The sequence below is a fragment of the Quercus suber genome, unplaced genomic scaffold, assembly GCF_002906115.3.
Source record: "Quercus suber isolate HL8 unplaced genomic scaffold, Cork oak 2.0 scaffold_253, whole genome shotgun sequence".
Classification (NCBI taxonomy): Eukaryota; Viridiplantae; Streptophyta; class Magnoliopsida; order Fagales; family Fagaceae; genus Quercus; species Quercus suber.
This window is the reverse complement of record NW_027069709.1, coordinates 224,414-296,502: the sequence shown is the minus strand read 5'-3', so window position 1 is coordinate 296,502 and position 72,089 is coordinate 224,414. Positions and strand designations below refer to the sequence as shown.

Genomic DNA, 72,089 nt, shown 5'->3' with positions numbered 1-72,089 from the left:
CGATGCTTGTGTGCTAAGATCTATGTTGGTAGCTATGCCATGTGCTACTTTAGCCCTTTTTCCCCTTGATATCTCTCTTTCTTACTTTTTGGCCCTTCCGGTGGGGCGTAGATCTAGATCTTGTGGTCTAGGCCTACATCCACACATCTAGGCCTATATTAAAGGGTTTGGATCATTTCCTTTTTCATGTCTGTGTTTGCTTACTTGCTTGCTTCTATACTTAATGTCCTTGTTAGTCTCTCTAGATTTAAGCTTTGCCATGCTTTATGCCCTCCATTGGCCTGTGCTTGTGTGGTTGCATCTATTCCTCCTAGGGTTTGTTTGGATGTAACCACTTGTGAGATACACATCTGTGGTGTTGATGTGTTTGGTATAAACCTTTCTCTACTCCATGCGATGTTGATATGCTTTCCTTGCTTGCTTCGCACCACCCGTTTGGCTTTCTTTGCTTCTGTGATTACTTGTTGCACACTTGCCTACATGTTCATGTATAAATCTGTGTGTCATCCATACTTCAATCCAATGGAGCTATGGACATTCCATCCAAATCTACATTTGTCCTCCTAGGACACCCCTTTTTTTTTTTGATAGCACGTTTATTTGCTATTCCATATGCTTCTTTACCCTTTTTGTGTGCTTCACATATTTGTTTGCCCCTGTTTGGCATCTTTGCTAGCTTGTTCTTTGCATGCTTTCCCTATCTCCTTTGTTTGCTTCTTTGCTTGTTTGCTGGCTTGTTTCTTTGGTCTTTACATGTACACACATGGGGCGAGGATGCTTGGAACAAGGGTGCAGCCAGAGGAGGACGCCACTGGACATGGTTCTGTGGTCTCGTTGCTGCAGCGTTGTTGATGATGGTACTCTGACTTTGCTGGAACGTTGAAAGGGCTTGCGTTGCTTGCTGAAGGACCTGAGTTTTGGGATAATCCGTTGTGTGCACCCGAAGTTGATTTCGTCGATACCAGATAGTCCACATCACCATCGCCATGAGGTCCACGTTTTTCCTTCTTTCTTGAAACAGCTTGATCAGTTTTGTGATGCTTGGTGTACCAAGTTGGCTTCGGTCTTCAAATCCTGGAGTACTGTCCCATATTTCATCTAGTGAGGAGCAATTCCATAGTGCATGGGTAGCTGTTTCGGCCTCCACTCCACAATGTTCACACCTGTCCTCATTAAGAATTTTCCTTCGCATTAGATTATGCTTGGCTGGAATGGCTTCTTTGCAAACCCGCCACATGAAGTTCCTCACTTTATTAGGAACGTTGAGCCCCCAAATGAGATTCCACGCCTCATTTTGCTGCTGCGGATTACCTGCAGAAACAAGCATAGAATTTAATTTATTAAGGAACTTTGAGCCCGAGTTAACTGTGTAGTTACCTGAGGGGGTGAAGGGCGAAATTATTTTGTCCTCCATCGGAGTACGGCTCAATGGGATACTAAGGACCATAGCAGCTTCTTCAGGTGAAAACAAGCCATGGACTAAATCTGTTTCCCATTTCCTTGTACTTGGATTGATGAGGTTCGAGACTCTACCATCTTCAAAACCTGGAATAATATTTGAAAGAATCCGTGGATGCTCCTGAGATGGTAGCCAAGCATCATTCCAAATACTGATATCCTCCCCACATCCCACCCTCCATCTTGCACCCTTTAATAGGACGTCTCTTCCTTTCAAAATGCTATGCCAAGCGTGTGAACCCGAGCTAGAATCTTGGGCATCCCATATACTACCGTTTGGAAAGAACTTTGTTTTAAAGACTCTATAAAATAAAGAATCCTTATTTTGAAGTAATCTCCATGCTTGCTTAGCCAAAAGAGCATCATTGAAGTTGGCGAGGTCCTTGAAACCCATTCCACCTTCTTTTTTTGGAAGGCAAAGTGTGTCCCATTTCACCCAGTGGACTTTCCTACGGTCTCCTCTTTGTCCCCACCAAAACCTTTTAATTAGACTCTCAATTTCTGAACAAAGCCCTAGTGGGAGTTTAAAGCAGCTCATGGTGTAGGTTGGAATAGCTTGAACAACTGCTTTAATCAATATCTCTCTCCCAGCTTGTGAAAGGAGTTTCTCTTTCCACCCTTGCAATTTTTTCCAAACCCGTTCCTTTATGTAATTAGAGCTTGCTTTTTTGTTTCTGCCTACCAGCGAAGGTAACCCAAGGTATTCTTCATACTGAATAATTTCTGGAACTTCCAAGGCCACCTTAATTTGATTTCTAGATTCAGCCTTTGTGGATTTACTGAAGAGTCTTACTACGATTAATCTGTTGACCTGAGCACTTCCGATAGACATCCAGTATGTCCAGAACTCTTTGGCATTCCTCGATGGTGGCCCTGCAAAACAACAAACTATCATCTGCAAACAAAAGGTGGGTTAGACGTGGACTATTCCTACAAAGAGAGTAGCCCTTAATATGTCCTTGGTTGGCTGCTTTGTTGAGTAGCCCATTGAGACCTTCAGTACAAAGTAAGAAAAGAAACGGGGAAAGGGGGTCGCCTTGTCTGATGCCTCTTGTTGGTGTGATCATGCCTTTGGGTTCCCCATTCACCAATAATGAATAGGTCACTGTCTTGACACATAACATCATGAGTTTGATCCAGTGATCTGTGAACCCTAGTTTTTCCACAACTGATTGTAGATATGCCCATTTGACTCTGTCATATGCTTTGCTCATATCCAGCTTGATGGCCATGTATCCTTCCTTTCCTGTGTGTCTTTGCATACTGTGTAAAGACTCAAAAGCTACCAAAATATTGTCAGAAATAAGGCGACTTTTAGTGAAAGCACTCTGATTTTCAGTAATAATATTAGGCAAAATTTTCTTAAGTCTATTTGCTAGAACTTTAGAGAAAATTTTATACAAAGTATTGCACAAACTAATAGGACGGAATTCAGAAGCAAATTCAGGATTTTTCATTTTAGGGATGAGTGTAATGAAAGTGTGATTCAGGTGTTAAGGTAGAGTGATAGAATTAAGATAATGCAACACAGTATTTGATATATCATCCCTAACTAAATTCCAATGGTGTTGATAAAAGAGAGGAGGCATACCGTCTGGCCTAGGGGCCTTAAGTGGGGCCATTTGATTAATGACTTGCTTTACCTCTGAAAGAGTGAACTCAGAAGATAATTTCGCATTCATCTCCTCAGTAATCACTGTTTGGATAGAATCAGTAGCCGAGGTGCAAAATTGCTGATTTTTAGAACTGAGGAGTGACTGATAATAATGCACTAGACATTCAGCTATCCCTTCATTATCCTCAATCACACGGCCATTGGAATCCTTCAGCCTCCGGATTAAATTTTTCCTCTTTCTTTGTGAAGCTTGGCTGTGAAAGTACTTTGAGTTTCTGTCTCCAAACTTTGCCCACATGACTTTGGATCTCTGAAACCAGAGTCTATTTTCTTTGTCCACCAACTCGGCTATATCCTTCTTCAAATCTCTGACCTGTTGGTTATTTCCCGATCTCATGGCTACTTTTTTAGCCTCTTTTAATTCCTTTCTCTTTTGTCTTAACACCAACTTGACATTACCAAAACAATCCCGGTTCCAAACTCTCAATTCTTTGCCACATTTCTCTATTTTGCGGATGACATGATCGTGAACCTCTCCATCTTCCCTTGATAACCACACCGCTTCTACAATATCCGAGCACCCACGATCCGAGAGCCACATTTCTTCAAACCTGAATGGTTGAGAAAATGAAGGAATAACCAAATCATCTAGAGTAATCCACAGTGGCGAGTGATCTGAGGAATCTGAATGTAAGTGTTGGACTTTGGTCCCTGAAAATTTCATGAACCACTCATGGGGCCAACCCTCGGTCTAGTCTCTCCCACAGTGAATGGCCATCAGAAAAATGTTTTCTCCATGTGAAACGATCACCCACGTACCCAAGGTCTAGAAAACCACACTCATCAATGACATCCCTAAAGAGTTGTATCTGATTTTGGCTTCGATTATTACCTCCCAATTTTTCAAAGTGTCTTGTGATTTCATTGAAGTCGCCAGCGCACAACCAAGGGAGGTTGTGTTTAGTATTGAGTAACCGAAGTTTGTTCCATGCTTCATTCTCCTATGATTTACTGGCTCTCCATAAAAACCTGTAAACCTCCATGCTTCATCACTTCCTTTATCGATTATAGAATCAATGTGGTACTTAGAAAAGGAATCCACGTGGACATCAATGGAATTCTTCTAGTATAGGGCTAAACCCCCACCACCTCGAAAATTTCTTTCCACGTAGAACAAATTATCGAACTTGATATTTCTTTGAATTTCTTTTAGCCTAGCTTCATCCACCCATGTTTCGGCTAAAAACACAACGGAAGGATCTTTTGCCTGAATCACTACTTCAAGCTCCTTTCCTGTACGCAGGTTCCCAAGCCCACGACAGTTCCATACTAAGAAACTCATTGTGCTTGGCGGGGTTGCTGAGCAGCCTCCACCATTGAATTTTGTTGACAATCTTCCATTGAAACCTGTAATTTCTTGGAGGGTAACTCAGGAAGAATTTTCATTTCCTTTTCTCTGTTTCTTTTTGTGACAGAAGATCCTTGCTTTGTTTCAGCTTCCATATTATTGTCACGGGCCAACCTTTTCCAAGTGCGGGCTGTTTTGTTTACTGGAGGGGATATAATATATGCCACGTGGGTTGCATGCTCTTGAATTATTTGATTGGGGGCTATCTGGGAGGGAGTTAACGGGGCTGCATTTGTGGCTGAGTCATGAGAGGCAACATTGGAGTTGGGTGCCACGTTATTTGGTGAGTCATGTGAGGGAGCATTTAGGATGGGATCCACATTCTTTGCTGAGTCATGCAATGTAGTAGTTAATTTGGAAGGCACGTTACTTGCTCGGCTGTCATTTGTATCAAGTGCAACGCGTACTTCCTGATCCTGTGCATCAAAATCAACGGTATTAAAATGGCAAGTAGGTAACATTGAATTTTGAAAGATTACCTCATTTTATTATGGTGCTTTTATTGTGGGATTTTGACATGATTTTCGCCTCTGTTTCAACTGTTTCCATATCTGAAACATTCATCCGATCAGCCCTCTCCGCTTCGCTGGCATCAGACCTTGCCGTTTTCCTTTCCGTTTTCCTATGTGCCGTCTCAGTTTCTGCTTTGGACTGATTTGTGGTTCCCCCCAATCCATCACCTATACCAGCGACCATCGTGAATAGGATTTTCCCCGAGTTGAAAGGCATCACTCTCAACCATGCCCTATACTCGTGAGGTTCAGTATTTCTTGTGTCCTTTCTTACGAGCCAGATGTCGCAATCCTTCCCGTCATGATATGAGACCGCACCAATAGCAGAAGTTGGGTAATTTTTCGTACTTAAAAGAGATCCAAATCTCTTCATCATCATCCAGTGCGACTCGACGACCTCGGCAGAGAGGTTTTGAGACATCAATCTCCACATAAACACGTAAGAAATCGCCTCCCACCAACTCATTAGGATTCTCGCATGGAATCACCTGACCAAGAGTTTCTCCTATTTTGATTGCCATCTCTGGATCCAACATACGTATTGGTAGACCGTATATTTGCACCCAGAATTTCAGTTTCGTGAACCTTAGATATCTCGTTGGTATTGACCCATCGAACCACTGGAGAAGGACTGCATGTTTGTCGAACATCCAGGGTTCATTGGCTAAAACATGTTTTGCATCTGCTTCAAGTTCGAAAACAAATAGAAGAACGTGATCTCCCGCTTCGCGCACTTTAAATTCCTTTTTTGCTCTCCATAGAGGTTTGAAAGTGCGGCCAATTGCTTCCACGTTAAGAGCTCTTTTGGTAAGGAACTTGGCCGCCAGTATGTACTCCTTGTGTCTTGAATTTTTGGATCCTGAAAGACTAAGTTTGGCGTCTTCTTCTTCCGTCAAAGATAATTTTTTCTAGTCATATAATATTTCTTCCATGAGGTAAACGATTTTGAGAGAATAGAGGGCGAAAGAATTAGACCACTCGTACAGAGGACGGAGGTCAGAGAGACCTTACTGCTATGGACGTTTAACAGAGGGGAGGGTTTATCATTCCTAGGAAGATAATGGAAATTCTACGCTCTAGTATCTCAGAGAGAAGCTAGGGCGAGAAAACATAATTAAGTGTACAATGTTTTGAGTTGGACTTGATAGTGGAACTAAATAAATAAGAAGTGGACTGGATTAATTATATAGATTTATTATAGGGTGATAGTGGAAATAAATAAATAAGTAGTGGGCTGCATTTATAGGGCTGAAATTTGTAAAAACCATTTTAAAATTGTAGGAAAATTATATTTTAAAAAAGAAAAAAAAAATGACGTGGCAGTTGATGTGGCGTAATGTGGGAGTAGCAGCATTAAACGCTATGCTTCAGCTTTTAGTAATATATAGATTTGTAAAAACCATTTTAAAATTGTAGGAAAATTATATTTTAAAAAAGAAAAAAAAAAAAAAAAGAATGACGTGGCAGCTGATGTGGCATAATGTGAGAGTAGCAGCATTAAACGCTATGCTTCAGCTTTTAGTAATATATAGATTATATATTGTAGATACCATATATTGTCTGCCATTATTTTGCGTGTTGGACTCTTAAAAATATAAAAATATTAACTTTTCACTGTGGGATCGTGAAAATATCTAGATTGACATGGCACAACCCATTCAGGTATCAGAGCCCTCAAAGTACATTTTTAGATCAAAATGACCAAAATGCCCTTGGTCAACCTTAGGTTGACCCAAAAGTCAAAATTGGTCAAAACAAAACCCAAAATGAAATTACAGTTACTACTTATCTTTAAAGTTCATCCTTTGTATTTGTTTGAAAAACCCAAAAAAATAGAAGAGCCTTTAAGCGCGCGCAATGCGCATGCTTAAAGGCTAGTACTATATATAATTGTAGAAGCAAATTCCACAATTTATTAAATTTTTGTCACATGGAAATCAAACATATCACTTCCTCAAGAAAGTTGCTAAGCACATTTAAAGCTAAACAGATGAGGAAAGATTTTATGAAATGAAAATAACTGTCAAAGCATTATTTATTAATTGCAAAATTAGACCAATGAAGCATAGCTAAAATCATCCAAAAATCAAAGGAAGAATGTTATCAAAGAGAATTAACGAGAGAATTTCAAGCTAAGAAGTAGGAAACTCATGCATAGAATAAAAGTAATCTTAAAAGCAAATTACTTTGAGCATCATTCTACACGTATAACATTAAATTAAAGCATCACATTCATAACATTATTTTGACAACTGATAAGGGTATTTTCGTAATTAGGATCTTTGAACAACAAAACTCATTAGGGAAAGATACCAATAATAAAGCCAACGACTTCAAAAGAGCTGTCGGCCCTGAAGAATCCGTTGGCCTGCTTAAACGACCATCCATGACCACACACCTTACGCTAGTAAAAATGCTAACAGTTATGTGGATGGGCTCAGATGAAGCTGATGGGTGCATCTCCCTACCAGGTCGACAGATGACCCTTACTGAATGAAGTAGCATACTGACAGATCCTACATGGCCTTACATGGTCTACACACATGTTCGTATATGGAAACATCTTGTGCACCACACATAAAGACCCTACCACACGATTCTCACTTTCCCAAAATAGAGAGTATCCTCAATATCTTGATGGCATTAACTCCACATTCTCCCTGTAAGGAAAATCCCTGTATTCTCGGGATCTAGCTCTCCTCCCCACTACTATAAGCCACAGTTCTCCTCCTTTCCCAAGTACACAGAAAATCCCTAGCTCTCTCATTATAAAGTTCTTAGAAATTTCTCATTCACTAACTTTTGAAGAGTTTTTGGTCGGTACCCCACCGGTGCCTTCTGTTTGATTCTTGTTTTCTTACTCTACAGTTATCAATCGGTGTGATCAGGAGCCTTTAACTCACTAATGATTTTCGTGCATCATTAGTTGGCACCTTCCATAGGAAACGAGTGATTAGCCATATTACCACTTCTGAGACAAAGAGTTGCATGGTCCAGACGTGATCGATGATTACCATTAACTAGGAGATAGGGAATCCCTCCAACGCCTTGGAAAGGCAAGTTCAAACCTTGGTAGCAACAGTCGAACGTCTTACCCAACACAACTAGGAGTTGGAGTAATAGATGAACCAAAGGAACAAGCGACATCCCAAAGACTAGCGTGACAAACAGGACAATGACGAGCAGAATGGTAGTCATCTCATGATGGGGGACTGTTAGGAGAAGGAAGATCAGGAAGAAAGCAATGTCCCAAATAGGCAGGATGGATCAGAGGACACTAACTCCCATCGAAACTAGAAATCAGCACGATGTGCATAGCTTAGGACATGCAAACGGTAAAGGAGAAGATGGATGTGATGATGAACGACATGAGGGGATGCATGTCCACCAACCTGGACAAGTTAGTTCTGTGGGACAGACTCACCTTTCACATCACAAGTGACTTCCTTCCCCCTCCTTACCAAGTTCTGAATGCCATAGGTAGAAACATACGATGGTTCACAGTACCTGTTCGCTCATATAGAGTCATTCAAAACCCTCATGCCCCTACAGGGGGTTCTGGATGAGATTATGTGCAGGGCGTTCTCTACTACACTCAAGGGGCCAGTGAGGGTATGGTTCAGCAAACTAGCCTCCAATACTATCTCCACCTTTAAAGAATTGAGCAGATACTTTGTCACCCACTTTATTGGAGAGCAGAGGTACAAGAGGTCCTCAGCAAGTCTATTGAACATTAAGCAATGGGAAGATGAGAGCCAAAGGTTGTACATGACTTGCTTTAACAAGGAGGCCTTTCTGATTGATAAAGCCAACGACAAAGTCCTGGTCACCACATTCACCAATGGGTTACAATCTGGAGGGTTCCTTTTCTCTATCTATAAGAACGACCTAAAGATGATGGCTGATATGTTGTACAAGGCCACGAATTACATGAATGCTGAAGAAGCCATGATTTCCCAAGGGTGTAGGCCTAAGAAGAAAGAAAGACAAGACGATCTCTCTCTAGATAAAGGAAGAAAGTTTACTCGAACAAGTGATAGAAAGGACGAGAGGATATCAAGACCTCCGCCTGGGAGGACTATAAACTTCACACCCCTAAATACGCCATTAGACCAAGTCCTTATGTAGATAAGTGACACACGATGCTGACTTGGCCGGACAAGTTGAAGGGCGATTCGAACAAGAAGCCCAGAAACAAATACTGTCACTTCTACCAAGACCATGGGCACGACACTTCTGAGTGTTATGGTCTTAAGTAGCAGATTGAAACTCTCATCAAGCAAGGAAAGTTACAATGGTTCATTGGGGGTCGAAGAAAGACCAAAGGCCCCACTTGGAGAGGTAAGGGTGATCGTAAGAGGGAATACAATGACTGGCTCCTCTAAGAAGGCAAGGAAGACGTACTTACGAATGGTGCAAAGTGTCCAGATTTATGGATGACTGCCTAAAATGACTAGGGTCGACAACCCAGCCATCAGTTTCACAGAAGAGGACGCTCGACGACTCCACCACCCTCATGATGATGCCCTGATCATTAACATATCAATTGCAAACTTCAACACTCGACAGGTGCTAGTGGATTATTGAAGTTCAGCAGATATCCTTTACTGCCTTACATTCCATCAGATAAGGATCAACAAGGAACGTCTCCTACCCTTGGATATGCCTTTAGTTGGATTTGGCGGTACCAAGGTTTTCCCCGTTAGAACTATCACCCTACTAGTAACCATTGGAATGTACCCTCATCAGCTCACTAAGGAGGTTAGCTTCCTAGTCATTGATTGGTCTTCTACCTACAATTCCATCATCGGGCGACCTACTCTCAAAGCATGGAGAGTGGCCACATCTACATACCACCTACTGGTGAAGTTCCCAATAGAGTATGGGATAGGAAAAGCACATGAGGACTAGATGGTCGCTTGTGAATGCTACATAGCCATGTTAGAAATGTACAACCATTTGCAGGTATTAAGCATTAAGGAGTGACGAGTTGTAGTAGAACCAACGAAAAACCTAGAGGAGATCTCCCTAGACGACAACATCCTAGGCTAGATCACTTATGTCAGCATGTAAGTCAATTCTTCAGTCCACAAAAAGCTCGCCCTCTTCCTGAGGAACAATCAGGACATCTTCGCTTAGAACCATGAAAACATGCTAGGGATTAATTCAAGTGCCATGGTCCAAAAACTCAATGTGAGCCCATCCTTGCTTCTAATTCGACAGAAGAAGAGAGTCTTTGCCCAAGAAAGAGACAAAGCCATAGCTGGGGAAGTCTGCAAGCTACTAGAAGCAAATTTCATTAGGGAGGTATATCATCCTGAATTGTTGGCTAATGTAGTAATGGTCAAAAAAGCAAATGGCAAGTGAAGGATGTGCGTAGACTTCACTAACATGAACAAAGTGTGTCCCAAGGACAGTTATCCACTTCCTGGGCTAGAGGAGGTAGGGTCATCCTACAGTCGCCAAAGGGAGATATAATGGAGTGTATGATTCATCTCCAATTTCCAACAACTAATAATGAGGTCGAGTATGAAGCAGTCCTCTTAGGCCTCAACTTGGCTAAAGCAGCAAGGGCCACATCAGTAGTTATACACTGTGATTCGCAAGTTTTTGTCAGACATATCAATGGAGAGTACGAGGCCAAGGGGAAACAGATGAAGGAGTATCTAAGCATGGTTAAAGGAAGGGTATGCTAGAAGCTCTTGGCCAAATTTGTGCAAATCCCAAAGGAAGAAAATGAGCAAACTAACTGTCTAGCCAAGGTTGCATCCACGGAGCATATGGTCATCACTAGTCAGGTACTATCCTTCGTCCAATATGCCCTTACCATTGATAAAATAGATGTATAAGTGATTCCCATGGAAGCCGACTAGACGACACCAATCGTATCCTACCTCAAGAACGTGATGCTCCCTAAAGACCACAATGCTTCCCATAGGCTGAAGGTGCAGTCGTCATGCTTTGTACTAATTGGGGATATCATTTACAAAAGGGTCTTCTCTTGTCCGTACCTAAGATGCTTAATCCCTGACGAAGCAGACTACGTCAGGAGGGAAGTTTATGAAGGAGTATGTAGGAACCACTTGGGAGCATGCTTGCTGGTCCACAAGCTGATACAAGTAGGATACTATTGGCCCACTATGTAAAAGGACACTCAGTCCTACGTAAAGGCATGTGACAAATGCTAATGCTTTAGCAACATCATATGACAACTGTCAGAGGAGCTTACCCCAATGAACATTCCCAAGCCATTCACCCAATGGGGGCTTGACATAGTAGGACCTTTCCCCATAGTAATGTGACAACTAAAATTCCTCGTCATAGGAATCAATTATTTCACTAAATAGGTCGAGGTAGAACCCTTGGCCACTATTACTGAGAAAAATTTCTGAGGTTTCGTCTAGAAGAACATTATTTGCCACATTAGCATTCCTAGAGTCTTTGTCTTCGGCAATGGAAAAAAATTTGACAACGACACATACAGGTACTTTTGTCAACAGTTAGGAATCAAAAATCACTATTCATTACCCGCCTACCCACAAGCCAATGGTCAAGTTGAGGTTACAAACCAATCCTTGCTCAAGATGATCAAGACTCATCTTGAGGGGCTAAAGGGATATAGCCAGACGAACTGCCAAGTGTGTTATAGGCATATTGAATGACAGCTCACACGCCTACAGGCGAAACACCCTTTTGCCTTGTGTTTGGGAATGAAGCCATCATCTCAGTAGAAGTTGCGTTAACCAGCTATAGGGTGGCCCACCATGACCAAAGGAGGAATGAAGAAGGAATGCGCCTACAGTTAGACCTTCTGGATGAAGTTAGGGTGATGGTAGAGCAACAGATCATACGTTATCAGGACCTAATGGCAAAGCATTACAACACCAAGGTCAAATCTTGGCACTTTTAGGTCGGGGACCTAGTCCTCAGGAATGTGATGATAGCTACCAAAAACCCTAAATAGGGCAAGTTGGCCCCAACTGGGAAGGACCTTACAGGATCATTGACTGCCATACAAAGGGTAACTACCACCTGGAGACCCTTGACGAACAAAGGCTCCACCACCCATGGAACACCAAGCACCTACAAAGATACTACCAGTAGTAGATGATTGCAAACTATGTTATTGCTTTTCTTTCCCTTATGTTGTTAAAGTAGGATATTAAGTTTTTGGTTGTTAAAATAGGATATTAAGTTTTTTGATTATTGAAATAAGACTCTTGAGGATTACTAGACATATTATCTACGTTCTTCTACATCATTCGTATTTTTTAAGAGATCTACCCTTTATGAGATTGTCCACAAAATTATAAAGTTTTACCTACGGGATGGATGGATGACCTAGGATACCGACGGGTACTTGATCACAAAAAAAAAAAAAAAAAATCATAAAGTCCTACCTACGGTGTGGATGGATGACCAAGGATACTGACGAGTACCTAGTCACAAAATCACTAAGTCCTACCTACGAGATGGAGGCATGACAGGTACCCAGTCACAAAATTATAAAGTCCTACCTATGAGGTGGACAGATGACCTAGGATACCAAAGGGTACTTGGTCACAAAAAAATCACCAAGTCCTGCCTACAGGATGGATGGATGACCGAGGATACCGATGGGTACCTGGTCACAAAATTACTAAGTTCTACCCACAGGCCTAAATTATTTTATCCTAAGGAATGCACGATGTTGCTACAAGGCTGATGGATGTAATAAATATATAATACCAACGAAAAAGAAAATTCAAAGGTATAGCGAAGTCTTTACGATGGATTGGGGGGGGGGGGGGGGAGGGGGGGGGGGGGCATATCCACAATTACAATAGACATAGTGAAAGCAACAAGCAACAAGTAAAAGTAACGGATAAAAGAAGTGATAAATATAAACCCAACGGGGATAAATGTTTATATATAAAAGCATAAAAAAGGGGCCCACCATTGTCTCAAAATTGGTTTTACAAAAAAGTAACAATAAAAAAAGAAAAAACTAGGACGGAGGAACGTCGGAAGAAGGCTAGTCTTTAGTAGTAGATGGACCCTCAAGGGCAGACGAGAGGTCTAAAATGCTGCCACAACATTGCCTTGTCTCGTTCCATCTACTCACGGAGGGCAGCCAGCTCCATCATCAAGTTGGTGTTCACCTTAGCAAGCTCCTCACGATGACGGGTCTCTTGCTTCAGCAAGGCAACTTTTGCCGTTGGTTCAACATTGAGAATACGAGCAGCCTCCTTTATTGATCTCGCTTCTTCACCTTGTATTCCTGATGTTTACGTTACTGATGGATCATCCCCTCCTTTGCTTCACACCTATCCTTAAGGGCTTTCATCCTGACCATTGCCTGCAAAAAGATGATGGTTATAATTGGAAGAAACAAAATTTACAAAAAGAAGTAAACCCGATGGATGCTTACCCTTGCCAGGTCAAAGAGGCCAAAAGCCCCCAGATCCTTAGTGGTGTGCTGACCACACTCGTCCAGGTCTGTGTCCTTAATGATCGAGTTGACCATCTTGATGGCATAATCCTTATGGCTTACTAGTCTCTGGACGGGGTCAGAGATGATGGGACCATGGGCCGACATGAGGCCCTTACCAACCCTATGACAGGGAGGTGAAGGAGACTTCTACAGCCTATCCTTTTGGTTTGCCCCAGCGGGTTGGCCCGTCACCTTCTTGGTGAGACGATCATCCTTCCCCGTGCCCTTCCTCTTAGGGTTTGTTGCCTGCCAACGTCCATCTTTGAAAAACATAACAATACTAAGGAAAATAGACGGGCTAGAGTGGAATGACTAGGGGTGTGTAGCCAACTCGCCAACTTGTTAAAACTAGCCCAACCCAACCTATCGGGTTGGGTCAGTTTTTAGGGTTTGATGGGTTGGGTTGGGTTGGATTACAAAATTTTTTTGATAGCTGGTCTAGTTAGGTTCACGCCATAAAATTCCAAACCTGACCCACCCATATATTTAATATTTATTTGAAATATATTATATAATTAATAATTTTTTTTAAATAACCATCTTTTCATATCCTGTATAAAAGCCAATTAGTTCGCATAAATCTTAGAACATTTTCTCTTAATGTACCACCTCCCACTGCCTTTTCCCACTTCACTCCCTTTTGAACCCTAACCCTCTCTCCCTCTGCTGAGCCACTGCTGTCCATTAGCTATCATCACCGCCTCGGTGGTGATTCTATCTTTCTTATGGTAGATCTCTTTTCCGGTGCTAGGTAAAGTTTCTTAATGTTTTCTATCTCTCGCTCTATTCCTCTTTCTCTCGCTTCTCTCCTCATTCACTCACTCTATCTGTTTATCTCTCTTACCGTGGTGGATCAATATTTATTTTTTGCTTTGTTGATTTCTTAGTTTTCTTTTTACTGATTTTTAAATGATTTTGTGTTGTCTCAACCATAAGTCTCTTCCTTACTCTAGTGGTTCTTTCTTCCGGTGTTAGGTGCAGGTACTTGGGTTTCTTTCTCTTGCTCTATTTCTCTTTTTCTGGCTTCTCCCTCTCCCCTCTCTCTCACTCTATCTACTTATCTCTCTTGCTGTGGTGGATCAATGTTTAGCTTTTGCTTTGCTGATTTCGTAGTTTTCTTTTGGTTGCTTTTTAAAAGTTTTTGCTTCGTCTCAACTTAGAGTCTATTTCTTACTCTACAATATTTTCTCTTGCCTCTTTGTTGTGTCCTTTTCTCTCTGTCTTGCTTTGCAAGTTTGTCTTTGTTTGGCCATCTCCCTATTGTTGTTTAGTCATTAGTGTTGTTTGCCTTTAAGGAGTTACATTGTTACTGATCTTTGGGTTTTTTTTTTTTAAATATATATATTTATATTTATATATTTTTCTGCACAATTTAATAATAATAGTAATAAAAACACTTAATCTCCTATATAAATACGTGCACTCCTCTATTAGTAATATAATTTTTCAATTCTTTATCAAGGTGATTTCTGTCAAACTTAAAATTAACAAAGCATGGAACATTTAATTTTAATTTTTACCAAAACAAAATATGGTTGCGTTTGTGTATGACACATACTTCATGTTGAAATAAAGAAGGAAGGAGGATGAAAACAAGAGATAAAATTCAAAATATTGAAAATAAGAACCTAGCATATTTTTCATTAGTAATCTATTTATCACAACCTTTTAAACAATGAATCTTTATAGCTATGGGCTTCATGTATAATCTAAAGGTATTTTCCTATAACCGAAGGTAAGATATATTGTAAGTTAAACCATGTCTAACCAGATACACATTATAATGCCTCCTAATGAAATCCTATAGCTAACTACATGTCCGAATCCCCTATGCCTACAATCTTACCTATTATTATTTTTTTCAGTCTTATAATTGATACATCCCCCTCCCTGATTTCACACAATTTACCTTAAAATCCCATCTTATAAATGTTCCATTAGACCCAAAACTTATAATCATCAAGTGAGTTGTGACCTCTTTGCTAATCCCTGGCAAATTGAGCCTGTCAATGACTACCTGGGATGCACGGACGCAGCTCCAGAGGCCGCACACCGCGTCCGACGCGGCGATGTGCGAGGGATGCCGCTGACCGCGCGTCGGTGCCGCGTCGGGCCGCGTCCTGCCGCGTGGTTTTTTTTTTTCCCCGACGCGCGCTGACGCGGCTAAGACTCGGCCAGATTCGCACTGAATCGGGCCGATTCGCGCCTTATCGGCCGAATATTGGTGTTTTTTCGGCCGGAAAAAGGAAACCGGCGGTAAAAAAAAAAAAAACTTAAACCGAAAATACCAGTGGGCTAGACTGGATATTGATAGGCCGCTGTCGCCGGTGGACTGAAATCGTATCTTTGCTTCTTGGTGCTCTTCTTTGCTTCGTCTTCTTGAGTGAGTAGTGAGTACTGACTACTGATTTGTTCTGCAGTTTTTTTTTTTGAAGAGTTTTGGTACTTCTGATTCTCTTTTTTATAAGAACACTTAAAAGGCTCTTTGGTTTTTTGTGCCTCTCTGAACCAACACGTGAGAGTCACATTTTCCCTTTTTTTTTCTTTTTTTTTTTTCTTTTTTTAATGGGAAGCTACCCGTGAGACTGTGAGAGCCACCTCTTTTTTTTTTTTTTTTTTTTTTTCTTTTTTTGTTTTTTTTTTTGTACTTATTATTATCTATCTATTTATTTATTTATTATTATTATTATTATTATGAGTTTTCTATTATTATTATATAAAAAAAGTATACTTAGTAATATATTAAAAATATAAATAAAAATATTAAAAATAATTTTTTAATCGCCGAGTCCCACTGCACCTGCACCTATCTTTTTCAAAAATTATCGGGTCCCGCATCCGCACCCACACTCGCACTCGAGTCTCGAGACGCACCCGTGCTTCATAGATGACTATCTTCAAAGCTCTTCTTAGCATTCCAATCCCTTCATTGCCACCACTCAGCTCTTGAACCCACAACACACTTTTAGTCCTTCCACCTAGTGTTACATCTCAAACTTCACCACCCTCCCTTTCATAGACCTCAGTGTCCTTGCCACGGCTGATATCAACCCCGGCCTATTCTCACAGCTAAATGTGACCTTGACCAGCCCTTTGTCATCGTCATCGTCACCGTCACCGTTTTCCAAACTCAACTTGTCAGCCCCTCCAGGGAACACACAATCCTTACTGCTGCCACCACAAACTCCTTCCAAATCTGAAAGTCTTCCTCAACTCCCTCACTTGCTGGACCATCTCTGCAAGCACGGTCGCCTTGTCCATCTATTGTTTGTAAAATTACTCAACAATAAGAAAAAAAGGATTACATAAAAAATTACAACTCTTGTAATAACATGAGATTGGTGCTAATAAATATTGTGTTAATGACTCAATGACGAACCTATATGAAAATAATATTACTCTAATCACAATCTACCACCACAGTAATTGTGAAAAAATTGTGTCCTAAAAATTACTTACACTAATCACAATTTACCACTTTAATTTTCACAATTTTTGATGCTAATAACGAAGATTGAAGAAACAGAGTTGGAGTTACTATTTGTATGAATCTTTGTACTTACTTTGACTAAGTTTGGGAGGATATCACGTAGAGTGGTGGTATATTGACCATTGATTCGCATCCTACGTCTCCTCTCTGCCTCACTGTGTTTCTTTGCAGCAACTTGTATGGCCTCAGCTTTTGATTTTGGTTTAGAGAATGAATATTTATGGTTGATGGTATTGGTTGATGTAACTCCTTGAGGGAACCTATTTTGTATTGTACATGTTCCTGACTTATAGTAATGCTGATCGAAATTGTTGCATGCCTTGTTCTAACTCCACGTATATAATCAAGAAATGAAGCAAACTAATATAAGATCACAAAAAAAAAAAAAAAAAAAAATGGAGCACACATAAACCCATAAAGGAAATGTTACTTGTCGCAGTAAAACCATGAAGAGAGATCTAAAGAAATTTTCCTTTACAAATGAGCTTTGAGGAAGGAGATTTGCCTTTTTTAGAAGTGTTTTCTTGAGATAGTACTATTAGAGGAGTGCATAATATTCTGCATAAAAACATTTAGTCCCCTATATAATAGTATTAAATGTTTTAAAAACTTTTAATCCCCTATATAAATACACGCACAAAAAAAAAAAAAAAATATATATATATATATATAATTCGTGTACTCCTCTCTTTTCAGAGTTACGATCGATCTTTGGAAACTGCATTATAATGGCGGCTGCACCCATCATCAATCTAAGGCTAGGTAAGAATTTATGTTAATCGATTGTGCTTATTTATTTTATTTCATGTAATTGGATTTTGCTTTTGTTTTCTTCGTTCCCTATACCCTATACCGTATACCCTAACCCCAATTCCTCTTTGTTGTAGTGATTTATGTAGTAATTGGTTATGGTCTTTCGCATCCAGTGATTACATTGTTGGATAAATGGTAAGTGCCATTGGGTTTTTGGATATTATATATATATATATATATTTATTAAAATTTTGTTGGTTCTATAATGCGAATACATGTTGCATCTTGATAATTCATGTTTCCTGGACGACGAGACAACCCATCTGAGTATGTACTTACTACATTTGAACCCAGTACTAATTTATCTACTCACGGTCCTTTCTGATAATATTCTGCATCAATTTAGCTAGTTGTTCAGTTATACTTAATTTGAAATAAGTATAACTGACCAACTACTGCTGTACATGTAATTGTAATACAGGTTCAGTAAAGTTAGCAAACACTGTGTAGATGGCTGTATTTTTCGAATTTTTATTGATTTTTTCTTCATAAAAAAACTGACCAATCTGTGGGTCTAACCTGACCCAACATGTGGTGCCCTGCCCCATTTTACATTTAGGACCTTAAGTTAAACTAAGTTATCCTATTGTAAGAATAAGTGGAAGTTTTAATTGGCCTGAGTAAGTAAATGTGTGTGGTGTGTGGTGTTAATTGAAAAGCTAAGTGCTTAAATGTAAAGTTTGATTGACTACATATCTGATTGGGAATTTTTTTTTTCCGGTAGCTTATTTGTATNTCTTTAAGGAGTTATATTGATACTAATCTTGTTTGTTGTTTGTTTGTTTTTTTTTTTTTTTTTTTTAAATATATTTATATTTATATTTATATTTTTTCTGCACAATTTAATAATAATAGTAATAAAAAAAAAAATTGTCCAACCCATGGGTTCAACCCGACCTATGTGGGTTGGGTTGGACTTATATGATGGGTTGAGTCAAAAATCTCCTTAACCCAACCCATGCACACCCCTAGGAATGACAAATAGATAAACGAATAGACCAAAAAAAAAAAAAAAAACTTACATTGAGAAAGAAGGTGTCTAACCGTCAGGTTTCGGTCGTCGTCGGCTTAGGACCACCACAGAAGGCGTGAAGAGTATCAAGGGTGACCAGATCCTTTCACTTTCTTTGCTCAAGCGAGATCACCCAAACTCTCCTAAGGAAACTCTCCTATTCGTCGTTTATTTCTGAACAGGCTTGAGCTGAAAACAAAAAGTAGTAGTTAGTTATATAATCAAAATTGATGGGTTGAGATGAAAACAGACGCCGACGACTCACCAAACTCCCTTAAAATGTCCCAAGTATTATTGAACCCATTAGGCATACTATACCACTCCTTGGGTTACATACCTACTCCGTCCCCTAAACGAAAAAATACCTATTCTTTCAATTCCTATTGGATTCAAGCATGTCTGACCCCAACTTAAATGATGGTTTCCTCACCAGGAAGTGATAAATACCCTTCGACAAGGATATCTACTGAGGCTTGTAGTAGTAAAAGAGTTCATCGAGGGTAAGGCAATGGTTGCCACCACTCAACTGGCCCCATATCATCTCAGCCCCAATGAATATCCTCCACGCATTTGGGGTAAGTTGGTTGATGGATATGCCTAAATAATTGGCAAGTTGACAATGTAGCTCCATCAGTGGCAGCCTCAATCCTACGGTGAACATGGTGTTGTGCATGTCGATGTTAGCTGTCCTACCCAAGTAACACCTCTCAAACTTTCTCGGCAACCATAAGGGGGATGTTTTTAGGAATTTGGTAGTGGTCGCAAAGAGTATTGAAAACCTTCAAGGACATGGTCGGGTAGAAATCATTCACCATCCATATCAAATGAAGGATGAAGGGTCTGTGACGACCATCGTTTGCCTGGCTTACGACCCTGTCACCTTCCTTATAATCTCCCTCCTTATCATCATTGCCTTCTTCTTCACCATCATCCTCTTCCTCATCCTCCTCTTCTCCTTCCCCCTCATCCCCTTCGTATTCCTCATCTTCCTTTGCAGGAGAATGGGCAGACAATTCCCTTTCTACGGACCATGTCAAGTCCTCCACAGGCTCGCGACCCGACGAATAGACTTTGTTGTAGCCTGCGCCATCACGGACTAACGATGATTGTTCACTTGTCGCTTCTCTATCACTTGACATCTATTCACCTACAAGAAACAGATGAATTCTAAGAACCTAGTCATACGATAGGTCTCTAAAAAGTGATGGCCAACTAAAAAGCAATATATAGAAGCAAGGAAAAGAAGACTTACGTAGATGGAAGTTAACGGTTGCTCGACTGGTCAAAACGACAGATGGACACGAAAGTAGCAATAGAACCACTTGAGATCACACCTCTTAAGAAATGGAAATGAAGTAAAAAAGGAAAAATGAGAGAAAGGAACTATTTATAGGGTGAAGGAGTGAAGTATACAAAGCAATGTTTCTAATTTGAAACGATGTCAATCAACAAGTGCCACGTGTCATTTCACATTTATTGTAAAGACTACCTACCCTATTAATAAACACGCTCTTCGATAAAGCAATTAATGCCCATAAAAACCTTTATTACTCTAAGGCCCATCAGATATAGCCGACAGGACCACTGAGTAAGGGTAGTTGATAAGAGTATTTTCATAATTAGGATCTTTAAACAACAAAACTCGCCAGGGAAAGATACCAACAATAAAGCCGACGGCTTCAAAAGAGCTGTCGGCCCTGAAGAATCTGTCAGCCTCCTTAAACAACCATCCAAGACCTCACACCCTACGCAAGCAAAAATGCCAATGGTTATGTGGACGGGTTTAGATGAAGCTGATGGGTGCATCTCCCTACCAGGACGATGAATGACCCCTACTAACGAAGAAGCATACCGATGGATCCTACGTGGCCTTAACGTGGTCTACACAAATATTCATATATGTAAACATCTTGTGCACCATGCACAAAGACCTTACCACACGATTCTCACCTTCCCAGAATGGAGAGTATCCCAAATATCTTGATGGCATTAACTCCACATTCTCCTTGTAAGGAAAATCCCTGTATTCTTAGGGTCTAGGTCTCCTCCCCACTACTATATAAGCCACATTAGGTAGAAAATCCCTAGCTCTCTCACTATAGAGTTCTTAAAGATTTCTCATTCACTGACTTAACTTTCGGAGGATTTTGGCCGATACCCCACCAGTGCCTTCTGTTTGGTTTTTGTTTTCTTACTCTATAGGTATCCCTTGGTGTGATCAAGAGCCGTCAACTCACTAACGATTTTCATGCATCATCAACAACAATGGAAAGGAAAATTATGTAAATGAGAATGGGTAAGAGAGATTACTTAGTGGACCTTTTTTTTTTTTTTTTTTGATAACTTGATAGTTGGTGGGAAGGGGGGGGGGGGGTGTTTAAACTTGAGAATGTGTTCGTTGGAAATTCAGATGCTAACCAATTGATTTATAGTATCTTGAATATTAGCTAGTGGGTTTTATTCTTTGTAAAATTGGGCTTTGGGTCTATTTCTAGACTTATTTTCGTTGGAAATGGTAGGCCGCTTACATTGAAGAAGCAAAAATTTAGGCCCATCCAAGGTATTCATTTATTTTGAAACAAGCCCATAAGCATGTAAGGTGCATACCGTGTAAACATACAGGGCCTCTTAATGGTTGCCACCCACAATTTGGCCATTTTTGACCATTTCACAGTGTCTTCAAATTGAGATCAATAAAATACGAGTTTAAGATTGTTAGATAAGTACAATAATTTTAGTTCTATGTGGCTGTTTAGCCTTTAAAGTAGACTAATATAACATTGTCTAGGATAATTTATTTTTATCTTTCCCTTCGCCATATAATATAATATGTGTATATCCTTCATTTATATTGTCGTGACTCTGAGTCAAAAAAGTCAACACAGCTTTAGGTATAAGTATAAGTTATAACCGCGGCACCGCCCAAGTTGGATAGACTGTGCACATTTCAACACTGTTTTCCAAAACCAGGTGCTTTATAATAAGACATTATTGATTTACATTTCCCCCTCAATGCTATATAATATTGGCAATGATTGCAATGAGGTTTGCAAGGACGGACCAGCACTAGGGCAGAGAATTAAAAAAAAAAAAAAATTTACCCTTAAATATATATATATATATATATATATATTGTCTTTTCTCTTCTAAAATATTTAGATATTGACCTTCAAGAAAAGAAATAAATAAATAAAATTCATGCCCCATTAACTACAAAAACAAAATAAATAAATAAATATGGTCTAAGCAAAAATCGTGCATAAAATAAAGAACACTTATTTTGTATGTTATACTTTGTTGATGTGTTTTATAATATAAAATGTTAAAGAAATACTTATTTTGTTGAATATGAAATAAATGTTAGTTTTATTTTTATAATTTTTTGTTTTTGTTTTAAGCTTTGCCCCCCAGGTATGAATCCTGGTTATGTCCCTAGAGGTTTGATTACAACCCCCGGGTGCCTTTCAAGATTTAGAAAAATGAACCTTCATCTACATTTTTGGAATGAATTTCTTTATTGGGAAAGGATTAGTTCTCCACTTTACAGTTAATGATATAAGCAAGAGCTCATTTTCCGGGCTGTCGATGAAGAACTTTTTAAATTTTTTTTTTTTAATTATTGTAGATGATAGGAATTGAATCGGCACAATGCTTCTTGATTATAATAACTTAAATCATTGATGAGGAATAGTCAGGGATTTAATTTTTTTCTTTTTATTTTGTTAATAAGTGCTACTGATTCCATTGATATCCTTTAATTTTAGTAGCTGAAAAATACATAAAATGTCAATATGCTTAATTATTAGAAGTTAGAAAGTTAATGTCAAGCCCTTGAATAATTTGAAAAGTCACAGCTAGGTCTTCTTTTGTTATTTGAGACTAGTAGAAATTGATTTAGTATGTTTATTCTTTTTTAATGAAGGTATATCCTATTCATCATTAAAAACAAAGACAAAAAAAAAAAAAAAAAAAAAAAAAAAAAAAAAAAAAAAAAAAAAACAAAAAAACAAAACAAAAAAAAAAAAAAAAACAAAAAAAAAAAAGATATTCAATATGTTTTACATTTATATTTTTGAGAGCGTTTTTGTTTTTGTTGTTTTTTTTTTTTTTGTTTTAGATAGAAAAAGAGAGGATTTGGGGGTAGGATTGGCACTATAGGAAGAAACTAAATTTGATTTTAGGCAAGGATGGGATTTTTTTTTTATTTTTTTATTTATAGGATAGGATTGTTTATTTAAACATTTTCCTCATTCTTCATCTCAAATATTATTTTTTTGGTTGCTGATAAATTATTATTATTATTATTATTATTATGTTTTGGGTATCATAATTCATAAGTTTATAAACATTATTGTTGGTAGAATGGCAAAATACTATTTTGGTCTTTAAATTTTGCCAAAAAATTGTTTTTATCCCTAAACTTAAAAAAAATTATTTTTCGTCTTTAAACTATTGAAAAATTCATCTTTCGTCTTTAAATTATTAAAAATGTTTTATTTGTTTCCTTAATTTTTACCAAAAGTTGTTTTTTCCTCCCTAAACTATTGAATTTTTTTTTTTCATCCCTATTTTTGCTATTGAAAAACTCTTTACAAAGTCTAGGAATGAAAAAAAAAATAACTTCTAAAATTTAGGGACAAAAACAAATTTTTGATAAAATTTAGGTAGAAAAATAGTAGTTTACCATATTTCCTATAATTTGTTGAAATGATAGATTGTGTGTGGTTGAAAATGAAAATGATGTTGATAGTGAAACCATGTAAAAATGATTTTCCACTAATCACAACATGCCATCTCAACAATTTGTGACCATAGCAAAGTCCATTTTTTTCAAACACCAAAAGGTAATAGACTACAGAGTAGTGCAAAAAAAACCTAGAACTCAGACTATTGCAAACCCAAAAGCCATTAAAAAGAGAGTAGTGTCTATTACACGCTTACTAATACGCTCATTCTTGCACACATAAAAAATGAACTAAGGGTGCGTTTGTTTTGGCAGTAAATGAAATCTGGAAAATATTTTACACCACGGGGCGTGTTTGGGTTGGCCAAAAAATTCAGTCAAACGGAAAATGATTTCCATTGACTGTAAAATATCAAGCCTTGAAGTGTAAAATCATTTACGCTTTGATTTTACCTTCAAAGCATTTCTGGAAAACACATCCGAATAGAGAGAGTGGGAGAGAGCTTAAGCACACACCCGAAGACAAAGAGAAAGCTAGAAGGGAAAGTGAAGAAGACAACCGATCTTGTCGCTGGTATCAGACCCACCCACCGATCTCATCGTCGTTGCCTCCTTCAAACCCACCAAAGACCGATCCACCCAAAACCGATCTCGTCCTCGACCCACCTAAGACTGAGCTCGTTCGTAGAGTAATGCCCAAACCACAAGGCGTCGTCTGAAGTCCCTTCCAGCTTCGTCGTCCCTTCCATTTTTTCTCGTTCAAACTCAACCTGATTCCTCAAACCCCAGATCGCACCCCAGAAAACCCATTCGTCAAACCCCAGATCGCACCATAACCCCAGATCGCACCAGTCTCGTCGCACCCCAGCACTGGTGATGCCCGATCTCTCTCTTTCTCGATCTACCTCTCCCTTTCCCTCAATTGTCGATCACTCTCTCTTCCTCCCTCTCTCTGTTTGACCAAAATTTTTGAGTGTAATCAGTGTTTTGATTTGATTTTTGTTTCTTTTAAAGTTTATATATTGAAATTTTCTATAATGAAATTTGTTTGGGAGCTGAGAAAATGGTTGAGAAAATGTGAGAAACTATAGGAAAATAACATTTTTAGAATCCAAACAAACACATGAAAATATTTTCTTAAATAATTTTCATAATGCAGCCAAACACTTGAAAATATTTTCTTTTCCTGAAAATATTTTCACTTGGAAATATTTTACACCAGGAAAATATTTTACACTGAAACAAACGCACCCTAAAAAAAGGTCACGATATTTAACTTTCTAACTTAGGATCATGACTTTTAAGTCATGATTTCAGTTCATTTTGTTTGTGCAAGAGTGTGTGTGTATTAGTGTACGTATAACATAATTTTCCCCTAAAAACACTCTTAGAAGCTAAAAGTTTGCTAATTGCCAATTAGCCTTCCGCATTATAAAACTTTTGATGTCATTCACATTCCAATTTGTTTGTCATTGAACTCTATGTCTTCGATTTGCTTGTTGCCAATCAAAAGGATATAATAGACTTGAAATTAAGCTGAACATAGATTTTATTATGAGCAAGACTTAGGTACAGTAGTTAGGTGCCATTCCTTAGGTTCCCCTTTTAAGATTCTGTCATGTGGATTTTTTCTCATGGGATGGAAGTGTATATTTTTTAATTAAGTAGCCACATTACTGAATCTTAAGAGGGAAATCTAAGGAACAATACCTAAAGTATTGTATCTAAGTTTTGTCATTTTATTATTGCTTCCCAAAGCAAATCCTCTCCATCATCTTCTATTCCTGCTCAAAGTCCAAAATCTTTAATGTTGCTAAGCTCTTGCAAGGGCGACTCAACAAAATTGGAGGCCTAAGCCAATATATTTAAATGGAGCATTTTTATTATCACTTAAATAAATTTTTTTTTTTGAGGAACCTACTTAAATAATATTTAACTAGTGTTTAATATCATAATTTTTATATAAAAAATCCATTCTTTTTATTTTGTAATACGTTTATTTATTTATTTATTTTTGTTGCAAAAATGATAAAGCTATAACAAATTCTACTAAAAAAAACTTGCAAACGATGTAACAATGAATGTGATTAGTGACACTTCAAGAAGATAATAAACAAGTATTTGAAGAAATTATGTTAGGGATATTATAAATTTTACAACATGAGGCTTATAAAGATGTATCATCAATCACAAAAAGTAATTCAAAAATGCATTTAATAAATTATTGATGTCCACAAATCATATTAATTGTCATATCAATTTATAACACCCATGTATTTACATTTATATTTTTTCTAACATTTTCTTATCTGAATTATTTCTTGTGATTAGTGACACATATATTTGTAAGACCCATGTATTTAAAGTTGTATTATTTCTAACATGGCTCAATTTTTTAAGACTTCTTAAATGTAGCAAAAAATGTAAAACTAATTTTTTTTTTTTCCTATATCTCAACAAAATATATCAAATTCTGCTACAATTTTGGGGGACTTTCTCTAGTAGGGGTCTTAGGCGATTGCCTAAGTGGCCTAGGCCAAGAGCCGGCCGGCCTTGAGCTCCTGTATCACTCAAATCTACTTCTTCAAGGCTTTATAGTACCGGTAATTAGGGGTGGCAATTTCTATCCATATCCATGAGCCCAACCATTACCCATCTAATTTGGATAAGTCTTAACCCAACCCATTTGAATATTTGAGTTAAATGGATAAAGATACATTAGGTTATTTAATTAAATGGGTCTTAATGGATAAACCCACTAATACCCACTAAACTCATCTAAAACTTAAATAAATAATAGAAACTCTAAATTTCTAAAAAATGACCAAAATACCCCCGAAACTTAAAAATTACCAAAATAGCCTTAAAAAAAAAAGACCAAAATACTCTTGAAACTTAAAAATTACCAAAATATTCCCTAAACCTAAAAGATGATTGAAATACCTCCTGAAACCTATAAAATGACAAAAATACCCCCCGAAACCTAATAATTACCAAAATATCCCATAAACTTATAAAATGACCAAAATACCACCGAAACCTATAAAATAACCAAAATATCCCCGAAACCTAAAAATTACCAAAATACCTCATAAACCTATAAAATGACCAAAATTCGGTTGAAACCTAAAAATTAGCAAAATACCATCTAAACCTAATAAACGACCAAAATACCCCCGAAACCTATAAAATGACCAAAATACCCCTAAAACCTAAAAATTACCAAAATACCTTGTAAGCCTAAAAAATGACCGAAATACCCCCCAAAACCTACAAAATTACTAAAAGACCCCCCTAAACCTAAAAAATAATCGAAATACCTCTGAAACTTAAAAAATGATTAAAATACCCCTGAAACCTAAAAAATGACGGAAATACCCCTAAAATCTAAAAAATGACCGAAATACCCCCAAAACCTAAAAAATGACCGAAATACCCCATAAACCTAAAAAATGACCGAATTACCTCCGAAACCTAAAAAATTATTGAAATACTCCTGAAACCTAAAAAATGACTAAAATACCCCTGAAACATAAAAATGACCAAAATACACTCAAAACCTAAAAATTACCAAAATACTTCTTAAAACTAGAAATTTACCGAAATAGCCCCAAAGTCTAAGAATTACTGAAATACCCCCAAAACCTGAAAATAACAGAAATTCCCTCGTGACCTAAGACAATGACCGAAATACCCTTAGAATCTAAAAAATGACCAAAATAGCCCTGAGACCTAAAAAATTACTTAGATTCCATAGAAACCTATAAAATGACCAAAATACTCTTAGAAACATTAGTTTGTCGAAAATACCCTTGAAACATCCAAAATACCCCAAACCTCTATTTTGGTAATTTTAGGTGCTTTAGGTGTATTTTGGTCATCTTCTAGGTTTATGAGTATTTTGGTCATTTTAAAAGTTTCAGGATATTTTGGTCATTTTAAATATTTTGAGGGGGTAATTTGGTTGTTTGGAAGGTTCAGGACTATTTTGGTCGTTTTATCTGTTTTGGGCTATTTTGGTAATTTTTGAGGTTTTGGGTTATTTTTGGTCATTTTAGAGGTTTCGGGTGCATTTTGGACATTTTAAAGGTTTATGAGTATTTTAGTCATTTTATAGGTTTGAGGGTATTTCAGTCATTTTTTAGGTTTAGGGTGTATTTCATCCATCTTATAGGTTTTAGCGGCATTTTTCACATTTTATAGGTTTCGGGGGGTATTTTGGCTATTATAGATTTTGGGGGTATTTTGGTAATTTCTAGGTTTTTTTGGGGGGCAGGGGGGGGTTTGGTAGTTTTAAGTTTCAGGGGTATTTTGGTCATTTTTTATATCATTTTATAGGTTTCAGAGATGTTTTGGTCATTTTATAGGTTTCAGGGGTATTTCGTTCATTTTTTAAGGTTTAGAAGATATTTTGGTAATTTATAAGTTTTGGGGGTATTTCGGTCAGTTTTTAGGTTTTAGAAATATTCTGGTCATTTTTTAGGTTTAGGGAGTACTTTGGTAATTTTCATGTTTCGAGAGTATTTTAGTCAAATTTTAGGTTTTGGGGGTATTCCAATCATTTTTTAGGTTTTGGGGTATTTTGGTAATTTTAAATTTTCGAGGGTATTTTGAAAATTATTTAGGTTTCATGGATTGTTTGGTCATTTTTTAGGTTTCAGGGATATTTCGGTACTTTTTTTTTTTTGGTTTAGGGGTATTTTGATCATTTTTAGTAGTTTTGGAGCATATTTGGTGATTTTGGAGGTATTTTGGTCATTTTAGAGGTTTCATGGGTATTTTGCCCGTTTTAGAGAATTTGAGATATTTTGGTCATTTCAGTGGTTTTTGAGAATAATTTGTGATTTTAGAGATATTATGGGTATTTTGGTCATTTTAGAGGTTTCATAGGTATTTTTCTCGTTTTAGAGATTTTGAGGATATTTTGGTAATTTTAGTAGTTTTTGAGCATATATGGTGATTTTATAGAAATCGGGTTTTGGTAGGGTATGGATATACATGGGTAAACAAACCGGATAACAATTGGGTATGGGTACTAATTGGGTAAGGCAATTGGGTATCCATAGATAAATTAATTGGGTTGGGTATGAGTATACCCACCCATACCCTACCATGGCTATCCCTATTGAGGTGCTTCTTGTTGACAGAAAGCTTGGTGAGAGAGACAAAGATCCACAACTACAAGCTTGGTCTTATTAAAGGCAAATTATATCTTATTTATGTATTTGATTCCTACAAGCTTTGATTCATTTGCTCTCTCATTGCGTTAGACTTTCATTTTACCTTTTTCTTTTTTTGGGTTTTTTATTCCAATTAAATGGTTGTTTGGTCTTTGTTAATCTTCTTATACTTTTTTATATTTACCAGCTTGATATTGCTAGGTTTATGGGATTTTTACTTTGCATTTATCTTCTGCAGGTTGCCTAAAATTTGGTGTATGTGGTTTTCAAATTAGCACTCTTCCTCTATTTTAACTCAAACTTATGTTAAAAAAAAAAAAAAAAAATTTATAGGTTCGGGGGGGTATTTGGCTATATAGATTTTGGGGGTTTTTGGTAATTTCTAGGTTTTTTTGGGGGGCAGGGGGGGTTGGTAGTTTTTAAGTTTCAGGGGTATTTTGGTCATTTTTTATATTTTAGAGATATTTTGGTCATTTTAGATTTTGAGGGTATTTCAGACATCTTTCAGTTTTAGGGGTATTTCGGTCATTTTTTAGGGTTTTGGGGGGGGTTTTGGTCATTTTTTATGTTTCGAAGATATTTTGATTATTTAGAGGTTTTTTTTGGGGGTGTATTTGGTCATTTAGAGACTTTGGGGTATTTTGGTCATTTTAGTGGTTTTTGACCATATTTGGTGATTTTAGAGATATCAGGGGTATTTTGGTCATTTTAGAGGTTTCATAGGTATTTTTCTCGTTTTAGAGATTTTGAGGATATTTTGGTTATTTTAGTGGTTTTTTAGGATATTGGTGATTTTAGAGATATTGAGAAGGTAATAAGGGGTAGGTGAGAAAGTGGGCTAGGTGGTTATTATTATAATTTAGTGGGCTTTTTTTATTTTTAGCTTGACCTATAGTTGCGTTTGTAAAACGTCACTATAGGCTCTTGTAAGACCTAGGACCTATAGTGGCGTTTATGAAACGTTGCGATAGGTCTTTTTAAAAGTTTTTTTTTTATTTTATTTTTTTTAAAGGACCTATAATGACGTTTATGAAATGCTGCTATAAGTCATTTTAAAATTTTTTATATGCTTTTTTAAGGTTGTTGTTTTTTTTTAAAGGACTTGTGATGATGTTTATGAACACCACTATATACCCTTATATGACCAGGATCTATAATTTTTTTTTCAATTGGCTTTTTTTTTCTTTAAAAAAAAAAAATCACCTATAGTGGCATTTAAGAAACACTGCTATAGGTCCTTTTTTAATTTTTTTAAGAGGACCTATGGTGGCATTTCATAAAACGTCACTATAATAGTGTTCATAAATGCCACTATAACTCCTTTTTTAAGTTTATTATTTTATTTATTTATAAGGACCTATAGTGACATTCATGAATGCCACTATAGGCCCTTGTAAGACCAAGACTAATAGTGGTATTTATAAAATGCTGCTATAGGACATTTTAAAGTTTTTTTTTTTAATTTTTTTTTTTATGAAACGCCACTATAGATCATTTTTAAAATTATTTATTTATTTATTTTATAAGGACCTATAGTGGCATTATGAACATTGCTATAGGCCCTTGTAAGACCAGGACCTATAATGGTATTTATGAAGCGCTACTATAGGTCTCTTTAATTTTTTTTTTCAATTACCTTTTTTTTAAAAAAAATTCCATATAGTGGCATTTATGAAATGTTGCTATAGGTCATTTTTAAATATATATATATATATATATTTTTTTTCGGTTTTTTTAAAGGACCTATAATGGCGTTTATGAAATGCTGCTATAAGTTCTTTTAATTTAAATTTTTTTTAAGGTTGCCATTTTTTTTTAAAGGACCTATAATGGCGTTTATGAACGCCACTATAGGCCCTTGTAAGATGAAACCTATAGTGGCGTTTATGAAATTTTGTTTTTTCTTTTAAATTACCTATAGTGGCATTTATTTAACACTACTATAGGTCATTTTTAAAGTTATTTTTTTTAGGAGGACCTAGTGTTTCATAAAACGTCACTATAATAGCATTCATAAACACCACTATAACGTCATTTTTAAATTTATTATTTTATTTATTTATAAGGACCTATAGTGACATTCATGAATGCCACTATAGGCCTCATTGGACCAGGACCTATAGTGGCATTTATAATACGCTGCTATAGGTTCTTTTTTATTTTTTATTTTAATGAAACACCACTATAGATAAATTTTTTTTAATTTTTAATTTATTTTATAAGGACCTATAGTGGCATTCTGAACACTACTATAGGTGATTTTTTTTTTTTTTTTCAATTGCCTTTTAAAAAAAAAAAAAAGCCTATAGTGGCATTTATGAAATGTTGCTGTAGGTAATTTTTTAAATATANGTTGCATTTAAAAAAAAAAAAAAAAAAAAAAAAAAAAAACCTCAAACTTAGCTTTGTTCCTTTGTAATGTCGAGTTATTTTGAGTTAAACTAGGAAAATTATAATAATCTTTTTGTTTAATTTAATTATTAATGATTTTTTCTAATATATATATATATATATTTAGTTGCTTTTTTTTCACAAGTTTGATACTAACTGAATTTGGTCTTAATGTTTTGCCATATCAATTAAGATTTTCCATCAAATTCATGATATTATTGAAAAAATTATAATCATATTAATTTCATTTATACTATCACGAAGAACATCTTTGACATAAATAATGAAAATAAAATATATTATTTTATTTCATTAAAATAGTTGTAATTTTTTTTTCTTTTATCTTTAATCTCTTTTCAAGTTGACTTTTTCACAAATCTGTTAGATGGTATAAAGGTCAAATTGGATGAGTGCGGGTAAGAGATACTATTACTTGACTGTATGACTTTAAAGATAATTTGGAGTTGTTGTAATTTATGTGATTGTTGTTAAAAATTAGCTATATAGAACAAAGACCCTAATTATGTCTATATTTATTATTTATAATACATGTATCATACATATTCTCTTAGGGCATCAGTATTTGGAATTGTAAAACTCCTAATATGTTATATTTTAGCATCAAACACAAAAGGAAAGCATTACCCGAGATGCCAATTTTTTTTAAAAAAAATTTACAACCAAGCTACAGTAGTGCCCAAAATTTAGAACCGCTGTAGCAAGGTTGCAAAATAAAATAATGTTTTTTATTCCTTCTCTCCTAAAATATCTCATTCTTTCTCTCTTCAATCTCTCATCTCCTCTCTCTCTCTCTCTCTTTGGGTTATATTATTTTAATGTGTAGATATATTATTTAATGTGTTCTATAGGAAATAAAAATTAGGATGTTGAGTGTATTATAAAGTGAGATGATATAATAGATAAATAGTTTTTAGATGGTAAAATAGAACATTTTTTGCAATCCTAGATGCTAATGCTTAAGCAACAATTTTTACATAATATGTTCCTTCTTATCATTCATATGTAGTTTTTCTATATATAATATTGAACATAAAATTTTTTAATCCACCAGTGTTTATGAAAAATTATATAATTAGATAAAATGTGCATAACTACTAAAAGAAAATTTAATTATATCTCTCAACTTCATGTCATATTGTTTTACCTATTGGCCACACATCATAATTTAGTTATGTATTGATATAAATGCAACAACCTTCAATTAGTATATACGATAAGCTTTGTCACTTAGAAAAAATAAAATAAAAATAAAGAGTCTTTACCATGTGCAATACGCGTTTATATAAGCTATAATTTTTCCTAAAAAAAAAAAAATAAAAAAACTTAAAACCCTCAAATTTGTCAAAAATTGAGATAGTACAACTTTCCCTAAAATTGTATTGTTTTCCTTTGGTTCCAAAGATGAAATGTTGGTTTTGTCCCCACGAGTTTACCAAAGTTAAGTAAAGTAAAGTAGATCCAAATATTTCATACGGATATTGAGCCAGCACAGCTCCACGTTGGCACTGTACCGTTCAAAAAACGCACACCTGTTTCTTTAAAAGTCCTTCACAAGACCCCACGTAAACAAAATTCTTTTTTCATCAACTCCAAGAACATCCAGAAACTCGTGTGAATATGTTGTCTGTAGGTCCGTACTGTGTTTTTGAATTTTGATTAGAAGTGGAGCTTGAGCATAATAACAATTAACAATGGCTGTTGGAAGGCGTAGTAGAGCCTGATAGGTCCTCTTTTGGTGGTCAACTTTGTGGTGTGTCTTATTGTTCTTGGACTGGCTGGATGGTCCCTTGACAAGTATATTGATAGTGAACAGAATCACCCACGTATGCTCTCTCTCTCTCTCTCTCTCTCTCTCTCTCTCTTAATAGTTGAGTATCTCTTCTTTTTTCTTCTTTTTTTATACATCGATAGTTGATAGTTGAGTTGGGAGCTGGGGCGGAGGACTTGAAAACTCCAAAATTAAAGGTGTTAAGAGTTCAGCTACAACTTACAAGACTCTTGGCGTTACTTAGTATCTCTACGCTCTACTGTTTTAGTATCCGTGCTACTTGTTTGATATCTTTACAGATTTGGGTGGGAATTCATAACAAGCTTTATGTTGATCTTTGCTTTGATAGCTGGGGTCGTTGGTGCTTGTTCTGTGCTTCCTGGGCTAGTGCATCTTCGGGCATGGCGGAGTGCAGTTTGGCTGTGGCAGGCTCTTTAGCAGTTCTCTCCTGGGCCATTACAGCTCTTGCTTTCGGGTATTTCAATACATTACCTCCTTACAACATCTTAATTTGTTCATGATTCCAGTACTGTTTCATGTTTGTGTGACCAATTCTTGAATTTCAATGAGCTAAAATAGCTAGGTAATTGTTAGTGATTCGATGCACTAATCTTGGGTGTATATTATATTGACAGTCTGGTATGCAAGGAAATCATTTTGGGAGGACGCAGAAGTAAACGTCTGGTAAAAATTCTCAACCAATAACATAGATAGATGCCTTTGTCAAAATGCTGTTTATTTATCAAATTCAAGTCCCTCCTAGTTAAAAAAATAAGTGATGCCTTAATAACTGGTAATTTGCAGCAAATATTGGAGGGCTTCATATATTCATATCACTACTGAGTCAGTTGCTGTATATGGGGGTTCTGCATGCTGGGGTGTTTGACAACAGCTATGGACCAGGTTATCGTTGCTACGACGCCGACAATGATGCTGGTGGCGGCACTGCCATGGGTCATGAACCCAGAATCCCAGAACTTCTGATGTAATCTGAAACATCTCACAAATGTTTCCTTAAGAGGGTGTGATGATACTTGAACTTTCAATTTTTGTGTTTTTGTATGAAATGGAATTAGACATGCCTGAATTTTTCTGATTGATTAATTTATCCAAACAAAGAACCGCATGGTGAGGTAATAATTGCATCCAACCACAGAGAAATTAGGAAACAATATTACCCCCAAAAGGGCGGCCCATGGAGCAACCCTTGGTAGCCCAATTATAATGACTAATTAAGGAGAGGCCCAATAAAGCCAAAACAAAAGAATTAATCCATCAACTGAGGAATGAATACGAACCGAGGGAGGAAGGAAAGATCCTCGGCATGAGCAACTAGTTGGAGTCATGGTTTTAAAAACCGGTACGGTGAAAGAACCGGAATAGAGGGTGTTTATCGGTTTTATGGTCCGACCGGGTCCGACCAGTGGTCGAACCGATAATGTCAATATAAATAAATAATAATTAATTATAAAAATAAAATAAATATTTTTATAACTAGTCATTTTACTAAAAAATTTAATAATAGTAAAACATTAAATATTAACTTACCAATTTTGGACACCACTTAACAAATTCAACCAAAAAAAAAAAAACCATAAAAAGGTAAATTGTAACAATTACAAACATTTTTAGTTATTTTTAATTTGTCAAATAACCAAAAGAAAGTCACCAATAGTATAAATATATTACCCACATGATACTTTTTCCCACCTATCCTACACTCACACGTCTATATCACACCCACACATTTATTCAAACTTTCAAATATCTCTTGGACTTTATATATATATGTATTTTTTTTTTTTGGTTGCTTGTTTTTTTTTTTTAAAGGACCTATAAATGCCACTATAGGCCCTTGTAAGATGAGGACCTATAGTGGTGTGCTATAGATATGCCTATAGTTGTGTTTTTAGAAAATGCCACTATAGGTACCTATATTGGCGTTTTTTGTGAACACCACTAAAAAAATGTTGCTATAGGCAGTTATTTTTATTTTATTTCTTTTGGGTAGTGGTGGTGTGAATTTGGAAAAGAACTGTTGTATACATGAGAATTTAGATGATTGGGATTATGAAATAAACAAATAAAGAATAATAAGAAGAGGAGATGGTGTGAATAGTGTCATTGGTGTGGTAAAAACTAAAAACGTGTAACAATGGCTAAAGTCTAAAGTGAGAGTTTGGTGTGTATTCTTTAGGTGCAAGACTGGTTGTTTTAAGTAGGACAGGTTTTGCTTCCAACGTGAGTATAGTCAGGAGTGAGTGGCTTAGTTAAAATGAGAAGTGAGAATTAATAATTAAATAGGGTTGGTTTGACTGGCCAGATCATGTACACTAGTAAATGACTTGGTAAACTAAGTTTTAAATTTAAGCACCAGTTCTCTGTAACAATTTTGTTTTGTTTGTATATATAACCATGCAATGCAATACTTGCTAACCAATAAAGCTCATGTATAAGTAGCAATCACCATAAATCAATGTTGATGGTGTTTGGCTATGCATGATAATCTTATTATCCAAAATTATTAAAGAGTTAAAGCAAAAATTGTGGAATTGAAAAAAAAAAAGTAGTCAATATTATGGGAATAATGTTTCTTTCTCTTATATGAATGACGTCCCATCATAAATCGAACTAGTGATATCAACTATTGTGAGAGAGGAGAGGAAGAAGCAAAACATTATTTCCTAAGTACTTAATTAATACTTTTGTATTTTTGAATTGTTAGATGCTTCCTATAGGCAAACTTAACATATTGATTGGGGTGGTTGGCTCCTCTTGTTTAAGGTTCTCAAATTGTTTGTGAGTAAGGTTGTTATCTATTGAATACAAATCCAATGCCTAACTTTGGATGTTCTATTTATGTTCCACTAACTCTATCAAAGAATATGTAAAGTTACTTATTCAAAATTTCAAATTCCTTAAACTCCATTCGTGTCAAAAGTTATAACAACAAAAATAATAATAACACTTGACTCACCTACTGGAAATTAATTTATTGGAAAAAATCCCAAGGATATGAATAGCAGAAGTCTCCAGTAATTGATGTTTGAGAGTGAAATTTGAAAAAAAATAATAGATGAAGGGATACTAATGTGGTGTTTGGTACGGGGTAATATTTTAGAATTCTCAGGAGTTTTTAAAGATTTCCATATTTGGTTACAAATTACGATAGGAAATCAAATGCCAGGGGTATCTGAATTCCTCCTTTAAACCTCTCTCATAGGAATGTGGATTCCTTTAAAATAGGTGGGTATCTAGATTCTAAAGTTTAAAGGAAATTGTATCTTTTATAAATTGTCAATTTTAACCCTTTTTTCATATCATTTAAGCAATTAAGATAAAATCTAAAACAAATCATCAATATCTTTTCCCGCTAAAATAACATAAATAGGATAGATATAATTAATAGTTTATATTTTGTTTTTTATTATTTATTTAGAGGAAGATTTTTTTTAAAAAGACTTGGTAGTTCACATTTAAATCTAACGATAGAATGAGAAAAATAAATAATTCATTTAAGATTCTTGGGAATAAACCAAACATTATCATCTCACATTCCTAGAAATCTTAAGAGATTCCCAATGAAACCAAACATAGGAATAGTTACTTTCCTAGGTATTCAGATTGCAAGGAATCACATTCCTAGGAATCTTAAGAGATTCCCAATGAAACCAAACATAGGAATAGCTACATTCCTAGGCATTCAGATTGCAAGGAATCACATTCCTAGGAATCTGGATGCTAGGAGTAATGTAAATTCCCTCGTATCAAACGCCACATAAGTGTTTGTTTGGAATAACTTATTAGTTAAAACTGAAAATTTTTTACTGAAAGTGTAGAAAAAATGTTAAAAAATAATCTGAATAATACAGTGGAACCCATGAATAATATCAAAAAGTACAATGAGACCAACGAATAGTATCAAAAAGTGCAGTGAGACTCATAAATAATAGCAAAAATAAGCTGAAAGTGAAGATAAGCTGAAAAAATTCAGCTCATGCCAAACGCACACTAAATTAAGTAATAGCCTAAGAGGAACGACGTTTTTGTGTCTACAAAAGGAAAGGTTAAGCATGCAGCAACTAGCACATGTAACAAAGAAAGCCATCTTAGAGAAACAAAAAAAAAAAAAAGAGAATGACACAAAAAATGTATGTTTAAGACTTTAAGTATACCATAGCACTCGTACCCATTCTTAAGTATGTTTTCATTGCGTTCAACAAAAAAAAAAAAAAAAAAAAAAAAGTTTTCACTTTACTTTAGGCTATAAAAAAAAAAAAAAAAAAAAAAAAAAGTTTTCACTTTACTTTAGGCTATAGCAGAGTAATCATCAGATAAAAACACTAATCAATTTTTGGTATCGGCAGGGATTGAACCCCAAATCTCTTATTTAACTATCCGAGACTTTACCAATTGAGCTAATTAGAACCCACTTGAATAAAAAGAAGTTAATGACCAATTTATCTTATAAGAAGTTAATTATTTATAATTGATTTTGTACTAATCAATGTCTTATTCTAGTACAACAAACACTATATAAAATTCATTTGATAACCATGAGTTCTGTGTTGCTATCATCCAATTCTAAGATATGCTTGACAAATTTTGTCTCAACAGGATAATCTCATATCAGTGGTTGTAATCCAACATCATGTTTTGCGTAGATTTACATCTTTAAGCTTTCCTTTGAGGTGTATATATATAAAAGATAGAAATTTTACTCTAGCCTAATCTAAGTGTATATGTGTGTGAAGTTCTCTCTTAGAGACTTGAACCCCGACCCTTGCCCCCTATATTACACACGCACTTATACTTGTGAAGTAACCTTCATCTTTGAAGTTTAATATCTAAAGTTTCAACAACATTTGGCACAAAAGATCGAGTTTTTGAATTTTAATCCTTTTTTTCTCTCTTAAACATTTATAATTGTATCAAAACCTTTTCTTTCTTAAAAAAAAAATCTTGTGATCAATCAATTACATAATTGTTTGTCACCAAACCAATAAAAAGTTAATTATTTGTCATTATCTCAAAAACTCCTAATATTATCTATACTATTAATAAGAGGATTCCTCTATTTTGTCTTCAATTTTTGGTGTATCAAAATATCCTCATACAAATTCTGAAATAATACCCTTTAGTTTAATTTTTTTTTCCAACAAAAAAATTTAAAAAAATTTTAAAACAGTAATACTATCTCACATACAAAAGGAAAAAAAAAAAAAAGTATTCAAATGTCTGATTCCTATCGGTATTTGTTATCTATTTGAATTCAAATACTTCAATTATCTTTATAAAAAGAAATACAAACTTACTTCTTCCAAAAAAAAAAAAAAATTTACTATCTCACGTAAGAACTACTTATATCATCTTTCTTTTGTTCAAATCTCAAATTTTTTTACTTATCACAATCAATAAATTCAAATGTCTCATTGAGTTTCAATTTCTTACAGTTTTCTATCTCATTTTTAAACATTGTTTCACGTTACCTTATCTCCTTTTAAAAAAAATAAAAATACACATGATTATTTATATATCACTTTTAAGTATTATAATACTAAACCCAAAAAAAAGAAAAAAAGAAAAAGAAAAAAGAGCATTATTACACACGCAAAGCGCGTACGTGTGATGAGTCTAGTCAAATAAAAATATATAATATAAAAAAAATACTATTATACATAAACAACTATTATATAACATAAACTCAATAACACTTTTTAAAAACTAATCTATCAATTCACGTTCAGCTACAAGTTCACAACATTGAAGTGTTGTACAACACCAGTCAATAACTTGCTATCAACAAAGCTAGAAAACTTGCTATCAACATAAAGTTACAACACTAAGCGAGAGAGTAATACAGAGAGATAGATAGATAGGTATTATGAGATTTATGTTTTTATTGTGATATTGTTTTGTTAAACATTTTAATAATATCATTCAATTTTTACTAAAAACTATTTTGATTTGATGAGATAAATTTATTTGTAATTTCAAGTGCATTTTTTATTAACGAAACAAATTCTATTAAAAACAATTGTAACAGTTGTAGGCAAATTAACAAGAAGTTAAGTTTTATGAGGTGGGACAGGGCTTCACAGGCCCCAAGGGGTGGGGATGGCTCTGATGGGGCAAGGAAATTTTTCCCATCATGCGAAGCGGGGTGGGGATGGCCCACATGGGACAAGGAAAATTTCCCCATCATGCGGAGCAGGGTGGGGATGGAGTAAGACAAAAAATTTGAAAGAGAGATGTCGTTTAATTTCATAAGAGAGAACATTGAAATCTCTTCTCCCACTTGACAACATCTGTTCTGCAACATCATCTTCCCCCTTAATCAGTAAAGGTCCGATGTTCCTATATGAAATTTCTAAAGAGAAACGTTGTTTAATTTCAGAAGAAAGCAAACTGAAATCTCTTCTCCCTCTTGATGATATTAGTTCTGCAACATCATCTTCTCTCTTAATTAGTAAGATCTGGTTTAAACATATATAATAATTGAATAATTCATACTAGTATTTCAAAAATACTTACTTGATCTAGTAACATCTTTTGGTGCCCTTTGTTTTCGTTTCTCTAGATTATATTTGATTCTCTTATTTGTAATTCCTTTTTGTCGCACATATGAGGGATCCAATATTGGCAAGTCATCATGTGAGCTCTTCATTAAACCATCACCATTGGTGGCAGTTTCACTTTCATCAATCAAACCATCATTGTTAGCATCAACAACTCTCTCCATATTCAAATTTGCCATATCCTTTTCAATTAATTCTACCATCTCCTTCACTTTCATTTTGCACATTTCAGTATGACGAGTTGTCGCTGCACTTTTGCTAAATATATCATAAACTGAGTGCATTAATTCATTGCGACACAATGTCACTGGCATCTGTTTACTCATACTTGATGATGTTGCATATTTACATGAGGCACTATCTTTTTTTTGCATCCTTTGTCCATTGTTTCAAAAAATATTGAGCCGGTATTTGAGTTATGTTTTTTACATTGATTACTTGTAACACATGTCGGCATAATAACCCCAAGGATTCAAACATTTTACAACTACATGTAACAACATTATCCAAAGAATTAAATTGGACTGTGCGTACCCTTTGATGATCCTCTTCAATAAGTGCAAAAGTGTGAATATCTCCATCATGATTAACTTCTTCTATTTTGACCCCCAATGTAGAAGCAAACTCAAGTTCATATAAGTAGAATATTTTGCGAGTATATATAGATGTTGCATGCCGTAAAGTTCCACTATGCTGGACTATTTTTGGAGGTGCACCTTGATTATAGCGAAAATCCTCTTCCAATTCTTCTTCACGCATCTTTTTCCTTGCAGCCTCATAATGAAGTACAAATTCTGTCAAATTCATTGTTTTAGAGGTCATGTTGTGAAAAACATTATTAGTGCTTTCACTTCTTGATGAAGCTTTCATTTTGGCAGAAAAAATATTTAGGCTAAAAACTGGACACCACTTTTCGTGAATTTCATACAAAGATTTAAGCCATTTGTCACCTGCCAAATTATAATCTCTTATCAAGCCATCCCAACAAGAATTGAATTCTGCTTCTGTCTCACACCCATAAAGAATTTTATTGAACCGACTCTTAAATGCAGGATGTCCATAATGGCTTCGTAATTGTGTTGTAGCATTTTTTGAAATGTGCCATAAGCATAAGCGATGGCTTGTCTCAGCTAATTTTATGGCATTGATCATAGCTTGACACTGATCTGTAAAAATCATCTTTGGCTTTTGATTTTCCATTGATTCTATAAATGTCTCAAACAACCAAGTAAATGAAATAGTTGTCTCGTCTAACAAAAAAGCACAGCCAAACAATACATTATTCCAATGATGATTGATACCTACAAGAGGGGCACATATCATATTATACCTATTAGTCTGATATGTAATGTCAAAACACACTACATCACCAAAAGAGTTGTAATCAATCCTTGACCTGCCATCCCTCCAAAATAAGTTAGAGGCTGTTTGGATTTTCAGTTTCCATAATTCATAACTCAAAAATAGTGGAACCCATGGTTGAGAAGTCTATTTGGATTTTCATAACTGTGTTTCCAGTTTTTGTTTTCATCACTCAATTCTTTGATTTTTGAGTGATAAGTTATGGAAACTGAAAACACATTTTAGGTGTTTTCAATTTCCAAAACTTTGTTTCCAATGACATTTTGGTAATTAAACACACATGGAGGGACCAGTCGCAACTTTTGACCCTTTTTTTTTCCTTTCTTCTCCACTGTTCTTCAGTTGTTCTTTCTTCTTTTCTTTTTATGGTTGCTTTTTTTTATTTATTTATTTATTTTTTTTATATATATATATTGGGTTCGGTGAGTTTGTACTGGGGATTGAAGGGGGGAAAAAAAAAAAAGTAAAAGCTGCACCAAGTTACAAGTATGGGGCTTACAAATAGTTGAAAACTTTGAGTGATGATAAGTTGAGTGATGGTGCCAAACACACTTTGCGTAGAGTAATGGGGTATTTTAAGTGATGAGTGATGAATGATGAAAATTGAGTGAGGAGTGATAAGTGATGAAAAATAAAAATCCAAACAGCCTCTTAGTCATTCGATTTTCTTAGTCCACCTAAATTGCACGGTGTTAAAAATACTGAATAATTGTATTGTATTTCTCAGTGAAAGAATATACATGAGTGCCTTTATATAGAAGCATATGAGTGCAGTACAAGTAAGAGTGTAGTACAAGAATGTGTGCTATACAAGTAATCTAGTTGAGCCTAAAATCCACACCATTATACACGTTAACAGCCCCCCTCAAACTCAAGGTGGATGTGAGACCAACTTGAGGTTGTCTACCAAAGTATGAAGGCGTCCCTTAGGATGTGACTTGGTGAAGATATTTGTAAGTTGATCTTTAGAAGAGATTGAGATCAGCTTGAGAGCATCATGGACAATATGATAACGGATAAAATGACAATCGATCTCGATGTATTTAGTCCGTTCATGGAAGACATCATTGCAAACAATATGAATGGCACTCTGGTTGTCACAATAAAGAGGAGTAGCAGAGGATGTAGACACAGTTGAATCTTTAAGAAGCCATCGTAGCCAGAGGAGTTTAGATGTGGCATTAGCAAGGGCACAATATTCTACTTTAATACTGAAGCGGGCCACATGAGTTTGTTTCTTACTTCGCCAAGAAATCAGAGAAGAACTAAGAAGAAAGAAATAACCAGTGGTGAACTTGCGATCAGTGGGATTTCCTGCCCAATCAGTATCGGAAAATGCACGAATAATAAGAAGAGACTGAGCAGAGTAGAAAAGACCATGGAAGAGAGTGCCCTTTAAGTATTGAAGAATGTGCAGAACATCAGCATAGTGAGTTGATCGTGGAGCAAACAAATACTGGCTCACTTGGTAAACAACATAGGAAATGTTTGGATAAATGATAGTGAGATAAACTAGGCTGTCAACCAAATGTCTGTAAAGAGAGGGATTAGACAATGGTTTCCCTCCTAAGCGAGTTAGATGCGCATTAAGCTCAACTGGAATGTCAAGAGTCTTGCTATCAATGAGTCCAGCTTGAGACAAGAGTTCAGAGGCATACTTGGCTTAAGTTATATAAAGTCCATTGGTAGAATGAGTGATTTGAAGACTCAAGAAGTAGCTGAGATGTCCAAGATCTTTCATCTCAAATTGCTGACTAAGAAAATTCTTAAGTTCTTGAATGCCACTGAGGTGATCACCAGTTATGATCATATCATCCATATACGGGAGAGTAAAATAATGCCTTTGTCAGTGCGACGAAGAAATAAGGCAGAATCATAATGATTGGTCATGTAATCCAAGTGAGAGATGGTAGAGCTGAATTTGGCAAACCAAGCTCGTGGAGCTTGTTTAAGGCCATAAAGTGTAAGTCGAAGGTGACAAACCTTGTTTGAGTCAATAGAGACACTAGGAGGAGGTTGCCTATAAACTTCTTCACTTATATCCCTATTAAGGAATGCATTTTTTACATCCATCTAAGAAAGGTCCCATTTACTAGCAGTAGCAACAGCTAAGAGGGCACGAACAAATGAGATACGAGCAACCGGAGCAAAGGTCTCTTTATAATCAATCTTATACTCCTGTGTAAAACCTTTTGCAATAAGACGAGTTTTGTAGCGCTCAATGGACCCATCAAAGCGAGTCTTAATCTTGTAGATCCACTTACAACCAACCACAAATTTCCTAGGGGGGTGTCACCAAATCCTAAGTATGGTTTTTAGATAATGCATCAAGTTCCTTTTTCATTGCAATCTGCCATAAAGGGTCAGTGGAAATCTCATGATAGGTGTGAGGTTCGTGTAGTGTAGCAAGGGCAGTGTAACAATGATGGTCAAGTAAATGTATAGGAATGGATCTTACCTGAGTTGAGCGACGAGGTGGAATGTCTTATGCAAGATCTTTAGGCTGACCAGGAGTAGGAGACCCAAGCTCAGGGTTGGGGTTGGGTAGCTCGTCTTCGACCTGTTCATCTTCCACCTATTCATTAAAGGGTGAACTAGGAAAGGGATCAATGATATCTGGTGGTTGGACAGAAAAGTCTATAGGAGAATCAAGAGCAACTACAGGAGGATCAGAAGTAGCTATAGAAGGAATATGTGTCTCATCTAGAAAAGGATCTAAAACATAGGAGGAAGATAGGGAGGCACGAAAGTGAGAGAGCTTAACAAAGAGGCGATGTTCCCAAAAGAGAACATTGTGGGAGATACGAAGACGATGAGAGACAGGATCATAACACCAATACCCCTTTTGAGTTTCACCATAGCTAAGAAAACAACAAAGCCTTGACGAGGCTCAAGTTTGTTATGCTCATGTAGCTGAAGAAGAATAAAACAAGCAGAACCGAAGGAGTGAAGGTGGTGATAGTCTGGAGGTGACCCAAAAAGGCGCTTATATGGAGTTTGATTTTGGATAACAGGATTGGGAATGCGATTAGTAGCATGATCAGCATGAAGAGCAGCTTTGCCCCAAAAAGGAGCAGGAACTCTCATAGAGAGAAGAAGAGCACTAACAGTGTCAAGAATATGACGAAGTTTTCGTTCGGTTCTACCATTTTACTGAGAGGTACTTGGACAAGTTAATTGATGAACAGTGCCATAAGAATGCAAAACAGCTTGGAAAGCATATTGAGTGTATTCAAGAGCATTATCAGATCGAAAAATTTTGATGCGTTTGGAAAACTGAGTTTCAACCATTTTTACAAAATTAGAATATACTTGCAATAATTCAGAACGATGTTTCATATTAAAAATCTAGCTATAGCGAGAGTAATCATCAATAAAGACAACAAAATATCGAGGCCTACCAATACTAGAGATAGAGGAAGGCCCCTAAATATCAGAATGAATAAGGTCAAAGATATTAGTGGATATTGATTCACTAGTATTGAAAGGCAAAGTTAGTTGTTTTTCTAACTGACATGAAACATAATCAAAATTTTCTGTAGACTCTGAACATAATGAACCTCTAGAAGCCAATTGTTGTACCCAAGAGGAAGAAACGTGACCAAGTTGAGCATGCCAAAGTGCAAGGGAAGGAATTGAAGAAACTGTAACAACTGCAGAAATAGAAATAGGAGCAACAAGTGGAAGACAAAGGTTGTCCACAGGAAACATACGCCTAACTTTGGGACCAGTCCCAAACTTCTGTCCTGTTCTCGTATCCTATACAATACACCTAGAATAATCGAATATAATGCGATAACTCAACTCAGCTAATTGTCACACAGAAAATAAATTATAAGAAAGGTCAGGAACATTAAAGACCTCAAGAACCAAGAGGTTGGAGGTCGAAACAAAACCTATATTATGACTAGACATTGTGGAACCATTTGCTGTACGAATATTAAGTGGGTGTGGTGCAAGTTTGAGTTCAGAAAATAAGGACGAGTGAGGTGTCATGTGATTGCAACAAACGAAATCTATAAACAAAGAGAAAGGAGACATACTAGATAAAGCTAAGAGAGAAGATGAATAAGATGTATTACCAACCATGCGAATGATATTGACAATGATGTTTTTAAGGTTATCTATGGACATGGTGAAAGTGCATCCTAAAGACTTAGACTGTACAGAGACAGGAGCCATTGGTTGGATACTCTCAATGTTAGCAACAGTAGCAGCAAAAATTGAAACAGTTGATTTGTTGCGATAATAGCAAGTCTTAATATTGTGGCCAAAACGTTTGCAAAAATTGCAAAAACGTTTGTTGGATTGTTGGTGGCGATTATTACAACAAGAAAAAGACTTGTCCTTATTCTTCATTTAGAAGCAAAATACGCAAAAATTGACTACAAAAATGAAATCTATGCCAAAAAACTGGGTAAGGAGCACTTGGACTGCAAAAAGTTAACTTTGACAAAAAATCAACAGTCAAACAGGTCCAAGTCAACAGATGAGGTCAGCAGGCTGACTGGGCAATGACGTCAGCAGCAACCTGGATGATGATGTCAGCTAGGGCTGATATGGCATAGTGACGTCACATATTACGTTAGCAGTAGTAAGGACAGCGGCGCATGAGGTGTGTAAACAACATGGCAGAATACTTCAGCAGCGCGTGAGAGTGGTTGGGAAGTTCGATGAGGCCAATTCTTTTCTGATGAGGTAGATCAAAGAAGGGTGATTCAGATAACGGTAGTGATGAGATGATTGGAGCAATACTGAAGGTGTGTGATGCGCATGGAACAAATTGCCGAATCTTTGACTGGCGCGTGGCGGCACATGGAGGGTCAAATGATGATGATTCTGGCGGCATTGTGTAGATAGATTGAAAACCTACACGGTGATATGTCTTATGTCCTAATCGGAGGTCCTATATGGAAGATCCAATGAAGGTAGTGATCTTTGGGGCAGTGATCGAGCTTCTTGCAGTGAAGATTCAACCTTGAGCACCTTTGACGGCGGTGGAACAGTCAGGAGAGGGCACGGAAAAGGTTTATTGGCCGAAGAAGTTAAGGCAGTGGAAAATACCAACAAAGACAAAACTGCAAGACACAAGAAAGTTAGAGCAATGACTCTGATACTATATTAGAAATACTAAATAATTGTATTGTATTTCTCAGTGAAAGAATATACATGAGTGTCTTTATGTAGAGAGACATATAAGTGCAGTACAAGTAAGAGTGTAGTACAAGAATGTGTGCTATACAAGTAATCTAGTTGGGCCTAAAGCCCACAACACTATACACATTAACACATAGAAAAACAATGGGTCTTCAGCTTGCCTTCTTTTAAAATGATTAACCAAGCTTTGTGCATCACCTGCCTCAATTGCTTTTAGTTTCTCTTTATTCACCAAATTATAACAATCCCGTCTTGTGAAACCAATATTGGCAAACCCCCCATTTTCTTCAACTAGATAAGAATATGCATTAATTGTTCTTGTACCAGCTTCTTTAAAAGTTTTTATGACACCTGAATATTCATTTGTTATTTTTTGGTTTGACCTCAAAAATTGTCGTTGTTTAGCTTTGGCAAGCTCATGATTATGTTCAGAATCAAATGAGGTCACCTTCCATTCACCATTTTCAATTATAAACTTAAAACTAGCTTTACAACCCGTTCTTGTCTCTAATCTGTTTACCTTTTTAATCTCACAAGGATTCTTGTCTCGTGGAAATCCTTCTTTTGAACACACATGCTCTCGTTGACGTATAGTATATTATTTTATTTTTCCTTATACTAAACCCAATTTGCATAGCATATTCATTATATAACTTATAAGCTTCCTCTTCACTGTTCACAACCATTCCAAGTAAATTTTCACTTTGACCTTCATGATTTACTATCATAAAACTGTCTCTCATGCTAGTTTTTGTAGTGTCATCTTCTTTATTTTCAATAGCAACTGCATCTTAAATATTTCACAAATATGAACATACTTAGAAACAAAAACTAAATATAAGAAATAAAAACAACTAACTATTTACACTTTTCACATATTATTATAATAAAATCGTATAGCCTTGAAATAACTACTAGATCTTATCAACATCTCCAAAAATATATTAGATGTGATATCTAGCTTGCGTCATCTACAAACATAACATCATTTTGATTTGTAGTGTTTGACTAGATAGGAGGTTGTTAAATATGGGCGAGTGTTTGATCCTATGTAAATTAAATTTCAAACGAGCTTGTTGAATAAGGCAGAGTGTATGATCCTATGTAAATTAAGTATGTAGGCTCTAGTCTCAACCAAACAAGAAAACTAAAGAGACTTTACGTCCCTGCGTTGTACAAGATGAATTTTAACCCAAAATTATAAGCAATAGCACTAGGCAATCAAATAGTGGCAGACAGATGAATTTTAACCCAAAAATTATAAGCAATAGCACTGGGCAATCAAATAGTGGCAGACAAAGGAAAAGCATATCTAGTCAAATGCTACAGATAAAAACTAATATATATATATATATATAAATTAAAACGAAGGCATTTGAGAGTCGAGTGCAATACGAAAGCTACAAAGGCAGTGTACGATCCTATGTAAACTAAAACTGAAATAACAGCACCAAAGGAAAAGCATACCTTCGTCAGCCATTGACAAAAGCGTACCTCCATCAGCCATTTGTGTCTATTGGTGCAGTGTAGTAAGAACTAAGAATCAAGAACTGTATTTTCTATTATAATAGAATGAAACACAAATAACTTTTTCACGTTAACATCAGCCATTAAAGAAGAAGGAAGTTTTCCCTCTTTTTTTTTGGGGGAGCGCTTAAACAAAGAAATTTTCCCTTTTAATTTTTTACTGTTTACACAATTCTCTTTAATTTTGAATTTAATCAGATAACATTTAAATGTGTGTGTCTTTTACTTTAATTTTTATCTTAAAATGAGTCAGCAAAATTTTAAATAAGTGAAAGTTTTTTAGTAGAATAATTGACTACTAGAAAAAAATGATGTAATCCACAATGAAGACTATAATTTCTTCTACTTATGACCTGTAATTTTAATTGTTATGACTTAAAAATTATTTCTTGGAATGTATTTAGAAATTAAATAGTCAAAATTACTGTTTTGCTCTTAAGATGTGAAATGGCCATTTTGTCATTATATGATATTAAATGTAAGTTGCAAAATGGGATGTCAGCCCATTTGGTATATGCATCTAAAAACTGAAAATTGTTGTTTGAAAATATTTGTGAAAATACGTGGGTTCACGGGTTTAGATTTTCAAGCTCCCTTTTGAGGCCAAAGAAAAATAAGGCTTGAATGGCTGAACAGGGGTTGTTTGATACAAGATCTTAAACACATGTTTTTAGTTTTTAAACAATATTACACGTATTTTCACATACTTTTTCATCCACACGTATTTTCAAAAAAATTGAAAATTGTTGTTTGAACACACATACCAAACGGGCTAATCTCTTTCTTCGTGGTAAAACCCATTAACCTTGGAACACAAAAAAACACCGCCCCTCAACGACTACTGCAACAAGTTATGAGACAAAAGGCTAATGTAGCAGGTTGGAGGTTGACTCTGCTGTGCTTGTGCTCCCTTTATTTTTATCTCAATGACACGGACATAGAACTAATAAAAGAACACGGGGGGATTAAGCAATCGCCGAAGACGGTGACTTTAAATCTATAACACGCTTTCTATGCTTACCTATGAATTATATTTATACCTAATCATTTCTTTATTCCACCACCAGGAATAATTTTTCGGGTCAAACACTTCTTGTCCCAAACCATAGTTATTTCATAAAACTGAAATTAAGCAGCAATAGTTTAGCCAAATAGAGTACTTATCATATGTTCCGTTTCTAAAAAGTACGGTTATATGTTTTATAAGGCTAAGACTTTTTTTTTTTTGGGGAATAAAATAAGGCTAAGACTTCAGCCACTAGAAATGATATTTCAGGCAGCCTGTTTATTCTAGGGTTTATTTATAATCATCACTTCCATCTCGCTATAAATGAAAGTTTACAAATGATACTTATATAATTTTTTTTTTTTTTTTTTGTATACGTATTTTAATTAAGCCAAATAAATTTAACATATTTGTTAAAATAATCAAGATAAAGTTGTAGATGTAAGTGCAGATAATATAAAATAAGTACATGGCCTGATGGCCCACCTAATTTAGAGTCAGAGAAAATTGTTATTTTGTTTCATTAAAATACATGCCGTTTGCAAAGTTCTATGTATTATGAGAACAATATTTTCATAAACACACATAATTATATATTGAAGTGTAAAGTCGTGTAAGTGATGCATCCGATGGTTTATACTTAATTATAGACACTACCGTAGTTTTCAGAATAAAAAAGCATCAAAGCTGAAGCCAACTCAAACGTAGTGGCCACTGAAATTCTGCAAAATTGAAAATTTCAACTCTAGCTGTAATTTTATATATAGCATGGGTGGCTTATTTTACGACATTGTTGATTCACATTACACGTAAATGCTTACTATATTGACAATAATTGCAATAATGCAATATAAACTAATGATTTGAACTTGAAAGTTTACTTTCAAAATTCAGAAATGCGAACGTCTTATGCTGAACTTGGCAACGACTTCTCTCGATTGGGACCTCAATTAATAAATATGGATCCCCACTTCTTCCTAGAGCGTAACAGATTATATAATGACATCTTTTTTTGAGAACACGGTAACCCACCAATTATAACGATACATTCATATTAAATTCCTTACCGTTCAACCCCACTATTCTTTTAAGCATTTATTTGTTTTTTAACGGGATAAGAGATCCAAGCTCCATGTTTTTTCAACTTAGGGTCCGTTTGGTTGTCATAAAATATTTTCCGGAAAATAAGTATTTTCCGGAAATGCTATTTTCCGAAAAAAGAAAATATTTTTAAGTGTTTGGTTGTATTAGGAAAATTGTTGTGGAAAATATTTTTATGTGTTTGGTTCTATTAGGAAAATGCTATTTTCCTACCATTTTTTCACAATTTCCGGCTCTTTCTCTCACATTAATGCGGCCAGAAAAGCAGCTGCAGTGCATTTAATGCGGTGATGACAGCTTTTCCTTAAGATATTTTCTCGTCCTAATCATCCCTAGATACGCTCAGAGCTTATCTTTGTCGTTGGGATTGCCCGAGAGTCCATTCGGGCCTTCTATTCGCTGGCTAGGTTAAGACTATTTACGTCCGAGGAGTGTAATCTCTTTGGACGAAATGTGATCTCTTCGGACGTTACTCTTCTTTTACTTCTGGGTTGGCTGCGTTCAGATGAATTCTACCCCGACCCGCTATTACTCTTCGGATGTACAGTATTTCTCAGGACAGGGCCCACAGCCCAATAAGTATGTCTGGGCTTTCATCCCCCACAATATATATATATATATATATATATATATATGCACACACTAATTTAAGGGATATTGCGTTATATATCTCTTATATAAAATATTACTTTAAATCTTATTTTAAATATTCAATTATTTATATTTGCAAGAGTGAAAACGGGATTTGGATAAGAGACTTTGCTAGCATGTTCCACCGACGTTGAATTTATAACTTTAACAAAATGCATTAAAAAAATTTAAATACTACTATAAACAACAACAATAACAACAACAACAACCAAAAAAAAAAAAGTCTAAACAAATAAATATCGCCCTTGCATGTATGACTTTTGTGCTTATAAATCCGGTAGCAAGGCATAGGTAACAAAGAAAGCCATCACTGGAGAAACAAAAACAGTAGCAAATGATGGCAGAGAAAGTGGTGGAGACTAGAGAAACTGAGATGAACGAAGGAACAGAAATAACAGTTGAGGAAAAGAACATGAAAGAGCGAAAGCTATCATGGACAAAGCTGTGCCGGGTAGACTCTCTGAATATAGAGGCTGGAAGAGTTTCATCCTTTCAAAACCATGCCTCCAAGGTTTCTCACTGATGGCACTACTTTGATTGTTTTGATTTATGGTACTTAAACTAATAAGTTGTGACTGACTCGTATTTTTGGGTGTGGAGCAGGTGAATTGGCAGAGTACGTTAAGTTTAGCATTTCAGAGCATAGGGGTGATATATGGGGACATAGGGACTTCACCGCTTTATGTATACTCAAGCACTTTCCCCAATAGTATTAATGATCAAGAAGACGTTATTGGGGTGTTGTCTCTCATCATCTACACCATTGCGCTCCTGCCCATGATAAAGTATGTCTTTATCGTCTTGTGGGCCAATGACAATGGCGATGGTAAGAAATGGATTTTGTTTCCTTAATTTGAATTCTCTTTGTCTTATTAACACATAAGATATTTTTGTGTTTCGAGCCCCAATGGTTCCAACGCCTCTTGTTGTGCATGGTCTTGGACATTAGGATTCAAATTCCACCATTCCCCTCTCTTTATTGGGCAATTTTTACCTACTCCCAAAAATAGTGCTTTGGGCTTTCACAACAGAGATAGTCCCAAGGTGGGTCCCACTCCCTTTGTGATCATCCAGAGCATTGCTCTGAGAATATGTAAATTTTTTCGTTCTCTATTTACCTACAAATCCGATGATTCTAACACCTCTCACCGTGCTTGGGTACTGAGATTCAAATTCCACCAATCCCGCCTCCCCTATTTACCTAGCAAAAAACTTGTCTGTGGCGTTTGGTACAGGGTAATATTTTAGGATTCCTATGAATGTTTAAAGATTTCTATGTTTGGTTGCAAATCATGCTAGGGAATCAGATACCAGGGGAATCTGGATTCCCCCTTTAAACCCCTCTCAGTAAGAATGTAGATTCCCTTTAAAACATGTGAGAATCCAGATTCCCAAGCTTAAAGGAAATTGTATTTTTTATAAATTGACAATTTTAACCATTTTTTTTAAATAACTTGGTAGTTCACATTCAAATCTAAGGATAGAATAGGAAAAATAAATAATTTATTTAAGATTTTTGAGAATAAACCAAACATAGGAATAGCTACATTCCTAGGAATCAAATTCCTAGGAATCTGGATGCTAGGAGTAATGTGGATTCCCCCATACCAAACGCCATATTAAGATATTTTTTGTAGTCTATGAATGCATTATAACTTATGGTAATATTTATGGTAATTAAATAAGCCTGACAAAGTACTTTTCCTAGATGATTCTAACACCTCTTATTGTGCTTGGGTACGGAGATTCAAATTCCACCAGTCCCCTCCCCTATTTACCTAGCAAAAAACTTGTAAGGTATTTTTGTAGTCTATGAATGCATTATAACTTAAGGTAATATTTATGGTAATTACATAAGCCTGACAAAGTACTTTCAATTCTCTAGGTGCTAGGTAGCGCACATTCCATGCATATCTGATGTAGTGATAACCTTCCATTGTTCTATTTGGTTCAGTGCTCTGAAAATCTAATGTAATTTGTAGGTGGAACATTTGCACTCTATTCTTTGATACGCCGTTATGCAAGGGTGAGTTTAATACCAAATCAAGAGCCAGAGGACAGGGAGCTATCTCACTATAGACTTGAATTGCCATCCAACCAGTCGAGACGAGCTCATAAGATCAGGGAGATGCTTGAGAAAAGCAAAAGTGCACAAACTGTACTTTTCCTTGTTACCATCATGGGAACTTCCATGGTAATTGGAGATGGAATTCTTACTCCATCCATTTCAGGTCAGTTTCTGCTTTGTCACAAATTTTTTGACATAGTGAAACAGTACAAGACTTATCTGTTAACATTTCACAATGATTGGTCTTTGCTGCAGTTCTTTCTGCGGTGAGTGGGATACACTCTCTAGGCACAGGTATTATGTTTGCAATAGATTTTAGTGTACTTGATTCTAAGAGAACCCAATAAAATAGAAAGTAGATAATGCTTCAAACATAGGCAGCCAATCATTTTGCCACCATAACTAGGAATACCTCTGATGTGTTAAATATTCATCCAGATGCTGTTGTGGGGGTTTCAGTAGCAATCTTGATCCTACTCTTTTCTGTTCAACGATTTGGCACTGATAAAGTGGGCTTTTCGTTTGCTCCTATCATCTTTCTGTGGTTTTTGTTCATCAGTGGCATTGGTCTCTACAACTTATTCAAATATGACCTTGGGGTATTACGTGCTTTCAATCCAGCATATATCGTAAAGTACTTCAAAAGAAATGGTAAACGAGGATGGATTTCCCTCGGTGGGGTTCTTCTATGCGTAACAGGTGAGAGATATAAATTAGTGTTTTACTAATGTTTGCCCTTAGAGCATGTATGTATATATCAATAACTCATTTTAGAAAATTTTTTATATGAAAAAATGAAAAAATAACAAACATTTTTTTTACAACTTTTTCGATTTTCCATAAAATATTTTTTAAAGTGGATGATTAATGTGTGCCCTTAAAGAATACATTAATTAGACCCTATAAACTAAAGGAAAATTATTAATTTATATTGTGCTACTAATATAAAGTTTACACTGTAAATTACAAAATTGGGTACAATATTGTATACATTTACAAAAAATGTACAGTTATTTACATATAATTACAATTGTTTACAAAAAGTGTACAATTTTTTACCTAGATACGTTGAACACATTTGCTATTACAATTTGAATCTATAATTACCCTAAACTATAATTATAGTGTTGTTTATATTTCTACCTTTTTTTTTTTTTTTCTTTGGATTGTTTTACCTTTGGTTTTCTATTTTGACTGGGGACAAAACCAGGGACCGAGGCCATGTTTGCTGATTTGGGTCACTTCAACGTTCGAGCAGTCCAAGTAAGCTATACAATAATCTTTCCATTTCTCTTTCTATTAAATTGTGAATTGCACTTTCAAAATTTATGGTGATTTTGACTCCTGAAATTTAATTTAATTTTAATTTTAGACCCTAACACTAAATAATTTTTTTTTAAGAGAGCGGTAAACAATGTTTTGAATAAAGTTCTTCGGCCCATACCCATTAATTAATGAGCTGTCTATTAAATGCCAACTAAAATTAGACAAGGTTTTTTATTTTATTTTTTTTTTAGTAAACAATAATATTTATTAAAACACACACAAAAATAGTAATATTAGTATTTTAAACCGAGTTTAAAATACATTACATAATCCAAGTACAACTATAAAAGAGCCTAACATTTGTAGTTGTAGACTGGAGGTTATAAATAGAGGACACTAGATACGCATAATCAATGTGGGATAAAAATCTCTACTTTTTTTTGAGTAAACAATAATATTTTATTAGAACACACATGAAAATAGTAATATTAGTGTTTTAAATCGGATTTATAATACAATACATAAGCATAGTATAACTACAAAAGAGCCTAACTTTTGTAGTTGTAGACTGGGATTATAAACAGTGAACACTAGACACACACAAGTTGATATGTATTTCTAGTGTTGGCTTATATCACTTTGCTTATATATTTATGTTTTGAATAAATTGTTATATTCTAATTACAAGTGGTTATAATGATCAAATCATTAAGGGGACATAGAGCAGAAGACTCTAATAAAAGATACTATATAATGTTTGGGTTCAAAATCCATCATTTAAAACTTGATTGGTAAATTAAAATGATCCTAGACTTCGAGAGTGTAATTTATAATTCAATCTTTTTCTTTTGGAATTCATCTTGATCCTGTGGTTTATTTTATTTAAAAATATATTTTGAAAGCCAAAAGTAATTTTTGAGACATGCGGTAAGAACCCAATGGAGTATGAAACCCCGTTTGAGAATTCATAATTGATTGGGTTTGGGATTTTATATGGGTTTTTGTTTAAGTTAGGTCTCTCTATAAAATTCATTGCAAAATAAAACGTAAAAAATGTCATGCCATTTAATATTATAAGGAAAATGCTAAAGGTATTATAAAAAGTTTTACTAAATAAAGTTTACAAACTAATGTAACAATTGATGCAAATGATCTTCAACCATCTCATAAATGAATATTTGAATTGTCTTAATGTAGTGAAACTTATAGTACTCATAGCACTACNTTAGGGTCCGTTTGGTTGTCGTAAAATATTTTCCGGAAAATAAGTATTTTCCGGAAATGCTATTTTCCGAAAAAAGAAAATATTTTTAAGTGTTTGGTTGTATTAGGAAAATTGTTGTGGAAAATATTTTTATGTGTTTGGTTCTATTAGGAAAATGCTATTTTCCTACCATTTTTTCACAATTTCCGGCAACAAATTCCGGCAACAACAACAACAGCAGCAGCAGCAAATTCCAGAACAGCAACACAACAACAACAACACAACAACCACAACAACAACAGCAATCAATTCATCAAAAAAAAAAAACAACAACAATAACACAAAACCCACGGACAATCCACCATACACACCACCGCAACGGAAAAAAAAAAAAAAAAAGGAGAGGACGACGAGATCGAGAGGGCGACGCGATCGAGAGGGCGGCGCAATCGAGACGACGACGAGATCGGAGATGATGATCTGACCCAGAGGAGGACGGCGTGATCTCGGCGCGATCTCGCAGGCACGATCTTGGCGCGATCGAGAGGGCGGTGCGATCGAGAGGGCTGCGCGATCGGTGACGAAGGAGGCGACGAGATCGGAGACGAAGTAGGCGACGAGATCAAGGACGAAGGAGGCGACGGCGACGAGGATGGCGATCTGACCGGCGAGGACGTGCTTCAGGTGGAGTGCGCCTGGGCTCACCGTTTCTTCCTTCCTCTCTCCCTCTCTCTTCGTGCTCTGTTTCTAATTTTCCGGAAAATTAGATTTGAAGTGAAAATGAAAGGCGAAATCGTTTTCAGCCTTGACCACGGGTCAACGAAATTAATTTCCGGAAAATGCGTTTTCCGTGCGCAACCAAACATCCGGAAATGGTGAAAAGCATTTCCGGAAATGCTTTTCACCCGATTCAAACGCAGCCTTAGTTACAATAATAGGGAATAGAGATATGAACATCTGCGCGCGCGTGTATATATATATATATATATGAGATGGATTCAAGTTACACTTAGTGTAACTTTACAAAAATTACACATTTTTTTAGACCATAAATTTCAAAAAGATCTAATGGTTAAAAAACTACATCAGCTAACTAAATTAATTTGAGAGAATATTATATTATTTCATTTTCTACTTTGTTTCTCTCATTAATTCCTCCCTAACCTTGCATAAGTGCCTATTCTTACCATATTAAGTTGCAGATTTGCTTTCTCATGGTCTTATTCTTAACGTTCTTAAGTTGCAAATCAGTGAGTTGAAATTGCCATCAATAATAATATACTAAAGACATGATTTTTTATTTTATTTATTTATTATTATTATTATTATTATTATTATTGAGAATAAGACGTGATTCATAATAAGAGAACATAAAATACATAATATTTGTGTGGTGTGAAAAAATTTAGGTTTGAAGCCCCATGTGGAAAGCTTGTGTCTGAGGAGGCAACAACAAAAACATGAAAACTTACTGTTTCAAACTTCAAAGTTTAAAAGAATAAAACTTTCTTTCCAACTTTTTTTTTTCTTTTGAAAGTTAGTATTTAAAACTTACTGCCTCTCTGGCTTTTGCAACTGAGTATTAATAATTGCTATTGCTAGGAGATTTTGAGTTTATAAATCCACTAGAGTTTATGAATACAAATTGGAATTTTTTTTTTTTTTAATGAATTTACTAGAGTTTATGAACGAGGGTCATTTTTTTCAAACGCAAATACAACATCATTTTATGGGAAAGGAGATTGAACTGCTGATGTATAATTTCAGTGGAGAGGATTATAGAAACATAGAGGTAACAGCAACAAAGTCCCTCAAGATTGTTCACAAAAAATTGAACAAATCCTTATTTATTATTATTATTATTATTATTTTGCATTAAAATTAACCATTGTTTCTTTTAAAAAAGAAGGGAAAAGAAGAAGAAGAAGTGGTGGCATGACCGTTTATTGAGGTGGAATTTGGAAAGGAATAAATAAGGAGAGAGAGAGAGAGAGAGAGAGAGAGAGAGAGAGAGAGAGAGAGAGAGAGAGAGAGAGAGAGAGAGAGAGAGAAATGATATTAATTAGGTATGGATGTCAAAAGTAATAAACATTTAATGATGCATTTTTAATCATTAGATCTTTTTGAAATCAATGGTTTTAAAAAAAAGGTAATTATTATAGAGTTACACCTGGTGTAACTCTTTAGAAGAGTTACACTTTTTCTTTTTTTCTTTTTTTTTTTTTTGAGAATCAAATGCTGTGCTTTTTATTAAGGAAGGCCTAAAAGATCGGCCTGTAAAACAGTAAAAGTATCTGGTGGTACATCTTCCATCCAGATTTGTGGTTGAGAGAGTCTTTGTGCTCGTCTTGCTAAAGAGTGAGCAAAAGCATTACAATAGTCTGGGCTTTCATCCCCCACAATATATATATATATATATATATATATATATATATGCACACACTAATTTAAGGGATATTGCGTTATATATCTCTTATATAAAATATTACTTTAAATCTTATTTTAAATATTCAATTATTTATATTTGCAAGAGTGAAAACGGGATTTGGATAAGAGACTTTGCTAGCATGTTCCACCGACGTTGAATTTATAACTTTAACAAAATGCATTAAAAAAATTTAAATACTACTATAAACAACAACAATAACAACAACAACAACCAAAAAAAAAAAAGTCTAAACAAATAAATATCGCCCTTGCATGTATGACTTTTGTGCTTATAAATCCGGTAGCAAGGCATAGGTAACAAAGAAAGCCATCACTGGAGAAACAAAAACAGTAGCAAATGATGGCAGAGAAAGTGGTGGAGACTAGAGAAACTGAGATGAACGAAGGAACAGAAATAACAGTTGAGGAAAAGAACATGAAAGAGCGAAAGCTATCATGGACAAAGCTGTGCCGGGTAGACTCTCTGAATATAGAGGCTGGAAGAGTTTCATCCTTTCAAAACCATGCCTCCAAGGTTTCTCACTGATGGCACTACTTTGATTGTTTTGATTTATGGTACTTAAACTAATAAGTTGTGACTGACTCGTATTTTTGGGTGTGGAGCAGGTGAATTGGCAGAGTACGTTAAGTTTAGCATTTCAGAGCATAGGGGTGATATATGGGGACATAGGGACTTCACCGCTTTATGTATACTCAAGCACTTTCCCCAATAGTATTAATGATCAAGAAGACGTTATTGGGGTGTTGTCTCTCATCATCTACACCATTGCGCTCCTGCCCATGATAAAGTATGTCTTTATCGTCTTGTGGGCCAATGACAATGGCGATGGTAAGAAATGGATTTTGTTTCCTTAATTTGAATTCTCTTTGTCTTATTAACACATAAGATATTTTTGTGTTTCGAGCCCCAATGGTTCCAACGCCTCTTGTTGTGCATGGTCTTGGACATTAGGATTCAAATTCCACCATTCCCCTCTCTTTATTGGGCAATTTTTACCTACTCCCAAAAATAGTGCTTTGGGCTTTCACAACAGAGATAGTCCCAAGGTGGGTCCCACTCCCTTTGTGATCATCCAGAGCATTGCTCTGAGAATATGTAAATTTTTTCGTTCTCTATTTACCTACAAATCCGATGATTCTAACACCTCTCACCGTGCTTGGGTACTGAGATTCAAATTCCACCAATCCCGCCTCCCCTATTTACCTAGCAAAAAACTTGTCTGTGGCGTTTGGTACAGGGTAATATTTTAGGATTCCTATGAATGTTTAAAGATTTCTATGTTTGGTTGCAAATCATGCTAGGGAATCAGATACCAGGGGAATCTGGATTCCCCCTTTAAACCCCTCTCAGTAAGAATGTAGATTCCCTTTAAAACATGTGAGAATCCAGATTCCCAAGCTTAAAGGAAATTGTATTTTTTATAAATTGACAATTTTAACCATTTTTTTTAAATAACTTGGTAGTTCACATTCAAATCTAAGGATAGAATAGGAAAAATAAATAATTTATTTAAGATTTTTGGGAATAAACCAAACATAGGAATAGCTACATTCCTAGGAATCAAATTCCTAGGAATCTGGATGCTAGGAGTAATGTGGATTCCCCCATACCAAACGCCATATTAAGGTATTTTTTGTAGTCTATGAATGCATTATAACTTATGGTAATATTTATGGTAATTAAATAAGCCTGACAAAGTACTTTTCCTAGATGATTCTAACACCTCTTATTGTGCTTGGGTACGGAGATTCAAATTCCACCAGTCCCCTCCCCTATTTACCTAGCAAAAAACTTGTAAGGTATTTTTGTAGTCTATGAATGCATTATAACTTAAGGTAATATTTATGGTAATTACATAAGCCTGACAAAGTACTTTCAATTCTCTAGGTGCTAGGTAGCGCACATTCCATGCATATCTGATGTAGTGATAACCTTCCATTGTTCTATTTGGTTCAGTGCTCTGAAAATCTAATGTAATTTGTAGGTGGAACATTTGCACTCTATTCTTTGATACGCCGTTATGCAAGGGTGAGTTTAATACCAAATCAAGAGCCAGAGGACAGGGAGCTATCTCACTATAGACTTGAATTGCCATCCAACCAGTCGAGACGAGCTCATAAGATCAGGGAGATGCTTGAGAAAAGCAAAAGTGCACAAACTGTACTTTTCCTTGTTACCATCATGGGAACTTCCATGGTAATTGGAGATGGAATTCTTACTCCATCCATTTCAGGTCAGTTTCTGCTTTGTCACAAATTTTTTGACATAGTGAAACAGTACAAGACTTATCTGTTAACATTTCACAATGATTGGTCTTTGCTGCAGTTCTTTCTGCGGTGAGTGGGATACACTCTCTAGGCACAGGTATTATGTTTGCAATAGATTTTAGTGTACTTGATTCTAAGAGAACCCAATAAAATAGAAAGTAGATAATGCTTCAAACATAGGCAGCCAATCATTTTGCCACCATAACTAGGAATACCTCTGATGTGTTAAATATTCATCCAGATGCTGTTGTGGGGGTTTCAGTAGCAATCTTGATCCTACTCTTTTCTGTTCAACGATTTGGCACTGATAAAGTGGGCTTTTCGTTTGCTCCTATCATCTTTCTGTGGTTTTTGTTCATCAGTGGCATTGGTCTCTACAACTTATTCAAATATGACCTTGGGGTATTACGTGCTTTCAATCCAGCATATATCGTAAAGTACTTCAAAAGAAATGGTAAACGAGGATGGATTTCCCTCGGTGGGGTTCTTCTATGCGTAACAGGTGAGAGATATAAATTAGTGTTTTACTAATGTTTGCCCTTAGAGCATGTATGTATATATCAATAACTCATTTTAGAAAATTTTTTATATGAAAAAATGAAAAAATAACAAACATTTTTTTTACAACTTTTTCGATTTTCCATAAAATATTTTTTAAAGTGGATGATTAATGTGTGCCCTTAAAGAATACATTAATTAGACCCTATAAACTAAAGGAAAATTATTAATTTATATTGTGCTACTAATATAAAGTTTACACTGTAAATTACAAAATTGGGTACAATATTGTATACATTTACAAAAAATGTACAGTTATTTACATATAATTACAATTGTTTACAAAAAGTGTACAATTTTTTACCTAGATACGTTGAACACATTTGCTATTACAATTTGAATCTATAATTACCCTAAACTATAATTATAGTGTTGTTTATATTTCTACCTTTTTTTTTTTTTTTCTTTGGATTGTTTTACCTTTGGTTTTCTATTTTGACTGGGGACAAAACCAGGGACCGAGGCCATGTTTGCTGATTTGGGTCACTTCAACGTTCGAGCAGTCCAAGTAAGCTATACAATAATCTTTCCATTTCTCTTTCTATTAAATTGTGAATTGCACTTTCAAAATTTATGGTGATTTTGACTCCTGAAATTTAATTTAATTTTAATTTTAGACCCTAACACTAAATAATTTTTTTTTAAGAGAGCGGTAAACAATGTTTTGAATAAAGTTCTTCGGCCCATACCCATTAATTAATGAGCTGTCTATTAAATGCCAACTAAAATTAGACAAGGTTTTTTATTTTATTTTTTTTTTAGTAAACAATAATATTTATTAAAACACACACAAAAATAGTAATATTAGTATTTTAAACCGAGTTTAAAATACATTACATAATCCAAGTACAACTATAAAAGAGCCTAACATTTGTAGTTGTAGACTGGAGGTTATAAATAGAGGACACTAGATACGCATAATCAATGTGGGATAAAAATCTCTACTTTTTTTTGAGTAAACAATAATATTTTATTAGAACACACATGAAAATAGTAATATTAGTGTTTTAAATCGGATTTATAATACAATACATAAGCATAGTATAACTACAAAAGAGCCTAACTTTTGTAGTTGTAGACTGGGATTATAAACAGTGAACACTAGACACACACAAGTTGATATGTATTTCTAGTGTTGGCTTATATCACTTTGCTTATATATTTATGTTTTGAATAAATTGTTATATTCTAATTACAAGTGGTTATAATGATCAAATCATTAAGGGGACATAGAGCAGAAGACTCTAATAAAAGATACTATATAATGTTTGGGTTCAAAATCCATCATTTAAAACTTGATTGGTAAATTAAAATGATCCTAGACTTCGAGAGTGTAATTTATAATTCAATCTTTTTCTTTTGGAATTCATCTTGATCCTGTGGTTTATTTTATTTAAAAATATATTTTGAAAGCCAAAAGTAATTTTTGAGACATGCGGTAAGAACCCAATGGAGTATGAAACCCCGTTTGAGAATTCATAATTGATTGGGTTTGGGATTTTATATGGGTTTTTGTTTAAGTTAGGTCTCTCTATAAAATTCATTGCAAAATAAAACGTAAAAAATGTCATGCCATTTAATATTATAAGGAAAATGCTAAAGGTATTATAAAAAGTTTTACTAAATAAAGTTTACAAACTAATGTAACAATTGATGCAAATGATCTTCAACCATCTCATAAATGAATATTTGAATTGTCTTAATGTAGTGAAACTTATAGTACTCATAGCACTACTCATATTATAAATGGCATATTGCTTGATATATTTTCAGATTTGTAACATTTAATTTGAAAGGTAAAATTGATTTATTTCAACAGGAGAAAATCCACGTTCCTTACATCTATATCTTAAGCTTTTAGGTTAAATGCTTTAATTTACATGGTATGAGAGTCCTATTTGTTTGTTTTTAGATTCCACATGTCATACCTATTTGTCCTTTTTTTTTTTTTTTTTTTTTTTTTTTGGGGCTATATTTTTGGATTGGAGTCCAAATCTCTCTCTCTCTCAAGAACCATTTTACTGAATAAGCTAATTATGATCAGCAGGATTATTAATCTTTTACCTTGTGTTGCAGATCAGTTTCTCTTGCATTACGTTTCCTGCAGTAATAGCTCAATATTGTGGACAAGCAGCGTACCTCAGGAAATTCCCAGAGAATGTGTCTAAAACGTTCTACGACTCCATACCAGGTTAGTTTTGTTGACAACAAGGAAGAGGTGACTCCACTCTTAGAAAGGTTTTTGATGTAACTACATCTGTTTTGCTTGAGCAAGTAACTGCTAAGTTAACTTTTATGCAGGACCAATGTATTGGCCAACATTCGTTGTGGCTGTAGCTGCTGCCATTATTGCCAGTCAAGCTATGATATCTGGGACATTTGCAATTCTCTCTCAATCGCAAAGTTTAGGTTGCTTTCCTAGGGTTAAGGTCGTTCATACCTCTTCAAAGTATGGGGGTCAAGTTTACATCCCTGAGGCCAACTACGCTCTCATGATTGCTTGTGTTGTAGTCACACTGGCCTTCAAGACTACTGATAAGATCGGCAATGCATACGGTAAGCTTGAAAAACTTCAATTTGACCATCTATTAGGCAATTGAGGATATAAATGTTCCATGTCCTATTGGAGCAGTCAAAGGAGCAATTTTATTGTATAACATCTATATATAGCATAATAGCACAAGTAAAAATAATTACGAGTTTACAGCATCAACAATAATGATTATAAGCTATTTTCCATCTTTATTGCAGGAATTGCTGTGGTGACTGTAATGTTAATTACAACAGGTTTGCTTACAACAATAATGCTAGTTGTTTGGAAGACAAGCATATGGTGGATTGCTCTCTTCCTTGTAGTGTTCGGTTCAATAGAGGGAATATATCTATCATCTGTCCTATACAAGTTCATACAAGGTGGCTTCCTTCCGCTAGTCTTTGCCTTTGTCCTAATGACAATTATGGGGATTTGGCATTATGTACACAAACAAAGATACATGTTCGAGCTCAAGACTAAGGTTTCTAATGATTTCATAAAAGAATTGGCTACCAAACCAAATATTAACCGGGTACCAGGAATAGCATTCCTGTACTCTGAGCTTGTACAGGGCATACCGCCAATATTTCCTCATTTTGTCTCTAATATACCCTCCATCCATTCTGTTTTAGTGTTTGTCTCAATTAAGTCCATTCCAATTAGCAAAGTTGCAGTGGAAGAGAGGTTTCTATTTCGACATGTTGAACCAAGAGACTTTCGAATGTTCCGCTGTGTTGTGAGGTACGGCTATAATGATGTGATTGAAGAAGCCAAGGAATTTGAGCGACAATTAGTGGAACAGTTGAAAGAATTCATCCAACTTGAGCACTGCAAGCTTCAAGGAGTGACCACTGAACAAATGGCTGAGCCGGTGAACCTCCAGCATTCCTCTCTATTGGAGAAAGATGGAAAAACAAAAGGATCAACTATTCACATTGAGGAAGCACTGCAACAGCCTAATCCATCTCATATTTCATCAAGTTCTAATTCCATTCAATCAATCAACGCTGTTAACTCAACAAATTCTTCTAATCGAATTATCTCTGTTCCCATCCAAGGAGTTGAAGAAGAGATTGTGTTTGTACAGAAAGCAATGGAGAATGGTGTGGTTTATCTTCTTGGAGAAGTAGACGTGGTAGCAGAACATGAATCCTCCTTGTTGAAGAAGATAGTAGTTAACTATGCCTATAATTTCTTGAGGAAAAATTTTAGGCAAGGGGAGAAAGTACTGGAGATTCCACATGGTAGGCTTGTCAAGGTTGGAATGACATATGAGATATGAGTTTTTGAATCTTTGTAATATCAAATAAATATGTTGTGCATAGACAGTTTGACTTGAATCTCATTTAAGATGGAAACATGATAGTTTGCTTCACAATATGAAAATATGTATGTTAGAGATATATTAGCTCATTAGCATATGCTTAAGCCTAATTCTACTTTGTGTACAAGCCAAATTTCCTACTTGTGCTAAAAGTCTATTGGTCTAGGGTTTAGTCTACTATATATACACATGTTATGATTTATTGTAACACAGGATTTGTACTATACTATAATATATTATTGATGTAGCTCTTTAGGGTTTCCTCCGTGGATGTAGGCCGTTAGGTTGAATCACGTAACCCTCATGTGTTATTGTGTTCTATATTTTATACTTTCGCTTCCGCATCCATGTTAATATATTCAACATGGTGTATCAATGCTAATATTTAACATGGTATCAAAGTCACCTTTTTGTGGCCATGGTTTTTTGTCCTTATGATATATTTAAGAGCAATCTTTTTCTTCCTCGGTAATTTTTCGCTACGTTCATCTTCTTTGATTTCCTATTGCTCCCATCGAAATTCTCTGATATAGTCATGCCACTGTTAGAAGTCGCATCAACACTGCAAGACCATTACCTTCCTCAAACTAACGTTACAAAGGCAAACTTCATTCAAGGGATCTTCTCAACCTTATCAAATCTCAAGACTTCATCAAGCTTCCATCGTGATTTTGAGAAGAGGTGTTAGAGATATATTAGCCCATTAGCATAAACCAAGCCTAATTCTATTTTGCGTACAAGTCAAGTCTCCTATTTGTACTAGAAGTCTATTAGTTTACTATATATACATATGTTATGATTTATTGTAACATAGGATTTGTACTACACTATAATATATTATTGATGTAACTCTTTAGGGTTTCCTTCAATAGGCCGTTAGGTTAAACCACGTAACCTACATGTGTTATTGTGTTCTATACTTTATGCTTTTGCTTTCGCATCCATACTAGCATATTCAACATAGTATATCAATGCTAATATTTGTTAGAAATACTGAATAATTGTATTATATTTCTCAAATAATAGAATATACATGAATGTCTTTATATAGAAGGCATATGTATGCAGTACAAGTAAGGGTGTAGTACAAGAATATGTGCTGTACAAGTAATCTAGTTAGGCCTAAAGCCCACAACACTATATACCTTAACAGCCCCCCTCAAACTCAAGGTGGATGTGAGACCAGCTTGAGGTTGTCAACCAAATCACGAAGGCGTCCTTAGGATGTGACTTGGTGAAGATATCTGCAAGTTGATATTTAAAGGAGACTGAGATTAGCTTGAGAGCACAATGGATAACAAAAAAGTCAACCCAGGCAAAAAGTCAATGGTCAAAGGCAGCGGTCAGCAATCAACCAAAAAGTCAACAATGATGACATTAGCGTGATGATGTAATCGCTGACTGAGTGTTGATGCAAGCAATGATGATATTTAGAAATACTGAATAATTGTATTATATTTCTCAAATAATAGAATATACATGAATGCCTTTATATAGGAGGCATATGTGTGCAGTACAAGTAAGGGTGTAGTACAAGAATGTGTGCTATACAAGTAATCTAGTTAGGCCTAAAGCCCACAACACTATATACCTTAACAGCCCCCTCAAACTTAAGGTGGATGTGAGACCAGCTTGAGGTTGTTAACCAAATCACGAAGGCGTCCTTAGGATGTGACTTGGTGAAGATATCTGCAAGTTGATCTTTAAAGGAGACTGAGATTAGCTTGAGAGCACAATGGACAACAAAAAAGTCAACCCAGGCAAAAAGTAAATGGTCAAAGGCAGCGGTCAGCAATCAACCAAAAAGTCAACAATGATGACATTAGCGTGATGATGTAATCGCTGACTGAGTGTTGATGCAAGCAATGATGATATGGCTTGATGACGTCACTAGGGCTGACGTGGCGTAATTGATGACGTCAACGGACCGAGTTCTGGCGCGTGGTGCGTGAAGAGTATTGGCGGCGTGTCGTGGTGTGTGATTTTAACGTCGAGACTTTTAGTGACGCATGGTGGCATGTGAAAGGTCCGATAAGGACAATTTTTCAAAGAAGAGCAAATCAGAGAGATTACTCTCTAATGGTGCAATCTGAGGTCTAATCAGAGAAGTGGAAATGGTGGTGGCGGCAAGGTAGTGGTCTTTGATGTACTGGAGTCGCGGTGGAGGCAGTGGTGCTACTCACAACAACGGTTGCAGTTGATAACACCGAAGAAGACAAGACTGCTTAGGAGCGGCACACCTGAGGATTAAAGCAGTGGCTCTGATACCATGTTAGAAATACTAAATACTTGTATTGTATTTCTCAAATAATAAAATATACATGAGTGTCTTTATATAGAAGGCATATGTGTGTAGTACAAGTAAGAGTGTGTGCTATACAAGTAATCTAGTTGGCTTAAAACCCACAACACTATATATGTTAACAATGTAAAATATCTAGTTTGATTTCTCAAGTTATAATGGAGAATGTTTTATGGGACTCAAATTCTGTTGTGCAATCGCATCAGTGCAATTCAAACCAAGCAATAAAAACAATAAATTAACACCAAAAGAATTTAGACTAATAATATAGGTAAAATAAATTAACAAGCATGCAGGCAAATAATAATATATAAGAATTTTTGTGGTTCACTAATATAATATGCCAATGTATATCCACAAAATTTAAAAAAAAAAAAAAATCACTATAAAATAGTGAGATTAAAATTGTTTACAATCTATTTAAAAGTTATTATGACTTTTTAGTGGAGTTGTGGTGCCTTTGTGTTAGAATCTCCTTTTCTCTCTCTAGTGTGTGTTTGTTTCTCCAAAAAAAAAACCTGTTGCACTCACATTTGCAATAATGAGGTGTAGCTACACCAATTGGAAGACCTTTATAAGAAGTTCAAATATAAAACAGAAGCATGTGTACCACTCTTAGGCAATTGGCATTCCATCACATTTTTAGGTACCAACTTTATACAATTTAGTGTTGCGGTTAGAAAGCTATTCAATCGAGATGTATTATGGTTTAACATGGAAAACTTGCAAAGTTGATTTTTTGTCGTCATTATTTTTAAAATCAACTTGGGTTTATTTTTTTATAGAATTAAAGTAAAAATTATATAGAAAAAGGTGAGATAGAGAAATGAAAAGGAGAGACCATGTGATATCTTATCAGAATGATAAACAAAAGGAAAGGTGCTTGATCGAAGAAGAGAAGATTGAGAAGTCTAAGAAGAAAACAAGTTGTAAATAGAAAGAATGAACTAAACGACATTTTGTTATTTGTTATCGTGCTAAAGCCACCTCTAGCATTGCTTCTTTATTTTGTAAAGTTTAGTAACCATGTGAATAGCACGTGCTATGTTAAAAGTTAGTTACTCAGTTTATTTAGGCGGTTTTATGTGTTAGTTTCTCTCTCTTAGCCTCTAATATATAAATAGAGGTTGTAATCTTTGTTAAGTTAATCAGAATTTTCATTTTCACAATCTCTCTCAGTTTCTTATTATGGTATCAAAGTGAAGCTTCTACGTACAGTTTTCTTTGTTTCTGTTCTTCCTTTTTCTTTCATCTTCCTCAGAAGCTTGAAGTTCATCAATGGCTGCTGTCACACTCAGTGCTTCTACTTTTGAAAATCCTCCATCTTCACAGGATTCATCTATGGCAGATGATCCTTTGTTTCTGCATCATGGATTTAAGCAAATAATATGGTAGGAACTTGGATTATCAATGTAGTTTCACCAAGAATTCAAGCTAGCATTATTTACATGGACACATCTTTGGAGATTTGTAATGATCTTAAAGAAATATTTTCACAATGAAATGGACCACAGATTTTCAATTTATAAAAGGAAATCTCAGAGCTTACACAAGGTGAAACTTCTTTTACATATTTCTTTACTCAACTAAAAGTTTTAGGGGATCAATTGCAAAACTTTAGTCCTTCTCCTATGTGTACTTGTGGTAAATGCATTTGCAATATGAATCAAAAGTTGACTTATTCACAAGTTAGAGAATTTGTGATGAAGTTTCTCATGGGATTGAATAAGTCTTTCACCCAAGTTAAGACCCAAGTTCTGTTGATGAATCCTTTACCACATATGAACAAAGTGTATTCTTAGTTAATCCAAGAAGAGATGCAAATTTTTGGAAATGGATCATACTCTAGAGTAGAATCAACAGGTCTTGCTATAAACTATGTTGCACGGACACTGACACGGACACGGACACGGACACGGGGATACGACAATTTTTGAAAAATAAGGACACGACACGGCGGGGACACGGCAGTTAAATAATTAATTAAATTTTATATTTAGGCATATTTTTTAATATTTTTAGACATAAAATATGTTTATGTCTAGAATTTAAATTATGTAAAAATTACAAATAAATAAATTAACACTCAAATTAATACAATAATATACATAAAATGTTTATAATACAAACTAAAAGTTTAAATAGGCTACGGTGAAATACTAATAATAATACTAAAAATAATAGTCAAAATAATAATATAAAATTTGAAGTTGAAAGTTTGAAAGTGACTTTCACGTGGGTTGGCAGTTGACACACAAAACAAAGAGGTAATATATAAAAAAGTATTATAAAAGTTTAAATAAACAGAAGAAGAGAGAAGGCAATTGGTTCTACGAAGAAAAAGAAAACGAAAAAGAAGCAGAAGAAGAAGAAGAAGGAGAGAGGAGGAGCTCACCGATCGGAAGGGACAGGGTACGCCGACACAGCGTCGACGTCTATGGATTTCTCCGATCGGCCCGATCTAGCTCCGGCGAGGGACAGAGGGCAGTGGCAGCGGGCAGAGGTCAGAGAGAGGGCGGAATCTGTGATATTTTTTTTTTTTTCACTGCTGGCGTGTCAGAACGGTCAGATCCGCGTCGGCGCTGTGTCNTCGTCATTATTTTTAAAATCAACTTGGGTTTATTTTTTTATAGAATTAAAGTAAAAATTATATAGAAAAAGGTGAGATAGAGAAATGAAAAGGAGAGACCATGTGATATCTTATCAGAATGATAAACAAAAGGAAAGGTGCTTGATCGAAGAAGAGAAGATTGAGAAGTCTAAGAAGAAAACAAGTTGTAAATAGAAAGAATGAACTAAACGACATTTTGTTATTTGTTATCGTGCTAAAGCCACCTCTAGCATTGCTTCTTTATTTTGTAAAGTTTAGTAACCATGTGAATAGCACGTGCTATGTTAAAAGTTAGTTACTCAGTTTATTTAGGCGGTTTTATGTGTTAGTTTCTCTCTCTTAGCCTCTAATATATAAATAGAGGTTGTAATCTTTGTTAAGTTAATCAGAATTTTCATTTTCACAATCTCTCTCAGTTTCTTATTATGGTATCAAAGTGAAGCTTCTACGTACAGTTTTCTTTGTTTCTGTTCTTCCTTTTTCTTTCATCTTCCTCAGAAGCTTGAAGTTCATCAATGGCTGCTGTCACACTCAGTGCTTCTACTTTTGAAAATCCTCCATCTTCACAGGATTCATCTATGGCAGATGATCCTTTGTTTCTGCATCATGGATTTAAGCAAATAATATGGTAGGAACTTGGATTATCAATGTAGTTTCACCAAGAATTCAAGCTAGCATTATTTACATGGACACATCTTTGGAGATTTGTAATGATCTTAAAGAAATATTTTCACAATGAAATGGACCACAGATTTTCAATTTATAAAAGGAAATCTCAGAGCTTACACAAGGTGAAACTTCTTTTACATATTTCTTTACTCAACTAAAAGTTTTAGGGGATCAATTGCAAAACTTTAGTCCTTCTCCTATGTGTACTTGTGGTAAATGCATTTGCAATATGAATCAAAAGTTGACTTATTCACAAGTTAGAGAATTTGTGATGAAGTTTCTCATGGGATTGAATAAGTCTTTCACCCAAGTTAAGACCCAAGTTCTGTTGATGAATCCTTTACCACATATGAACAAAGTGTATTCTTAGTTAATCCAAGAAGAGATGCAAATTTTTGGAAATGGATCATACTCTAGAGTAGAATCAACAGGTCTTGCTATAAACTATGTTGCACGGACACTGACACGGACACGGACACGGACACGGGGATACGACAATTTTTGAAAAATAAGGACACGACACGGCGGGGACACGGCAGTTAAATAATTAATTAAATTTTATATTTAGGCATATTTTTTAATATTTTTAGACATAAAATATGTTTATGTCTAGAATTTAAATTATGTAAAAATTACAAATAAATAAATTAACACTCAAATTAATACAATAATATACATAAAATGTTTATAATACAAACTAAAAGTTTAAATAGGCTACGGTGAAATACTAATAATAATACTAAAAATAATAGTCAAAATAATAATATAAAATTTGAAGTTGAAAGTTTGAAAGTGACTTTCACGTGGGTTGGCAGTTGACACACAAAACAAAGAGGTAATATATAAAAAAGTATTATAAAAGTTTAAATAAACAGAAGAAGAGAGAAGGCAATTGGTTCTACGAAGAAAAAGAAAACGAAAAAGAAGCAGAAGAAGAAGAAGAAGGAGAGAGGAGGAGCTCACCGATCGGAAGGGACAGGGTACGCCGACACAGCGTCGACGTCTATGGATTTCTCCGATCGGCCCGATCTAGCTCCGGCGAGGGACAGAGGGCAGTGGCAGCGGGCAGAGGTCAGAGAGAGGGCGGAATCTGTGATATTTTTTTTTTTCACTGCTGGCGTGTCAGACGCGTCAGATCCGCGTCGGCGCTGTGTCGGAGCCGTGTCGGAGAAGCGAAAAAAAAAAAAAAAAAAAAAAAAAAAGGGACACCGCCGGACACCGGAATCTGGCGCGTCGTGGCCGTTCCGGTGTCCGATACGTGTCGGACACCGACATGACGGCAAAAATGGCGTGTCCGTGCAACCTAGGCTATAAAAGGGAAAAAATTCACTATTAATGCTAGTTCTGGACATGGTATTAATCATCCAAAAGGAAAGGAAAGACCACAATGTACACAAAGTGGTAAGTTGGGGCATACAACTAATAAGTGTTACAAACTTCATGGATTCCCACCAAGTTTCAAGTTCAAGAACAATAATTCAATGGCACATCAGGTTTCTTCCACTGATCAGTCTTTGGAATCGAGTTCTGTTCAATTTAGCCATCTTTGTCTTGCACACCAGATCAATTTCATCAACTCTTGGCTTTGATTGGTGCTCACAACCAATCATTATCAATGAATTCTTTTCCAACTCCTCATGAAAAAGAATTTCACATGGCAAAAAATGTGGTTGTACCTTCTTTACCTTCTAATTTTGTGGCAGGTAAGATGTCTTTTTCTTCTTGTTTTGTAGAACCAAATTTTTAGCATTCAGTCTTTCCTACCAAGGTTTTAAATAAAAGGGCTCATAGTTCTAACATATGGGTCTTGGACACTAAAGCAACTAACCATATTATTTGTTCTGTGAATTTGTTAACAACCACTACTGTTATTACATAAACTGTGGCAGAATCGATTTGATAATAGTACTAACTGACTAATTGATTTGATAATATTACATAAACACAATCTTCTACTTTATTTTTGGAAATATTGTGTTTTGACTACTGTCTACTTGAACAATAAACTTTCCTTTCCACTTCTTAATCACAAAACACCTTTTGAACTCCTATTTCATAAACCTCGGTCTTATTCTCATCTCAAAAATTTTGGTTGATTATGTTTTGCTTCTACTATTGCTCAACTAGAACTACATGTTTTTTATTGCAAATAATGAGGATAATTTTGTCATTAGACCTAATTTCCTTCACATAAATGGCTAATTTAGATAACATAGACACATTAATTCAATTATTTCAAATTAGGGTGTCAATCAAACAAATTGATAGTTTTTAGGGGAGGAAAAATTGTAAATGTGATGAAAGTTTTGGTTGAGAAAGTGTAATCTACCCTTTTGTTCATACTAAATGGTAACCTATGTTTTTTAGAGTTAATAATATTTTAATTCCTTTTATGATGTTTAAAAAAATTGTATAGGAATATAATAATCATTATATTCAACTTGGTTCGTTATGGATGGAGAAAAGAGAAAGCGGAAAAACATACATTTTTTAATATGTTGTGTTTAAAACAAAAAGAAAAGGTATATTTTTGTAATAAGAGAAGTTGTCTCTAGGTTGATATTGAGATGTTGATTCTTGTTTGTTTAATTTGTGAAGTCTGTTATTGTCAAATAAGAAACTTATATTTGA

At 35.3% G+C, this 72,089-nt stretch overlaps 3 protein-coding genes, 1 long non-coding RNA gene and 1 pseudogene across 4 annotated transcripts; 3 read left to right on the top strand and 2 right to left on the bottom strand.

The window, feature by feature from the left end:
* Positions 1–697: 697 nt before the first annotated feature.
* LOC111990594 (uncharacterized) lies at positions 698–3,674 on the bottom strand. The gene is made up of 4 exons (XM_065780975.1): positions 3,050–3,674; positions 2,453–2,740; positions 1,378–2,331; positions 698–1,311 (listed from the first exon to the last, which is right to left on the bottom strand). The coding sequence occupies exons 1-4, from the start codon at positions 3,672–3,674 to the stop codon at positions 698–700; spliced, it is 2,481 nt and encodes an 826-aa protein (XP_065637047.1).
* A 9,939-nt stretch (positions 3,675–13,613) lies between these two features.
* Positions 13,614–17,404, bottom strand: LOC136070690 (transcription factor bHLH131-like; annotated as a pseudogene).
* Positions 17,405–32,659: 15,255 nt separating this feature from the next.
* Positions 32,660–33,750, top strand: LOC136070697 (uncharacterized). Its single transcript, XR_010631923.1, has 4 exons — positions 32,660–32,880; positions 33,125–33,300; positions 33,461–33,509; positions 33,630–33,750. It is a non-coding gene; the product is annotated as an uncharacterized LOC136070697 (long non-coding RNA).
* A 16,762-nt stretch (positions 33,751–50,512) lies between these two features.
* Positions 50,513–53,610, top strand: LOC136070689 (potassium transporter 5-like). The gene is made up of 6 exons (XM_065780974.1): positions 50,513–50,718; positions 50,808–51,033; positions 52,190–52,438; positions 52,531–52,569; positions 52,714–52,974; positions 53,486–53,610. Exons 1-6 carry the CDS (start codon positions 50,542–50,544, stop codon positions 53,608–53,610), a joined length of 1,077 nt encoding a protein of 358 aa, XP_065637046.1. The 5' UTR covers positions 50,513–50,541.
* A 3,891-nt stretch (positions 53,611–57,501) lies between these two features.
* LOC112039762 (potassium transporter 5) lies at positions 57,502–63,929 on the top strand. Its single transcript, XM_024072667.2, has 9 exons — positions 57,502–57,707; positions 57,800–58,022; positions 59,179–59,427; positions 59,520–59,558; positions 59,703–59,963; positions 60,475–60,527; positions 62,096–62,210; positions 62,321–62,575; positions 62,771–63,929. The coding sequence occupies exons 1-9, from the start codon at positions 57,531–57,533 to the stop codon at positions 63,832–63,834; spliced, it is 2,436 nt and encodes an 811-aa protein (XP_023928435.1). The 5' UTR covers positions 57,502–57,530; the 3' UTR covers positions 63,835–63,929.
* The last annotated feature ends 8,160 nt before the right edge of the window (positions 63,930–72,089 follow it).

Excerpts from the sequence above, each read along its gene's own strand:
- LOC136070689 (XM_065780974.1), top strand. The coding sequence starts at position 50,542 with ATGATGGCAGAGAAAGTGGTGGAGACTAGAGAAACTGAGATGAACGAA. Across the intron at positions 52,570-52,713 it reads GATACACTCTCTAGGCACAG|ATGCTGTTGTGGGGGTTTCA; the intron begins GTATTATGTTTG and ends ATATTCATCCAG. Across the intron at positions 52,975-53,485 it reads GGTTCTTCTATGCGTAACAG|GGACCGAGGCCATGTTTGCT; the intron begins GTGAGAGATATA and ends GGACAAAACCAG.
- LOC111990594 (XM_065780975.1), bottom strand. The coding sequence starts at position 3,674 with ATGTGGCTCTCGGATCGTGGGTGCTCGGATATTGTAGAAGCGGTGTGG. Across the intron at positions 2,332-2,452 it reads TTTCTTACTTTGTACTGAAG|GGCCACCATCGAGGAATGCC; the intron begins GTCTCAATGGGC and ends GTTGTTTTGCAG. Across the intron at positions 1,312-1,377 it reads TTCGCCCTTCACCCCCTCAG|GTAATCCGCAGCAGCAAAAT; the intron begins GTAACTACACAG and ends TTGTTTCTGCAG.
- LOC112039762 (XM_024072667.2), top strand. The coding sequence starts at position 57,531 with ATGATGGCAGAGAAAGTGGTGGAGACTAGAGAAACTGAGATGAACGAA. Across the intron at positions 59,559-59,702 it reads GATACACTCTCTAGGCACAG|ATGCTGTTGTGGGGGTTTCA; the intron begins GTATTATGTTTG and ends ATATTCATCCAG. Across the intron at positions 59,964-60,474 it reads GGTTCTTCTATGCGTAACAG|GGACCGAGGCCATGTTTGCT; the intron begins GTGAGAGATATA and ends GGACAAAACCAG.